Raw genomic sequence first — 72,089 nt, 5'->3', positions numbered from 1 at the left:
AACTCAACTGCAGCACTACAGTTTAAAAATAAAAAGCATCACTCATGTGTGACTACACTCCATTGGTGATGCTTTTGAAAATAAATTTCAAAATAACAATCAGAAAATGCTTGATGAAAGGACAGCACAGAGCAATTCATTCATAATTACCCAAAGGAACAGCATAAGATGGATAAATAAAATTCACAGATGAGTCCCAAAGTGCCTTTTAGCTGAAAGAAGCGGTGATGTACTTGTACATTCTTTCATCAGAACTATTAACAAACAGTGAGTTATGTAACGCTTTTCGTCTTAAAATCACTGAATATCAAGACTGTAAAGGACTGTGGTCACCTTCTGGTACATGGATTACAAACTCCAATGCTACCAAGGGCCAAACTGGAAGGAGACTAAAAGGCCAGTCCTCAGGTACAGATTATTTCCCCTGGTCTGACTTCTCCTGCCTCCTTTTTCTATTTTATGCTCTTGTTTGAAATGATTTTGATGTTGTAAAAATACAGGCAATTGGCAGATGCAAAGAGGCAGAATATCCAGCTAGGTGGTAAACAGAAAAACCCAGCAGTTGAAAAGGAGGTGATTTTTCTGGAAACAGTTCTATAAAAAAAATCCATCTGTTGGTAGTTAGACTTGTGATGAGCATGGCCTAATGGATACACTTGTGGAATCACTAATTTGTACAACTAAAACTAATGTTACATTATGTGTCAACTATATTTCAATAGAAACTAATAACCTGTTAAAAACATAAATAAAATATAAAAAATCCTATCTGCACCATCAAACCTTATGTACTTTGGACTCTGGAAATAAGTTCTCTAACACATAGCATGGTCCAGCTTCCACAAATATTTCAGCACACAACAGAAAATCATTTGGCAAATTGTCAGTTTTTAATTAAGACGGACTGGAAGTCTGGGTAAGCAAAATAAATTTATAGCCATGATCTTAGATATATTAAATCATACTTATGGCCTTGGATTCAGTTTAGCCATGCCACATAAAGAGTACAAAATGGAAAGAATAATTGGTAATTATTAAGAGATATGGTGGCTATGAGGTTGATTTGGATAATTTGCTCCAAGAAAGCACTCTTCCTTCAATTATTGGTGATTCTGAATCAGATATCTGATGAGGAAGAGGATTGGGGGTTTGCACCCCCCTCCCTTTCCAGTTGTGCAATTGTGGCTGTGTAGAGCTCCAATGGCAAATGTACCACTTCTGTGTTCTTTGATATAAGTCCTTTTTATAATTCCCATGCATGCAAGTACAGGAAAAAGACATAAACAAAAAGAAACAAATCTCCCTGCCCTTTTTGACATAAGAAATCATCATTGTTTCCTGGCTCAGTGTTGAGAACTGATTATATAGCTGGTGAGCATTTGGGGAGAGTTTTGTTCTTTGTTCAAATGTTGGTTTTAATTCCGTATGTACCAAATTTTCCATGGTGAATTTCTGGTAATGTGAGAAGACAACACTTGTGGTTTGCTACAAGCTTTAGGAAATGCAAGCTTCATTTATTAATTATGAGAAGAGAAAGAAATTCTCTTCATCTGTTTTTCTGATAACCTATCAGGTACATTTTCAGATTAAGATCTGTTTTTTAGTAGCATTAAAGTCTGTTATGTTTGTTTCTGAAATTAGCACTAATTCTATAAGATAAACAAAATATTTTGTATCTTTTGGCTATGTGAGGTGATAGATATCTTAATTAGCTTAAGGTAGTCATTTCACAATGTGTAAGTATATCAAATCATCACGTTGTACACTTTAAATAAATATATAAAATTTTTTCAATTATATGTCACTAAAGCTGGAAAAATAATTTAAAAAGTTAAAACATATAAAGTCTAATGCCCACCAATGGTTGAATGAGAAGATAAACTGTGAAAGATTCTTAAAATGGAATCTTATACACTAATGGCAGTTAGCCAAAATACTGTTATACACAACAACCTGTGTGGATCTCAGAGTTAATGTTGAATTTAAAAAGTCACCTGGTAGGGGCGCCTGGGTGGCGCAGTCGGTTAAGCGTCCGACTTCAGCCAGGTCACGATCTCGCGGTCCGGGAGTTCGAGCCCCGCGTCGGGCTCTGGGCTGATGGCTCAGAGCCTGGAGCCTGTTTCCGATTCTGTGTCTCCCTCTCTCTCTCTGCCCCTCCCCCGTTCATGCTGTCTCCCTCTGTCCCAAAAATAAATAAAAAACGTTGAAAAAAAAAAAAATTAAAAAAAAAAAAGTCACCTGGTAAAGAGTACATATTGTATGATTTTATGTATGCTATAATCATACATGTAACATGCATGATTATAGATAAATATGACACATACAAGTTATATATTACATATACTTTGCATATAAAATATCAACCTAATCTATGTGATTAGAAGTCGGATACTGGTTATCCTTTTGAGTCTCAGCTGTGATTGGAGGGATGTCAGCCATGGTATGCATCCTGATTTGAGTAGTGGTTACATTGGGTGGGTTAGTTTGTGAAAATTCATTGAACTGACACTTAAACTTAATCCCAATGACCAAACTGAACATGAGTAAATCTGAATTGCTAAAGGTGGGCTTCTGACACAGCATTTTGAAAGGTTCTCATGTGATTCTTTAAAATATACTAAGGTGTTTCTTAGAAAGGAAAGGAAAGGGAAGGAAAGGAAAGGAAAGGGAAAAGAAAAAAAGGAAAGGAAAGGAAAGAAAAGAAAAGAAAAGAGAAAAAAAGGAAGGGAAGGGAAGGGTAGGGAACAAATGGCAATATACAGCACAAAATCTACATAATTTGGAGGTATACTGAAAAAACCCAGCCCTTTACCATGACTTATGACACCCTGGGTAATTCTATCTCTCTCTCCATCTCTCCAACCTTCTAGTTTACTCTGATTTAAACTCAGTGAGCCACATGAGAGAGAAACAAAATGAAATCAGCATAGAAAATATCCAGACAACCCACAGAATTACAGAGTTAGCTACACAGCAATAGGTAACTGCATGTGTTTTCTTAAGGTTTGCATAATATTTTAATGAAACAGATGTTTTAAATCTCTTTTCCCCAATTTTATCTACTTCTACCTTAATGACACTTTTTCAAAAATGGCCTACTTTTCTACCTCAAATTCCCTGTTACTTGGGTGAGATGAGAATTGCTGTAAGTGCAGGTGGTTTTCTATTTCCCTGTGATTCTTCCAAATAAAACAAATACTTTTATTATTTTTACAATGCAGAGTCTCTAAAATGAGGCACTTTGCACCTACAGAGTATACAAGGTGAATTACTGATAATGAGAAAAGAAAATGTTACAAATTCTATAAATGTTTATTTTGTCTAGAATTTTAATTTATATTTTTTTTGTTTTTTAATGTATATAACATAAATATCCACCCGTTAGATTAAAAAAAGAATCACAAATAAAGAAGTTGGTCATAAAATTTTGGAGACTACCTCTTTAAATATGATTACACTATGAGCAAAAGCTGGCCCCAAAACACAAGTGACATCAACTTAAAAAAAATTGTTACATATATTTGAGTCTTGTCAAGAAGCAATGTCTTGAATAAATGATGAACAAAATTTTTCATCCGAGCATTGGATTCTCATAAACTCTGATATTTTCTAGCCTTATGGTCCTTGATGAGTCTTGTACCTCTGAATTTCAATTTCCCCAGCGAGAGAAGAAAGATAAGCATCTTTCTTCCAGTCACTCTCAAGCACAGATGAAGCACTTCACATAAAATATAAACTATGGGGCTCCTGGGTGGCTCAGTTGGTTAAGCATCCAACTTTGGCTCAGGTCATGGTCTCTTGGTTCGTGGGTTCAAGCCCCACATCAGGCTTTGTGCTGACAGCTCAGAGCCTGGAGTTGCTTCAGATTCTGTGTTTCCCTCTCTCTCTGCCCCTCCCCTGCTCACACTCTGTCTCTCTCTCTCTCTCAAAAATAAATAAACATTAATTTTTTTTAAAAGTGTAACTTATTAAAAAATGCTTTATAAACTATAAAGCACTAGGTATAAAGTATACCTAATCAAATATTAAAGGTTAGTTTTTGTTTTCCCTTTAGAACTGAGAATTCCATTATTATACATTTATTTTCAACAAGAGTAAATACAATATTTCTGAGAATGAGTACGTGAGAAAAAAATGACCTATTTTTAAACAAAGTGTATGGAAATAAAATTCCACTTCATGGAATAAGTATTAGGAAGAAAGGTGAATTATTTGTTGCTTGGAGGAGTATTCAGAATGGAGGTCACATTTGAACATGGGTAAGAAAAACTGGATTTGACTTCTGCAGAAGGAAGTAGATCTGAAGAAGGACAATGCAGGCAGAGACATTCACATGAGGGGAGACTTGGGAATGAAAAAAAGTGCAGAGATCTCATTGGTAGTATGGTCTGACTTAAAGGAAGGATACATGAAGGAGAAGAAGAAAAACCATGGCTCAGGACACAGGCTGAATTAAATTATTGGAGAACTTTCAATATTTGTTGAAGGAAATTGAATTTGAATGCTTGATTAGACAGTTTGAACTTCATAGGAAATGGGATCTGTGGAGGTCTTGACATAAAAAGTTGACAAAATCCTCTGTGCTTGATGAAGATTTGCCTTGATAGAATTTTGTGTCAATAAGCTATGTCTTGTGAAGGATACAGGGGATGCCTCAAAATAAGGAGAACATTTAGAAGGCTACTCCCAAAGTCTGGAGGAGAAATCATGGAGGATTGACTTGACTGATAATCCTGGAACTGGGAAGGAATGGATAAATATATCTTGAGATGAAATACAGCTCAAAGGTTTTAAATATTCAAGTGATTTGTGACATAGTATCAGTGAGTATCAACTGTACAATAATATTAAAATAGCACTGGCTGTGTGTTAAGTACGCTAGTCCTTGAACAAACAACACTGAAATTATTCCTGCCTAGGTTGAGTATGTCTGAGCAAACTTCTTGTGTTCAGTATACATCATGAATTTTTTAAAAAGTAAAAAAAAAAAAGTGCCTGAAACCAAATGATATATTGTGATTAAAATGCATATGTTAAAAGTGGATTCTAAATTATAAAATAAAATTTTAAGTGTTTGCAAATATTGTGTCACCCATAAGTAGCCATGGGGGCTTACTTTGAAAGGTCAATCACTTACTAATTTATTTAAAAATATTTATTGAGTGCTTACTATGTGTCCGACACTGTACTATGTGTAAGAGATGCAGCAATGTATATGACCTGAGATATTTTTACCTACATAGAGCTTGTATTCCACTAGATTTAGACAGGAAATTGACAAGCAATGAACAAATGTGTAAGTTAATTCCAGATAGTAACGGGGCATTAGAGACAGTAAAAAAGGTTGATGAGAGTGACTTGGGCCAGTGGTGGGACCAGGTGCTGGCTACCTCGGTAGGTTTCTGAGAGATCATTCCACAGAAGTGACTAATCTGAGATGGGTGTTAATGGAAAGAGCCAGCTATAGAAAGATTTGAAGAAGAGTGTTCCAGGCAACTCAACAGGAATAGAAGGGGCCCTGAGTAGAGAACAATCTTGATATTTCTGGGAGCAAAAGAAAGAATTATGGCTCTAGTGTAGTGAGCAAAGGGGAGTTTAGATATTTACAAGTTGAAATGAAAGAAGCTGAAAAAAGTCAGATTGTCTAGTGTCTTGCTACCCATAAGGAGTTTGATTGTAAATCTCAGGAAAGTTTTAAGTAGAAGAAAAACTCTATCAAAACTCCCATGTTATTTTCAATTTGTGGTTAAGCTATTTCTGGTACCCTTAAAATAAAAACATTACCTGATATTATCACCACTAGAGAGAACCTGACCATCTCCCTTAAAGACTCCAAATTGAAAGAAAGCACTCTTTCCCACATTCCCATCTACTAAGGGTCAACATTCCCTTTGGAATGTCTCATCTGCATGCCAATCATTTCCTTCTAGTGCTGACCAAAGAGAAAAATTTTTCTACATTGTTATCAGTTCTAAAAAACAATTTCATTTAGGGTTTAAGAGTCAATTACTTTGAAGGAAGATTTTATAATCGTATTAACACCTTTATCAGTAGGCATTGCATAAAAATGGTGTTTTCAGCATTTCTAAATTGGGCCATCTCTATTAGAAATTGCAAAGATGTCACTTGACTTAAAAATATAGCCTGGTGTTCCATTCCAGAAGGTGCTATTATGCTAACAATAAATCTGAACAAGACCGTAGGCAGAGTGTGGGTTGTGATGTACTCAATATTCATCACACTCTGACCCAAAGGAATATCCATTATGTGCTTCTGGGATCCTTGAGCAAAGCAGGTTTATTACACCTGCCAATTTTCATGGATTTGCTGTGTGATACATTGTCTTCTTTGAAAAAATCTTGGTCACAGTACATATTTCCATTCTTGTGGCTTTCTCTCTGAGGTAGTTCATTTACTCTGGTTTTCAATTCAGTAGAAGGTTATGCTTGAAACAGAGTAAAATTCAAGCAATCATAAATACTTTTCAGTGTCTCCTTATCATAGACTTCTGATTGTGAGTGTTTAGAAGGAGGGAGATCTTCCCCCAGATTCAATTTCAGGCTATTCCATTTGCAAAATGCCAAGCTATGTAAAAATACTGATACAAAGGGCTTTTATTTTTCTTTATTTGTATAAGCCCTAAAACCAACTTTATTTAAATGTTAAGAATAAATTACTTTGAGAGAAGTTTTAACAATAATATAACTACATTTGTCAGTAGACACTGCATGTAAATGGTGGCAGGGAAGACTTATAATTTCTAGTCTCAATTGCTTCCTCATGAGTAATTAATAGAGGGGTGCCTGGGTGGCTCAGTCAGTTAAATGTCTGACTCTTGATTTCAGCTCAGGTCGTGATCTCACGGTCCTGAGATGGAGCCCCATGTTGGGCTCCTTGCTAAGCATGGACCTTGCTTAAATTCTCTCTCTTCCTCTCCCTCTGGCCCTCCCCTGTTCATTCACACATGTGCTTACTCTCTCTCTCTCTCTCTCTCTCTCTCTCTCTCTCTCTCTCCCTCTCTCAAAAACAAAACAAAACAAAATAAAACAAAATAATTGCATAGAGTCACTGAATAAATATGAATAAATAATTTTTTTAAAGAGTAATTAATACAGAAAGAGAAACCAGCTCATTAGACCCTGGTGACATAATATTATATAGATGGAATGCGTAAAGGAAGCCTTTAATTCTACTCTGCCAATAAATGTTGCTAGTTCCATGTTCCCCTCCTTGAATTGTTCAGTTTCTCTCTGAAACAAAAATGAGGTTCCGAGTGAATAACTAGTACTTCTTTAAGACTTACCAAATAGGTATTCAGTCCATAATTTTGTGAGATAGATACAGAAGTGCTCAGCCATAACAAAATAAACACAAATGGCACATAGATAAGCTACTTACATTTATGAACTAAGTGAAAAGTTTGGAAAAACTACCACTTAACTTACACTTAAAATGATAATATTTTGTTAAAATAACAAAGTTTAAAATAGAATAGGACAAAATTCTTAAGAAGATATGAATACTGCATGTCATAGAACTAAAATTCTTTGTAACTAGTGAGAGTTGCTATTTATTATTATGTTCTATAATATAATACCAGACATTGACCTTCATTAGCACCATTATTAAGGACTTCCAAGCATCTGTTAGGCCCTGGGTTTAAAATTATGCTTTCTCTAAGCTCAGATAACGCAAAACAGACACAGCACATGATTCAGCTGATGTTTACTTTTACCATATTGCTTAGTGTTTAAAAATTTTTTTTAAATAATTGTCTCATTTTGAAAGTTGAAAACTTGAATTTACCAATTTGCTTATAATTTATCAATCTTTATATAAAAATCACAGGAAAGCAAAAGATTTACAGAAACTCGGGTTTTGGGCACCTGGGTGGCTCAGTTGGTTAAGTGTCTGACTTCAGCTCAGGTCATGATCTCACGGTTCTTGAGTCTGAGCCCCAGATCGGGCTCTGTGCTGACAGCTCAGAGCCTGGAGTCTCCTTTGGATTCTGTGTTTCCCTCTCTCCCTTCCTCTCCCCCACGTGCACGCTGTCTGTCTGTCTCTCTCTCTCAAAAATAAACATTAAAAAAATTAAAAAAAATAAAATGAAGAAACTTGGATTTCTCACACATGTAATGTTCTAACATCAACACAATCTGATCCTACATGGTTTCCAGCTTCTGCATTACATTCACTACAGATTTGCTCCAGCTACTTTGTTTAATATTTATGCAAGAACAAATTTCTTTTTGTGAAAACTTCTTGTGCGTTGTCTAAAAGGAAATGAAACAGAGTTTTCTTCCATTTATCAACATGGTCTCCAAATTATCCCATTAATGTTTTTGTCTTCTCTACCCTAAAGACATGCAATGCACATGCCGTAGCAATTTGGGGGCTAAAAATCAAACTTCTGAGTCTATATTAAATCTGTTGATGCTTTTTTTCCTCCTAGGAAAATGGTGTCTTTTTTTTTCATTCCTTTATTTCTTCTGTTGCTCATTTCCAGCAGTAAGTAGGCATTTATCCTAAGTGGAATTCTATATTTAACTTAGCATCTTCACTAATTTACACCAAAAACAAATCTTTCACCCTGTATTAGACAATATTATTTCCATCACAAGGGAAAGATTCTCAATATAAGTTAGCCTAAAATGACAAAGGGACATCTTCTTGGCTTATATTACAAAGGTAGAATAAAGAAAGTGTGCCTTTCTCCCCTGGATTGTCTTGCTTCTGTGTTAATTTCATTTTCACACAGACTCTCCCTTTAGAGTGGCCCCAAGTACATCCTTACACTAACAAAAAAACCACACAAATGGAATGCCTCTCTCATTTTATTTTAGCAAAAACCTAGAGATTTGCTAGATATATAAATAGACGGAAGGTTGAAAAAAGCAGCAGATGTTCTCTTAGAACATTTCCATGTTATATACTCTCTACTACGTTATTCAAATAGCAAGTTGTACTTTATTGAAATTACTGACTTACTTGCTGGTTTCCATTTTTAGACTGTAGGCTGAAGTGAGTGGGGACTATGGCCTTCCTATTGCTGAAGGTCAACATCTAGTTTAGTGCCTAGAACATTTGAGGTCCTAACACACATCTGTTGAATTGAATGGAACTCCTTTAATTTATTTGATAACTATTTCTAGACCATCTGCTAGGTGATAGAGAAACAGAAGAGAATATGGCAGATGGAAACTGTTAACCTCATGGAATTTCCATTCAAATGTTTTGAAACCTTTAAATGTTACTAGAATTTCATCTCAAAAACTCTATGACAATAACATCATAACGCATATCTACTGGGATTGATTAGATCAATTGTTTCTCAAAGGAAATTATATGACTAAATTTTTCCACTTGATGATAATCCAAATAGGACCAACAACACTGAATCTCATTCGTTCTGTTTACTGAATGAATGTTTACTGAATGGCACTACCAAGTGCCAGGAAGATATAGTTCCTACACTCCTGGAGCATAAGGTCTAGGGAGGAAGAAACATATTGCATTGGTTTCCTACAGCTCCTGTTAGCACAACTTGGTGGCTGAAACAGTACACAGTTATTTTCTCATAGTTATGGAGGTCAAAATTCCAAGATGGGTTTCACAGGGCAGAAACTATGGTATCCACAGGGCAACACTCCCTCCAAGGGTGTTGGGAGAATCTGTTTCCTTACCCTTTCTAGCTTCTAGAGCTTCATTCCCCTCATTCATTGGCTGACTGTCCCCTCCTCCATACTTAATGTCAATAGCACAGCATCTTCAAATCTTTTTCTGATGTTTTCATATTGCCTTTGGCTCTGTGTTCATTCCCACTCTGACTCTTTTCTTGTAAGTGCACTTGTGATTTCCCACACAGATTTTTCAGAATAATCTACCCATTGCAAGATCTTTTCCACTTAATCACACCCTCAAAATGTTTTTTTTATTTAATGTAAAATTCAGTTTTCAGATATCAGAACCTAGATATTCTTGGGGACCATTATTTAGTCTATTAAACAGATTAATAAAATAATATAAAAGTATAAGATTACCAGTTAGGTATCTTAGGAAATGGGCCTCAATTTACTCACAATATTAAAAACATACTATAATAGAACAATAGAACTTTTAAAGACTCAGAATTAAAGATTTTTTTTAATGTTTAATCATTTTTGAAAGAGAGAGAGAGACACAGAGTATGAGCAGGGGAGGGGAAGAGAGGAAGACGGAGACACAGAAACAAAAGCTGGCTCCAAGCTCCGAGCTATCAGCACAGAGCCCAATACAGGGCTCGAACTTACAAACCATGAGATCATGACCTGAACTGAAGTCGGGTGCTTAACTGACTAAGCCACCCAGGTGCCCCTAAACACTCATAGTTTTTTAAAAATGTTCTAAAATTATAAAATATGCCTAATGGACTATGATATAGTAAAGTCTTAAAGGCCTATTCCTATAATAAAGGTGCTAGAAGAAGTTGTAAAGTTAATTAAAACAAACAAAAGGAAAACAGGAGAAGAGTTTGGGGGCAAAATTTTGTTTTAATTTAGAGTCTGGGGAAACTCAAAATATTAAAAATTTCAAAAGATTATACCAGTGAAAATAGGAAGGAAAAAAAACAGATAAATGTAAAAAATTTGCCAGCTTTTGGAATTAATAAAAACTAAGTTTTGAGGGGTGCCTGGGTGGCTTGGTCGGTTAAGCATCTGACTTTGGCTCAGGTCATGATCTCACGGTCCATGAGTTCGAGCCCCGCGTCGGGCTCTGCGCTGACCGCTCAGAGCCTGGAGCCTGTTTCAGATTCTGTGTCTCCCTCTCTCTCTGCCCCTCCCCTGTTCATGCTCTGTCTCTCTGTGTCTCAAAAATAAATAAATGTTAAAAAAAATTTAAAAAAGTAAGTTTTGGGAAAGCAAAGAAGATATACCTATGTGTAGAAACAGCACTCTTGGCATCATCAGATAAACTAATTTTCCAAACTAGCATAGTATCTGCAAGTAGGGAGATAACCATGAGAACTCTTAAAAAAACAAAAAAAAAACCTCAAACATATTTAAAGTAATGCTCTTTTGTGTATATCATTATCAACATCCTTGCCTCTGGGGCAACGTTTAGCTCAGATTATTTTATTTAAATAGCTAATGGCCAAAAAACAAAAACAAAAACAAAAACAACAAAACTAACGTGTTCTTTCACAAGGAAGCTGTGCACCAAGGACATATGATTATTTTTCTCTTTAGACTTAAGCAAAAGGACATGATGAATCACATCCAATTTGGATAAATAAAAGTTAATAGAATAATTGGGATTTCTCAAATCTGATATGTATTCTGAGAATAATGATTTATTTTAATTTAACACAAAAGGTCTTTTAGAGATACTATGCTGATTCAATATACTTATTTAAAGGGCAAAATGTTAAATTTTGACAGAAAGCCGAAATGTGAAGCTAAGAAGAGAATTTCTTATTCATACATGTATAATTTGAGGACACCTTGATGGCTCAGCTCTGTCCTTTTTTAATCTATTATTTAAAAAGGGACATTTCATTTAACTTGGAATTTTTGTTATAGAGAGTTAGAAATGACACAAATCAAGATAAGGTAATCACTTTGAATAAATATGACTGTAGCACTTCTAAATACTGGATTTTCTAGTGGTAAAAATATCTTTATATGGTTTGCTGGTTCTAATGGTTGATTTCTACATATTTTAGCATTTTCAGAACTTCAAAGATTAGTGTATCTTTCCATTTCTTGGAATTGCTATTAATTATGTGTCTCTTATAATTATTGATTTTGTGAATTATAAATTACTATGTTGGCTTCTGTGTTCTCCCAATATATTACTGCTTTTTTTACAAATACATGAACTTCATAGTACATTACCACAGTTGGTGGGAAGTGGCATGATAGGGTAGACCGGTTGCTCTGACAGTGAGAAAATCTAGCCAACATCCAAGCTCTGTGACAACTCACTAAAGTAAACTTGACAATTAGATTAGAACCCTATGATCCTAATAGACTGTGGTTGATGATTTAGAAAAATGGCCACTATTATTCACTTTTCTATGTTTGTACCTCTTTAGATTACAGCTTTGCAGCTTTTCTACCAAGAGATGAAGTGTATTTCCTTACCCCTTGAATCTGGACTGGTCTTCTGACTAAGAATGGTTAAAAGAATGTAGCAGAAATGATACTGTATCAGTTGCAAGCCTTGGCATCAAGAAATTTTGCATGCCCCTGATTTCTCCTGAAACTCTGAGCAGTCACCATGTGAAAGAGCCCAGAGCCACAGAGGATGAGAGATCACTTGGCCAAGGCAGCCCAGTTGTTTCAGCTAAGAATGTTCTTGACCAGCCAGGTCCCAGATGACCCAGGAAGTGACCGTAGATATAATTCACCAAAGCCAAAGACAAAACAACAGCCCAATTGAGCCCATCCTAAATTGCCAACCTTCAGACCTGTCAACTAAACACATGGTTATTTCTTGCTTTTATCTACTTAGATTTGGGATAGTTTGTTACACAGCATAAACTAAATGACACACAAATATTAATGGATTTAGGTTGAATAAAAGAACATGTATCATTGAAATGGAAAGAAAAATTTCAAAAGTTGTTTCTAGTTTGGATACAACATTTTTTTGAATGTTTTTTTTATTTTAAGAAGGAGAGAGTAGGGGAGGTCAGTGAGAGAGGTAGAGAAAGAGAATCCCAAGTAGGCTCTGCACTGTCAGTACAAAGTCCATTGTGGGGCTTGAACTCACGGCCTGTGAGATCATGACATGAGCCAAAACCAAGAGTCAGACACTTAACCAACTCAGCCACCCAGGTGCCCTAATTTCTGATATAACACTTTTATAATATAACTCTATGATATAATTCTATATCACTTTTCTTCTATTTCAATATAGCTTTTTTTATACCAAAAGCTTAATTTGAGAGAAAATAAATATTTCAAGTTTAATTTTTAAAGATTTCACTATAAATTAAATAAAAAAGAACTACTCTCCATTGTTTACTGATGCAAAAGTCATTAACTGCAGTCTTTTAAAAGTTTCATGTTTAACAATTTGTAATTGAAATAATGTTAGTTATGCTTAAAAATGGAGCTTGATGCATTTTTAAGGATTATATATCAGCCATAGAAAGTACCTAAATTTTTTTATCACTTAGGAATTCAAATAACATAAATATTATGCATATGAAAATTGCTTCACATATAGAAAAAGTGCCAATAGATTATCAATCAAAACTCATAATAAAAGAACACTTTACCTGCACAAGTATTTATGAGTGGCAGCAGAATTACCAGTTTCCATAGCAACCTCATTTCCACTTTGTAAGGTCAAAATTTCTCCCATACAATCGGCAGCAAAAAAAAATGTCTATCTTCCAGTCAGTATCTCAAGAGTCTGAAAGAAAAAAATTGTCATGAAATGACAAATATACTAACATGAATATTTAAAAATGTATATGAATTTTTGCACATTATTCAATTAAATATTAAAATATTATTGTACAAAATAAAGCAACCTAAATGTCTACCTTTTACATATATGTAATTTTGCAGTTTCCATATTTTCAGGTCATATTTTCAAACTTTCAGTTCACACCTGAGATATACATATCATTTGTTATGAGATTTGACACAGTAGATAATGGGCTGAAAGGCAATTCAACTGAACGCATTATGTGGATAAAAACTTTTATTCATATAATTTTGAATAATTGCTTTTGACATGTTAATGAGGATTAAAAACATACTAAACCAACTCCTGTTATTCTGTTGTTGCTTTTATTTGTGATTCTAGGTCATTAGAAATAGGATAAAATACTACTCTTACAATCACAACAGTGATTTTATAAATTTCATGGCCTTCTCTAAGTTTTTTTATTACTTTTTTTTGAGAATATATTCATTCAGAAACATCATCTTTCCTAATGTTACCAGCACTAATATTAGTATCGTGCTACAAAATTTGTACCAGAAATGAATTTCTGGAAGTGTTATCTTTCAAATATGAGACATTATTTTCTTATGGTGTGACATTATAATTTTCTCGAATTTATTTTCACATTTAAGATATCTAATAATAAATGAAATTAAGATCAAGTGTTTTGTGTTCTTTACTCAAAAAAAAGAAATCTAATAATAGATTCTTAAAATTCATGATTTTTAAAAAACAAAAAACAAAAAACTCATCATCTCAAAAAAATATATATAGAATAAGCTCAGAATAAATTCACCTAGATCACATTTGATAAAATGATTATATATCAAATGAAACGATCCTTTGGGAACGTTTACCTTATTGAAAAAATATATTTCTTGCAACTTTAAATACCTTTTGGAAGTATGTGAACTTTATATGTCAATCTAACAAAAATGAAATTTTGATCACTTCCTGATATATTTTTAAATTTTAAAAATATTTCTTTTCTTTCTGTTGCTAATTTTTTCACCTTAAGTTAAAAACACTGACCATATTAATGCTTTTTATAAACTCTAAGTTAAAGGCTTTCAAATTTAATCAAGGAATAAAAACCACATTGAAAACAAATAATATTCAGGTTAATGAATATGCTATGTTGATGTGATAATTTTTTTTCACAAATTCTTCCTTTCCATTGCTTTTGGCACCACCTATTCTAAACCTTAAACTACTTATATTTAAATTAAATCATATTCCATATCAATTCTTCACTTATAATTTGTTCAACAAATTTTTATTTATCTATACCCTTATATCCATTCTCTGAAAGACATTAGATTCTTAGGTGTTAGTGATAAATCTAAGATCCTTTGTTCCCCTCAAGGTTCTGGCATCTTATGACAGATGACATTTAAGAAAACAACAAAATCAATCACAGATATATACATTGGTGAATAGTTATGTGTGGTAAATATGGTAATGCTTTGAACTAAAAAACGAGATTTATGAGATCTATGGGGTGGGGTTCAAGCAGCATTTTTGAGCTGAAGCCGGAAGGACAGGTAGCTGTTAGCCAGGCAAATAGTGGCTGTACATGGTGTGAGGGGAGTAGGTCTGCAGGGAGTAATATGGGTAAGGATGGAGAATGAGACTAGCAGCCTAAGCAAAAGGGAGAAAGTAGGGCATGGTCCTGAAGCAGGACTAAGTTTGCATTTTCAAAGACTTGAAAAGGATCCAGTTTCATTCTCAGAGGGACAATGGCAAGAGACAAGAGGTGGAAAAGGAGAAAGAGGCTCAAATATGCAAGGCCCATAGGCCATGTTAACAAGTATTGGTGTCATACTTTCAAATTATAATTGAGGATTTTAATCAGAAAAAGTCAACTTAATTTACCTCTTATAAACATCACTCTGGGTGATGCGGAGAATGATAGGGATGGAGTAAAATGTGGACTTACACAGATAAGTTAAGAAGTTACTTTAGTAGTCCAATAAAGGGATACTGATGGTTTGACGAGAGTAGTGGAATCTAAGATAAATAAAATGGGATCTCTGAATAGTCCTGCTTCCTGAAATCTCTTGTCCTTTCCATGCATGGAATATTACAAACAAAACTACCTACCTAAAACAAAGGTTTGGTTCAATTATGCCAGCATTCTAAAACCTGTGATCGCTCTCTATTGCATAATCATCCAAAGTATTTGGAATGCTATTGAAGGCAACATACAATAAATTTCTGACTATTCTTTTCCAGCAAGATTATTCAGTAAATACTTCCAGTATAGGCTCATGGATCTACTAATTATTTTGCATATGTATTATACATTGTCTCCGTATGCATGCTCTCTGACTTGCATAGAACTCCCCATTGAAGCCTAAATCTTCCTTAAAAACCATGTAATGTTAGCATGACCACACATCCTTATTTTTCCCTGACAGTTTCTGTTTACTGAAATGTCAAAGCACAACTAATAACAGTACCCCTTTTTCCCAAAAGAATCCTGGTTTACAAGATAAATTATATGGCCAACTTATTTGATGAACATTCATTATTTTTTCCAACCCAACAATTCTTCCCTCTTCTTTTGATAAAAGCTGTGACTTTCTTTTGAGAAACAACTTCCCTAAGCATTCTCACTCCATATATATTGGACTGGGAATGCCTCCACCTTGTAGTTCCAGGAATGAGGGTGTGACCAGGGCCTTGACAATCAGAAATCCATTCACCTCGGTACAGTGTTTTGTAAAAGGAGGGGCATGTAAGCCAAACCAATGACAATCAAAGTCAGGACCTTTGTCAATATTACTAGGATGATTAAGTTGCTAAAATATAAATCTGTTGATCCAATATATTTCACAAGGGATGTCTTGACCCAATTTTGTAAACATGGCTAAAAACTCTAAATTCCAAAAAAAACAAAAAACAAAAAACAAAAAAAAAACCCTCTCAATTCCCTTTGGCAGAGTTGGCTTAGCCTTCACCCCAACTATCCCTCTTATAGAACCTAATACTCCTGAGCTATAATGCATACCATCCCAATTTCCAGAAGCCTCCAGATACCTGAAACCTAGGAATAGTTGCTTTTTCCTTGGGCTGGTATAATTATCCAAAATACCCAATCTCTCAGAAGCCCACAAAATCTAGCTAATCCTACCTCACGTACCATCCATGAGCTGCTTCTTATACTCCCAGCTTGCTTTTATCCTGTCAAGAGTTCTGCTTCATCTATTCCAGTTTCATATATCTGAGTGTTACTGTGTTGTTTTCTGCCATTCAAAAAACCTATAATCATACCTGATATCATGAAATTATGAAACCATCTGTCATGCTTAAACCCCTGGAATTTCCAGATGCGAATCAATAAAAACAATTTTTTGCCTAATCCAATTTATGTTGTAGGTTTATCTCTTGCAACCATAATCATCAGAACATCGCATTCATTCTTTAACCTGTATTTATGTGAAGTGTTTCTTAAAGACCCCAGAACAAACTGACATGATATACCCCCCAAGACTTGTATTCATCAAAGTCTCCACTGTACTGCCAGAGTTTTTGTGCCTTACCTTTAAGATAAACACCATATGTAATACTTGCAACAAGAGTTGGTGTAGTACGTAACGTAGAGTTCATAGTTATGCCATAGTCTGTGCTTGGTTTGTACCTGATGGCCAGACAATCTAGCATTATCAAGAAAAAGACGAAACTGGGAACCTAAAGACGTTGCTTCTACTATTGTCTCTTTCTCCTAACCAGCTGGATAACTCATTTACAATCACACTGAGTGCCAGTTTCCTCTTATGAAAATGGAGGTTTGAGCTAGAGAATACCTTTATATTTCTTCCAGCTCTAATATTCTAACATTGTTCAATTCAACCCAGTGTACAATTACAAAGCAAATATTGCCCTTCACCACCTGACTGTTTATCAGCATTCTGTAATGAAGTCAGAGCCCAGGAGATATTTCCTTTGGCAATATTTTATAAAAATAGGTTAAATAGCTATTATTTATATATCAGTTGTCATTTGTAAAAGTTCCATCCATAGAGGTTTAGATTACCTGAGGAAGGAAAGTACTCTAGCTCAGTGAGAATAATCCAGATCAGAGGATGCTGGTTATTTACTCACAGCAAAATGGCCTAGAAATATTCAATAAGTAAAATTTATGCTGGTCACTGACACGCAAAATAGCCATAGGAATTATTTCTAGTTTCCTAGAATCCTAAAGATTGCTTGAGGCAAAATAAAGGAGGCCAATATATAAACTTAAAAGAATTTCCAGAAGCTCTAAAGAAATTTCAAAAATGCATCACCAGCACTTTGTTTTAGATGAAAATTTTAGGCCATGCAATCTTTTAAATATTACTTTGACCTAGAAAACCAGGTGTATTGGTTCATGACAGGACTGCTAAGTTACTGTTGCATTATTACTGAACATACTCTGTCCTCTTTAGACCATGTGTGTTTCCTTTTTCTCTGGTGGAGTTTCTCAATGTAAAAGTATCAAATTTGAACACTTCAACAAAAGAATATGCATAGGTTCCCCGTCCCTTTCTTGCAATTCCAGAATCTATCTTTTCTAAATCTCTGAAAATTAAAATATCCTTGTAAAGTAGATGGCAAAATTTGCTGGGTGGCAAAACTGGTCTTAAATTAATGTGAGGTTTTTTAGTCTGTTTTATCCAACTTACCATGTGTATTTACATGTTTTGCTGCTAAACCAGAAATGCTGGTTGACTGAGCCATTGTCCACCAGAGGTGTCGTCTAAATACATATGAAATTGTACCACAGTGTCTTTTAAACACTAAAATAGGGATCAGAAAACCAGATATTGCTGACAAAATTTGATCCCCTGTTTCTGTAAATAAAGTTTCACTGGAACCCAACATGACTGCTTATTTATGTACTGTGTATGGCTGTTTTTGGGCTACAAAGCCAGAGTTGAATACTTATAGCAGATGAGACCATATGACCCTCAAAACTTAAAATATTTATTATCTGGTCCTTTAGACATTTAGCTCCTGGAAATTCTTTCATTCATCCCTACTCTAATATATTCTAAACTCTAAAATAAATTTGGCTGTAAAGATTTCAGGTAAAAAAGATTGTGGAACTGTTTTTATGTAACCCTATGTATACACTCAGCAAAAATATCTTGTTAAGTTTAGCAGGACAAAAAGGGTACTGTATTTGTAAGTAGCTTCAGCCAGGGAGTGTCCTGCCTTAAATCAACCTCTTTAAGGGGCACCTGGGTGGCTCAGTAAGTTAAGCATGCAACTTTGGCTTAGGTCATGATCTCACAGTTCATGAATTTGAGCCCCGTGTCAGGTCCTGCGCTGTCAGTGAGAAGCCTGCTTTGGATCCTCAGCCTCCCTCTCTCTCTGCCCCTCCCCTGCTTGTACTCTCTCTATCATAAATAAATACACTTTAAAAATTTTAAAAAATACTGACCTCTTTGTACCATGTATTTTTGACCAGTATCTAACCCCAGAAGGCAGCTAAGAGAAGAATTCTGAAGCAAGTGCCGTGACTGTGAGGTCATACCTAATATTAATTATTCTTAACCCAGACAGCACAAAACAGTATCTTTGTATGGTTCAGAATAATTGTACTTTTAGAAATAGAAAGCTGCCATCAATCTATCCCTTGGCTATGAAACTATTCATTAGTCTAGGAATTGGATAAGATTGCCAATAAATCAGGAATTATCAAAAAATTCAAGCATTGGCTAAACCGCAAGCAGCCAGGAAATTTGGTAGGGGGGGGTGCTGTTGTCATGTGCAGCTGTGATACTCCAGCAGACATGGGAGACAATGGGATTTATCAAAAGAGAGAAATTCTTTTTCTTTTAGAAAAGAGTTTTCCAACTTCTGTTTGCACTGGGAACTAGGGACAGGAGCTTAAATAAAAAGGCAGGTGGATGTGCATGCGTAGCTCTGCAACAAGCCTTTGAAAGGGGCTCATACAGGATTCTAGTTGGTACTCACCAACCATACTTACAAACTTCACAAAATGCCTAAGATGACCCAATACATTACATTGAAGGACAAGAGGAAAACATAGGAAGTTATTCTTGTCTAACTACCAGTCTGATGCTCTTTAATAATAGATTTATCTAGGTGACACCAGTTTGGATGATAGAGAATTGTTCATTAATACATACTCTTTATAGAAATCCTCAGGTTAATTACAAATTATACCTATTTCTTACCTCTTTTGGACTATGTGAAATGATTTTCTCAGTTTGATAGGGAAAAAAATGTAACTACTGCTACCACTAAATGGCTTGGTGATTGCTCTAAATACAGGGAAACAGAATGGCCCATGCAGAAATATTACTTAAAATATTGGCCAACTTCTCTCTCTAATTGTGTCTTACTTATGTTGCTTTAGCAGGAATGGAAACCATTGTTGAAAGTGCATTAGTCCTAATGGGTTTTATTCTTCCTCTACTTACAACAACATTGCTTTGACATTTAAGAATTTTGTAGCAGAGATCAAGATCCATTTTCAGATTGCATGTTCATCATCAGAACAAATGTGCTCGGCACTAATTGCCTTTTTGTTTTTAATTGACCAGTTAATTAACTGCAACAGATAAATTAAAAATCCCAAATCCATTTTCTTCAGGTAGCTCCACTGTTGTATTTTAGCATGATAAAATTCTGTGGATGGACAGAAGAAAAGATGCTTAACAATTTTTACAATAGATTTCCAACCTCAGCATTCATGGAGTTATTTACTATCAAACTGAATCAATAATAAATTAAAAAATGAAATATTTATGATCTGAAAAAATCTGGCTTTGTCTAGGAAACCCCAACTGCCATTAAGTCAGGCAAAGTAGCAAGATAAATTGCACCATCACATTCTTTGTTTTCAGAATATAATGCTATCACTTATGATAATTGTTATGCCAGCTCTCAAAATAGGCAGTCATAATAGATGATAGATTAGTAGAAAGATATAACACAGCGTGTTTAATGCAATCATAGAAGAAGTATTACTTCTTTTCTTAGAGGAGGCATGATTACATGTTAAGTTGTTAACAGCACGAAATAAATGCAAATATGTTTGTTATGAAAATAGTTAGAATAATTTCTACATTGTTTTCTTTTTCTTAGAGCAACCAAGCTGTAGAGCTCAGTCTTCAATATAGTTTATCCCATATGCCTCTGCTTAGGTAGCGGAGTCTTGCTGAACGAGATCAGTATGGGTGTACCTGGGTGGCTCAGTCGGCTGAGTAGCCAACTCTTGATTTCAGCTCAGGTCATGATCTCATGGTTCATGGGGTCAAGCCCCACATGAGGCTCTGTGGTGGCAGCATAGAGCATGTTTGGGATTTTCTTCCCCCCGCCCTCTCTCTCAAAATAAATAAATAAACATTAAAAAAGAAAAGAAAAGAAAGAAATCGGTATGGAGAAACTTATTTTCCAACTGCGAAAAAAATCATTCATCCAATGAGTTGCAGAATTTAAAGCAAATATATAGATAATATGGGCACAGTTCTTTGCTTTCATAGGGAAGGGCACTGAGGCCTAGAACATGTAAATATTTATCCCAGTTCAGTTTATAATCTAGAGTAGACCTGGGACTTGTGGGCAGAAGCCTGACAGAGGGTTCACCTTACTATTTTTCCCTCTTGATCTGTGCCATGGGACTTGCCACCCAAGTATATCTTCTGCTTCTATGAGCCCATTTTCCCAAATACAAAATGCAGATAGCTATACCTCATAGGAATGTTCTCAGTATTTACATTAATCAGAATAAGATAATGCAGAATGGGTGATACTAGTTTAGAGGATTTGTAATGTCCACTCTCCACTCCTAAAAGGGCGACAAGAAATATTTGTTCAGCCAAATCTTAAGTTTATTAGACTTACTGCAGAAAAGAATATAACTTGACATAGTCTTAGCACTACCTCGGAAGGGGAAGTAATGGATGATATATATAAGATTTTATGGCCTGAGCTGAGTGATTTTAAGATTGTTCTTGCAAGACGAGAACCTGAGTAGGACTGGGCACAGTTTATGGAATAATAGCTTTAGATTGATGGGCACCATGAGGTGAGACTCTTGATGTGGGTCTTGAAATGTAAGTTTTATCCTGAGGAAGCAAATATCTCCTGAAGCAAATAACTAAATGATTTTTTTTCTTTCAGTATCATTTAACACAGGAATAGGAATATGCCCGTTTTAGTTCTCAGTATAATAGAACGGATGGACTGCTAACCAACCGCGAAAACAGAAGTCAGGAAACTTTTCCTTAAAGGATCAGATAGTAAATACTTTGAGTTTTTCACATCATTTGGCCTTTGTCACCACAATTTAAACTGGACTGCTGTGGCATAAAAGCAGCCAGAGACAAGACAGTAACAAATGGAGTGTCTGTGTTCTAATAAAACTTTATTTACCAAAAAACAATCAAGGATAGGGTTTAGTTCAAGGCTGCAGTTTACCAATCCCTGGCTTAAGAATGACATAGAGAGGAGCTGATGGGGATAGCAAGCATATCAGATAATACATTTCAGAAATATCTGGATTACAAAGAACAAAGTATATGCATTTATTCCATTACTGTTAATCCAGGTATTTTTTGAACTTTGTGACTGTAAGATGATATATATGATTTGACATATATTATATATGATATATATATATATATATATATATATATATATATATAGCTAAATAGCAAGGAGCTGATTATTTTTCTTTTCACATTTTTGCCTCTTCATATATTACAAATTAGCCACAAAAAAAAAAAACCCACAAACAAGAATATTTATAGCAAGATCCTATGGAAACAAATATATGTATGAAGTATTTTTGTGTTGTTTTGTCTTTGAGGATAATATCAATAGACTTATCTCGGGAGCAGTATTATAGCAGCAGAGAAAAAAGAAACCCTTTGATTTCTTTCTATGCTCAATGAAAACTAGTCAGAATATGCGAATTTTTTAAAATTGTTTTATGCTTTGCTACATTTTTCACATTAAAGAAAAACAAAAAAACAAACACATAAGTATAGGCCAAAAAATAATCTAAATCTAGCAAAATTGTATTAATAAAAATACATATTAAATCTTACACTTACGTTTAAAAAATTGATCTACTTATTTAGAACTGGAGTAGGGTATAGAAAGTGACTTTATATCAATCCATGGTTAAAAAAGAACACAACACACACACATGGGATGATTCTAGGCCAACATTCAAGACCTGCCTATTTTTTACATAGTGGCCAAAAATCAGATATAACCAAGACTGCATTAATAAAAGCATAGTGGTCAAAACAAGGGAGGTGTTATTTCTGTCTTAACCTATACTTATGTAACCACATAGAGGGACTGTATTCTCTTCTAAACATCATGGTTTAAGAGGAATTTTGACAGATTGAAACTCCCTCCTGGGGAGCAGGGCGAGGATGATGAAGTGCCTGGGAGCTTATGAGGGTCAGGAGAAAGAAATGAGTGTGTTTAGCCTGGAGAAGAGACGATTTAGCTGGCAGAGGAGAGCCATCTTCAAAAATGTGAAGGGCTGTCTTGTGGAAGAAGGATTAGACTTATTATTTGTGTCTCAGGAGAGCAGAACTGTGACCAAAGGGTAGACATTTCAGGGCAGCAAATTTCAGCTTAATATCAGCCCAGAGTATTTTAACAAGTAGAATTGTTTAGCCAGTGGTTAAGTATACTGGCTGTGAAACCTAGGCAGCCTGGGTTTCTATCACACAACCTACAGATGTTTAATAGCTTTGTGACTTTAGAGGAAGTAAAATGGCCTCTCTGAGCCTGAGTTTCACGATAATTGTAATGGAGAGAGGAGTATCTACTGCTTGGGGTTTATGTGAGTATTCCATGAAATTGTTCCTACATAGAGTAAAAGTGAAATGGTTTCTCCTTGAGATACCAAGTTCTTTATCATTACGAGTATATGAGATGATATACTTTTCTGGGTATTATAGAGGGCACTTCTGCATCAAGGAGAAGGTTAAACTAGATGGCCTCTTAAGCCCTTCTACACTTGTAGGTGTTTTATTCTATATAAAAGCAGGAAGCCAGAAATCCCCTGGACCAGGAGTCATTAAGCAGTGGTCCAAAAGTGGGATTTTTCATAGCAGAGTGTTTAAACATTGGGAAACCCATATAAAAATGAACATTTGGGCTTACCTTTAACTCTTTTTCTAATGTTTTTATTTATTTTTGAGAGAGAGAGAGAAAGAGAGAGAGAGAGAGAGAGAGAGAGAGAGAAATGGAGACACAGAATCCGAAGCAGGCTCCAGGCTCAGAGGTGTCAGCACACAGCCTGATAATGTGGGGCCTGAACTCATCAACTGCAAGATCATGACTTGAGCTGAAGTTGGATGCTCAACTGACTGAGCCACACAGGCGCCCCTGCACTTCTCTTGAAATATCTAAAGATTTTGCATCACTGGGCCCATATTTCCACACAATAACAACACAACAAAAAATAACAACACAACAAAAAAGCATGAGCAATGACAACCAGTCTCGGGGGTGCCTGGGTGGCTCAGTCGGTTAAACGTCCAACTTCAGCTCAGGTCATTATCTCTCAGTCTGTGAGTTCGAGCCCTGCGTCGGGCTCTGTGCTGACAGCTCAGAGCCTGGAGCCTGTTTTAGCTTCTGTGTCTCCCTCTCTCTCTGATGCTCCCCCACTCATGCTCTGTCTCTGTCTCAAAAATAAATAAATGCTAATTAAAAAACAACAACAACAACAACCAGTCTCAGGAATGTGTGGCTCTTTTCTACTGTGTGCCTTAGTCTGGAGGACCTCAACTGTCTAACACTGAGTCCATCTCACTCTTTCATACCACCTGCTTGGTTTCTGCCATCTCTGCCTGATACCAGCTGGACAAGATACCTGGAAGCAGAGTCTGTTTGGATTGTATGACAGCATGGAAAAATAGAAGGAGGAGGAGCAAGAATGAGATACCTGGGGGCTGACTGAAAGAAGAAGAGCACAAGAAGAACAGTAATATGACTATTCTGAATACGGACCAGGTCCCAGGCTCTATGCCAAGGACTGTACATGCACCATCTCACCTAATTTTCACAGCATCCTATGCAGTAGGTACCATGACTGCTCTCATCATACAGGTGAGGGAACTAGAGCTGGGAGGGGTAGGGAACTGGACAAAGCACACCCAGTGGCAGAAAAGTCCCTTAGCTGACTAGTATCTGTTCATATCCATAGCTTGTTGCTTTCTACCACAATGGTCAATTTGATAGACTTTACAATTTTGCCCAAAGCTGGCTCTGAGAGATTCAGTTCAAATTTCTTAGCATTAAAAAAAGAAAGATCTTTCCATATTAAAGTTGTAAATGGATGATTCCGCCTTCAGTGTGAATAATTTGACCTGTTATAAAGCTATATGGTGCTGGGCAAGGGTTTACAGTGTGTGCTTTTCAGGCTTAAAAAAAAAAAGCAGCATGCAGTCAGATATGCAAAACACTACGTTAAATGAGGTAAACAAATTGCTTTCCTGCAGGATTTTCCAATGTCTCTTCTACTTGGAAGTATAACGTAACATTGGAAGAGAAAGGTATAGAATGTAGCATTTCTCAGACTTCTATGATCTTGGGATCCTGTTTTCTGCAGTGCGTTTTCTAGGGTGAATGCTCCATAAAAACACTTGGGGAAAACCTGATCCAGACAAAAGAGCCCAGGACCAGAAATGCTAAGGTCTCTGAGTCCCACCTCTGCCAATAGCTAATGATATAATGTAAGTCTTGCAACCTCTATTCTTAGGTTGCTTACGGTAAATATTGGGACAGTAGTTATCTGTCCTACTGGCTGCTCCTACTTTTGTAGGGATCAACTAAATAAAAGATTTGAAAGAAATATCTAAGTTGGAGAAAGCCCAAGATATACATAAGGGATTAAATTACTAAAGTGTCTCTCTCCTGCATAACTGATCAGGAAAATTGGCTGAATTCTAACCCCTTTCATGCCAATCAGTGATTTTCTGACCACATTTAATAGTGTACCTTCTTTTTTTAATGCCTAGGTGTGTGAATTTTCTGACCTTCCTGGAAAAGAATTGTGAAAATAAAATCTATATATTCATATCATTATGAATACATTAAGACTATGCAGTTACAGGCTCTCTGCTGAGAAAGAACACACTTTCTTCCAAGGCTATACATTATGGGAGAAAGGGTAAAAAAAAAATAGTGAACACTCACAGCAGGATGTACACTGATTCCATTCTGTTCCTTTTGGCTAAGGTTCATGGTCCCCGGCCCCTGGACAATTGGACCTTTTGCCTTCTCTTCCATCAACCTGTCCCCTGATATGTGCTCCCATTGGCAGTCCTGACCTCATGGAAATGGGAGTCGCCTCAGGAGGAAAATGCAGTTGCCTGTCAACATTGTTATTACAAAAGTCTGGGAAATTCCTCTGCTACTGAGTGGCTAGAATTTTGAAAATAATAAAAATAAAAAGGAAAGAAGGAAAAAAATGATTCATTTGGGAACAGGGAATGCCATTATACCTGTCTCTTAAACGCCCCATTCCTTGGTGTTTTGGAGTTACAGAAATGCTGATCAGGATCTCTTGTTGAAGGTGTGTTATTCCTGTTAAATACATGGGCCCTGAGAGGAGAGTCTGTGGCAAGAGGCATGGGGACTGACTTCATTCCCAGGCCTAGGCACATTCTATCTCCTTTGGAGATAGCCCCTGAAAGCTAAATAAATGTATCTGTGGACCTGATGAGACACTTTCCCAACGGCAGGGTGTTAAGATATTATCACAGAATCCCCCCACTTCGCATCTGCTTCTTGCCCTCTTGCTAAGAAGACTTAACTGTCTTCTACTATTTAAAAAAAAATGTTTATTTATTTTTGAGAAAGGGAGAGACTGAGGGCAAGCAGGGGAGGGGCAGAGAGAGAGGGAGGCACAGAATCTGAAGCAGACTCCAGGCTCTGAGCTGTCAGCATGGAGTCCAACATGGGGCTCAAACTCATGAACTATGAGATCATGACTTGAGCTGAAATTGGATGCTTAACCGACTGAGCCACCCAGGCATCTCCCTTCTCATATTTAAAACACCTGTTTTTATAAATTGTACCTACTTTTGTTAACTGATTTATAGTGTGAAAGGTACTTTCTTAAATAAAATGTCTCCTTTTGATTTCTTAAATATACCAGGAAAAAGAAAGTGAGGCTTAGAAAGATTAATGAGCTTTCCTAGAACCGCACAGGAAGGAGTGTCCATACTCTTTTAAAAACATTGGTTTGTATTTTGCACCTTACAAATTTGGGTGATTTGAGACAACACTGTGATCCTAATTTGCATTCAGACCTAGGTGAGCCTTGTGAGGTGTTAACAGTGGGGAGGAAGTAAAAAGATGATGTGAAAACCATACTCAGAGGAAAGGAGAAGTGCCCTGTGCAGAACATTCCCAAGGGTAGGCTGGCCCAGAAAAAATGAAGGACCAGGAATCCAAAGGGCTCAAAGAGAGTCCACCACTTCCTGTAATCAGCAACATAATTTCAGTAAATTCGGTGACATTTTGGGTCTCAGAATTCTAAACCGAGATGGGAGAGCAGGCAATTCAACAGATAACTAGGAGGGAAACTTCCAAATAATGTAACACTACTTCAAGTGTTAGGTCAAAAGCATATAGATAGTATGTACCTGAGCTAGAGCTTGTACCCAGATCTTTTTTTTAATGTTTACTATTTTGAGAGAGAGAGAGAGAGAGAGAGAGAGAGAGAGAGAGAGAGAGAGAATGAGCAGAGCCGAGAGAGGAAAGAGAGAATCTCAAGCAGGCTCAGCGCAGAGCCTGATGAGGGGTTCAATCTCACAGACCATGAGATTATGACTGAGCCAAAATTAGGAGTCAGAGGCTTAACCGACTGAGCCACCCAGGTGCCCTTTTTGATTTAAAGACAAGGGCCCTTTTCATATTGTACACAGGAAGCACAGGATTGTGGTCAGCTATCTGGATATATGTGTTTGGAATTACTCTGAAAAGAATACAAATTGGCTTCTAGCATAGGAGGCAGGGTGAATGTGAAGGTAGTTTGGGGAAAAAGTTCTAAGGAAGGAAGGGCTAAGGAGACTAAGGGCAGAGTGTTGCTCTCCAAAATGACATTGGTTCTGTCAGATAATCCATGTCTCAAGGGAAATGAGAAGAAAAATAGTCATTGATTCAGTGGTTCTGTGGACTCTACAAGAGATAACAGTGGTAGGAAAGAGTCCATTCTTTGTAGCCAAGCTGCTAATTTGAGTCCAGCCTCTGTCTCTCACAAGGAGAAGACGTCATACAGGTTATTTAACGCTTTTGTGCTTTAGTTTCCTTATCAGTAAAATGAGGATAATAATAATCATAGCATCTTTCTAGGTTTAAGGTGAGGATATGTTAATTGATATAAACTGCTTAGAACACTATCTCATATGAAGTCAGGACTCAATAAATAATAGCTGCTATTATTATTGTCATCATTATTATCATTACTAGGTACAAAAATAAAAAAAAATTAAAAGATCATATCATTTTCAAGGATTCTCCTGTCTTTGATTATGTTGGTCCATCTTCCAAGAATTCTCTTATTTTAGCATTCTGCCAAGATTCAATGACCTTTATTCCATGAAGATTTGTATTATACCTTCATTAAGAAATGCTTTTGCTTTCCTTGCAACTCCTAATGGATTTATCTTTAATGAAGGAATGGATAAAATATTTAAATATGGCTGCTTTTTTCACGATATATTTTGTATCATCTATTTTTCAGGGTTGTGTTTGTGTGCGTGTGTGTGTGTGTGTGTGTGTGTGTGTGCCCTTGTACACAGGAGGGGTTAAGTTACAATAATTCACTGAGTAAATGGGTGATTTGTTGGTACTTTTGAGTGACTTAAATGTATTTCAGGGTGTTATGGGAAAAGCCATCCACAAGCAATAATTTTGAGTGCCACTGTTCTCTTTGTTATCTTGATGGAATTTAGTACAATCTCCTTGAAGGGTGATGCACTAGACCTTTTAAATAAAGGGGATGAAGAGAAGTAAGTACGCTTAACCTGGACTACCTGCCTTCAAGAGATTGAACTGTGGAGAATGAGAAAATAAGAGAAGGAAGAACTCTTTTTGCACTACAGTGACTCAAGGCAAGAATTATATCACCCATGCACCTCTTCACATCTTTTGTACCCATGTGTCTGGTGTGGCATCAATGGGACAAGTCACTCTCTACATCTCCAGAAGAAGTGCATAACTTCTAGGAAAAGGCAACACCTTCAGATTCTGCATCTGGATCTCCAGTAGCTTAAACCTGCCCTCCCAAATACCAAATGGTACCCAGGCACAAGACATTTTTGGCCTACTGGTTGCCAGCAGATTTTAAAAGTTTGAAAATGTATTGATCATGATGCAAGACGTTATTCAGAGGTTTCAGCCTCAAAGACATACAAGCACAGTTGCATATTTCACAAGTTTCAGGCCCAATCTGATTGTCAATTCCCAGAATACACTAGTTTTTCAGTGGATGTACATATATAAATAAACTAAGTGTATACAGAAAAGCACGTATATCTTTTCTTTCCAAATTGCCTTCCTTCACTCTACCTGATATAAACTCCCTGATGTCCTGGCCAGAGTAGTATTTTTGGCACAATATTGTTCCTGATTTCTCTATTGCCTCCTGGGGACCTGCCTTTCAAACATCTAATGTGAATATTCTCATGAATGCCAATGATATACAGCTACATTTTTCCTTCAAACTTTTCATCCCCCAGGCACTCTGAGTACTCTGTGACTACTTCCAAGATATCCATAAGTAGATGAATAGCAATTACTTGTAATAGAGGGTAGAAAAGGCAAGGGCATTTTTATTGGTTCTGGGAAGATTTAACTACATTGATACAGCATTTACTGAAAATCCCCATCACCCTCAGAGGATGATGAATGGCCACCTCCATCTCAGCTCTGCCCCGGGAGATTCCTGGGTACAAAGTGCCCTGAGGTCTTCCTTCCCACACAGAAATTTGTCTCCATTCATTCTCACATGTTAACTTCACTTGAGTTTAGTGAGCAGTGAACACTTTATTCACTCCCAATTCAAATCAAAATAAAGGTTTAATTTGCTTCCCTGTCTTCTGGGCCTAATTTCCCTTCAATGAACACTCATACTCCCATTAGCTCAAGGAGAAAAACCCCCTAAGTAGCCTTTGATTAGACTCTGAAGGACTAACTGTTCATGTGGAAGCTTGCACACAGCTCCCACCAGCATTAACAAGAAACTCCTTTTGTGGATGTACCACATATCCCAGGGCAGAACAGACTATGAGACATGACCAGCAGGCTTTATGTGACCAGTGGCCCATAATTCACAGTTCACCTACTTCTGAGTTCAAGTGTTGAATTTCTAGGATACATATCAGTCCTCCATCTCCCCAGTAGACCTACCATTTGCAGGTAGAATTCCAAGACATCAACTCTTGCTAAGTGTCAATAACTTTTATCACACAAGAGATATCAGAGCAGGCTTGAGCAGAACTTGGTTTTATGGAACATCTCCAGGGTCTGCTTCTTATGTTAATGGGTCAGTCTCCCAGATGAGAAAAACAAAAACAAAAACAAAAAGAAAACAAAACAAAACAACAGTTCTCAGTTCTTGCTGTTCTTTATATTCTATGACTTCCACTTATTATTTATATTCAAAGAATCTCTAGAGACAAAGCAAAAAAAGAAGTTCCACCTTAACAAAGAAAGGACTTACTCTCCCCAAATCTAAATTGAATTCCACTTGTCACGGTTGTTATAAACCAACTTAGAGTAAGATGACGAGTTGTATGTTGGCACAGAGGTAGAGCCTTACCTGTATATGTGTGTATCTTTTCATGCAGGTGGATTAATTTATTTATCAGACATTATTTTCTTCTTTTGAGTTCCCCCCCAAAGTAGACTGTGAATTAAGGAGATGAATTCAAGAAGTTGAGTTGGGAGGCAATCCCGAGAAACACCAGATGGGAAGTGATTATTCAGACAGAGTATGAAGATAAACGTTTGTTATCAGGCCTGTTATCAGTGTGCTCAACTGAACCTCAGTCTTTCCGGGAAACACTGGGTACAAAACAAAGTGCGGTTATCCCAACTGAGGGGCATAGAAGATGGGTATTTATTTATAGTTTCCCCATCCATTATTGATTGAGTGTTGCTTCTGGAAGCATTAACTCTCAGGCAATTCTACTTTGTCTTGCATGGAGGAAAGCATGTTTCCCACGTGAGAAAATAGTCAGAGATAGTTAGGTTTCCACAGTAGTAGCTTCTCTTCAGGGTTGTACTGGTGCATTGTGGGGGTGGATACTGGGGTGGGAGATTCATTCAGCAAATGGACAGCATCTGCTACAATTATTAAATCTTTGCCATCTATTAGACATAGGATTAGACATTAACCTTAAAACACAGTCAGTGCCTTTTATAAAGACTAGACTTCAAAAAGGATTTTTATTACGAGAATATCAAGGTTATTGCTATTAATCAATCTTCTTCTTTTGCAATTGGCTTTTTCATTAAGTAAAGAGAAGATAGAGAAGACAGGACTTTTAAAAGATAAATCACACTAAATATTAAGATTTGGCCTTTCAAACCAATTTTCAAACTCAAATATTAAGGAAACATATCTATGTCTATCTAGACATATATGTATGCATATATTCAAAAGGATTTAGTAGTTAACAAGGGTAATGATGAAAAGTTAAAAAAGAAGACAAGATATTTTATACAAATAAACAGTGCCTCATATTAAGAATTTCCAAAAGCATGACCTGGGATTTTCAATCAATAACTACTGATAAATACACAGAAACTCATATCTAAAACCAATTCATGTACCCTTAACATTCAAGTTATAGCATAGATGCCTCCAGCAGTTCTCATGTAGAAAGTGTTATATGTACCAACACTGATTCTGCAAACTTGATGGAGTTAAGACAAATTTATTTGTATAGCATTTTGAATATTAGAATGCATTTCACATTCATGTTTACTTAAAATTCACAAATACATGTGAGAAAGGTATTATTTATATTTTAGGGAAAAAAAACCCTAAGAGATGAGAGTGAAAAATAACGTGACTTGCTTTATGTCACAAAACTAGGGAATGGTGAAGTCAAAAATCAGCCCCAATCTTCTAACTTGTGTCTACATGCACAAAGACAGTGCATCCATAGGCACTATTTCACTTGGAACTTTTGGTCAGACCAACAGGACCAAATTTCTTGAGTTGCGTGTGAATGGAGTGTTTCCTGGGATGCAATATGTTGAGTTCTATAATCAGGATCATCCCAGGAAAATGGGGAGAAGTGAGACCTCTAAGTGGCCCTTAATATGCAAATAATTTTAAAAGCACATGCTGAAGTGTTTGGCACTTGTACTGTTCAGAACATGTTCTCCAGAGTCACAGTTCTATAATAGCACCCTTCGGGTCCTTTAAGACTGATAATATTTTATAACTCTCCTTTTCAAATGAATCAATTTTTCCGTAAATGATTTCCAAGAATGGCATTAGCTATGTTAGCATTCTAATATCCTTCCTAGAATGTATTTTTACTCCTTTTTCACTTATATCCATTTACATAAATATGAGAGAAACCATACAAATAAAAGAAGGCATATACCTAGTTGTTCCAATATTGAAACGAAGATTAGATAAGAAATGAAAAAAAAAACCTACCTATCCAAAATGGCTTCATAGAACTTAATAGTACGCAGAAAGCTTGAATTATTAGAAGTCCAATATCTTTCAATTTATAATTTGAATACATTTGGGTTGCTAAAGGGACAATCAGAAGTTCTAAAGATATCATTTGATCAAAAACTTCAGAAACAAACAGCTCCCACAATATTGCTGTGTAATAGTGTATATATCTATAGAAAGCTGTTAACATTCAACAGGAAAAAAAATAGGTCAGTAGCTAGTGACTTTATCTTCTCCAAACCAGCATAGCTGAATTCCTTACTTTTAAACTCAGTGATTCCATCCTTGAGGCTTCTATAGGACAATCACTTATATATATATATATATATATATATATATATATATATATATATATATATATACCTACGTTTTGCTATAGGTACTATCTCTAATTTTCTGTGTGTCTTTGAGAACATACTTTGCTTGTTTGCATGCCAGTTGTTTACCTGATAAATCATGGAGCAGGGAGGAAATTGAATAGATTGAATTAGAGAAGTTGACCTGATGACAAGGATCATGATAGTTGGCCCTAGGTTAATGGAGGATCACAAGGTGGGTGGGCCCACTCAGTATCTTAGACACACAGGTCCTCCTGTTCACTTCAAGGTATTATCATGTGGGCATGAGTGTAACAAAGTAAGCATTATGTAACAGAATATCAAAAACACAAAGTTATGGTGCCTAAATAATGTTGGCACCTGTGGTATGAAAAAATACTCTGATGTGAGAGAAAGAAAGATAGCAATTTCAAAATGATGAGGTAATTGATGCAGATATTGACTGTATCTCTATAATTCAACCAATAATAAATTCATTAAACCATTTCAAGGTAAAATCTAACACTAGCTAGAGGGAAGGCAATTACATAAGTCTTGCTGGCACATACTTAATTTAGAATGTTTCTTGTAGACAGTGCTTCCCTGCTATAAAACTTTTGAACCGCTAGGCCCAGGAGTGGTTACTCACTCAATTTAAAAAATAAATAGCCTTTGCTACCACTCTCAATTTTTTTTCTTGAACAATATATGTTATATGTATATTCACATAAATTGAATGGCTATATCAAATATGGAAGTTTCATATACTGAAAATATCAGTTCAACAATTGCTTTAGCTTAATGGAAGGCCTTAAAAAATTCTGGGAAAACAGAAAAGATCTTCTCTTTATAAGTTAAGTTGTCTTACCCAGTGGGCAGGAATTTAACAAAAAAAAATACATTTAATGCTGAGAATACTTTATATCAAATAAACAGATTAAAAAGTAAAAAAAAAATTAATCATTGTATTCCTTTCATATACAAGACATGAAACTAATCTATTGGCTTCACAAATTTTCTCTGGTTGTGTCAGCCTAATCTAATAATTGGCTCTAGTTGAATCTTACGATTATAAGAAAATAATCAGACAGGTCTATATGCTTACATATATTTCTGACAGTAGATATCAATACAGATACATTTGACTTGAAATGTTTAAAACTCAAAGATTTTCTATAACTGAAAATAGATTTGGCTTATGACATACAAAGTATCAATCTTATGGAGTTTTCTTCCTTGTATCCTTATATAATATTATTATTGGAGTTTTCCTCCTTGTATCCTTATATAATAATATTATTGGTACATAATAAGAAACATTTCTATGAAGTTCCAATTTAATTAATAAATTATTTATTATAATTGACAGATAAATTGTGTTTTTGTGCTTGTATAATTATTATCAAACTGTGCTAGGGCACGTCCTTTATTTTTTTTAAGTTTATTTATTTATTTTGAGAGACAGTGCTTGAGCAGGAGAGGGGAAGAGAGAGGGAGAGAGAAGATCCCAAGTAGGCTCCTCACCATCAGTGCAGACCCAGACGTGGTGCTCAAACTCACCAACCATGAGACCATGACCTGAGCCGAAACCAAGAGTGGGACACTTAAGTAACTGAGCCACCCAGGCGCCCCTAGGGTATGTCTTTTAGGCAACCATGTTTCCACATCTCTTAGTCGAGGAAAACAGGCATTTTTAACTTTTCTATTATATGTGCAAATAAATAAATAAGTACTTTTACAAAAGTATGTATAAAATATATACGGTACATATAAAACTTAGGAAATGTATCTACTCATATAATTCATATAGCATATATAGAATATTATTATAACAGCTATATATTGATTATATATTACATATTTCTATATTGTATATAGCCTATATTATTGTATGTATGCATAGATATATAGATACAAATATATACAGCATTTAGAATGGTTAAGCCATCAGGGTTGTGTTGACAACCTATCAGACTATTAGGAAATAAGAGGATTCAGGACTAATGAGAAAAGTACTTTCTCCAAATGGCTTTCCTTCTATCCTTCCTTTGGTCGTGTGGGAAGTTCCGAGCTGGTGTTAGCAGGAGAAGGCATGTGGAAGACACACAAGAAGAACCACTAAATGTAAAGGTTATGCAATCTTTGTGAAAGCTTTTTTCATTTTTTTTGGGGGGGGGCTTTACCCAGGGTATTATTTTAAGTCCCTAAAATGTGATATCTGCAAGCAAAAAAACTAATTTAACAAATATTGATTGATGACCTGCTAAGTGCTCTTCATGTTAGTGATTAAAAAAAAATAAATAAACAAGGCAAACATGGCCCCTGCCCTCTTGGAGCTGTTATTCTAAAGACGGTGTTAGCAGAGACAAAAAGAAAATAGCCAGAATCACAATAAATAAAGATTGCATTAAGTACTAAGAAGGCAGTAAATGGGGGCATCTGGGTGGCTCAGCTGGTTAAGCATCTGACTCTTGAGTTCAGTTTAGATCATGATTTCACAGTTTGTGAGACTGATGCTCACGTTAGGGTCTGTGCTGATGTACAGAGCCTGTGTGGGATTTTATCTCTCCTTCTTTCTCTGCCCCTCCCCTGTTTGTCCTCTCTCTCTTTTTCAAAATAAATAAATAAACATTAAAAAATGGAAGTAAGTGGAATAATAAGACAGTGACCTGGGGTATAACGAGGTGGGGAGTCATTGCTCTCTTTTAAATAAGCTGATTAGGGAAGATCAAATCTCTGAAAATCCTTCCACCTAAATATACTGCTAAAATATTGCCTTACTGTTTGCTAAGACGAAGGTGAGGAATGAGCCTGAAGACCAGATTTACCTTAACCAGAATTATGAGAATTATTTTAATAAGCATCTATAGTCAGTACATACTCATATCCATGTATACTTTTTTTAATACATCAAGTACTGATTAACTTTCTTTTCAGTTCTTTACATTGCAGAACAGGAAATGGAGGCTCAGAATGTCTGTAAGCAAAATAAGTTAATAAAATCTGAACCTTCTCCAAACAGTTCTCAATTTAAATATTTGGACAAATGTACAGGAAGACAAAAATACTCTGAGGAACATAATATGCATTTAGAAGATTGTTAGATCTTGGCAAACTCCTATAATTCTAGAGTTTTTGGTATATAGCTAATGGTATAAGGAAACTTACAATTTTGAAAAATGCTAAGAAACACAGAAGCAAACTAAATGAAAACTACAGTCCCCAAAAGGCAGAACACACGTAGCACGCCATAATAACATGGTGTTGGCTTCTGTCTTAAATCTTTCTCCTAAGATGACACTATGTGAGGGTGTTGGGACTGGTCAAGTAACCATTAGGATATATTTTCACCACTTTGATTAGATTAAGTGAAAAAGTAGCCTTTGATTTACAGAAATTCACATCACATTCAACTCCTACTTGAAACACTTCTGGTCCTTAGAGCAACACTGGAACTTGATGCATCGTGCTGACACTATGACTTATTTTTTAATATTTGTAAAGGGCAATAAGTGAGAATGAGTTCTTATATCATTTTACAAGCTGGATGGCTGGTTAGTAGTCATTTTTATTCTGACCTGGCTTGAACTTGCACAATACTCACATCGCCCCTGGCATTTGACTGTGTGCAGATTACATTTTGTTTCTCTCTCCAGAAATTGGACACTGCCTGGGAAATCAGAAATTTCCTAGAAAGCCATATTGCACACCTATTGATTTAAGAGGCTGACATGAGCTACTTCCTTGTATCCCAAATTCCATTTTCAAACCTTGCTTGTATATGTGATAATTTATTCAAGAGCCAGTTCTAAATATTAGTGCTCTGAAACTCTGGGTCTGTGTCTCAATCTTTGAATAGACACTGGATCAACCATTTGATAATTAAAAAAAATAAGATATATTAATAACTAATTATGGGTGAGGCAGAGTAGCAAAAATTTACATAACTAAAATTAAAATATTTTAATTGGTTATTTATATTTCAGAGACACATCTGAGGTGTTACACACTTAAAACACTAACTTACATTTCTTAATTCCCATCTTCCCTAATGTTGCAGGTAAAGGAAAATGAATTTGGGATTATTTGTTTGTTTGTTTGTTTGTTTGCTTATTGAGAGACAGAGAGAGTGAGGGGCAGAGAGACAGAGACAGGAAGAGAGACAGAAGCAGGGCTCACCCAAAGTGGGGCTCATGTTGACCCAAAGCAAGGCTCATGCTCACCAGATGTGGGGCTCAAACTCACAAATCATGAGATCATGACCTGAGCTGAAGTCAGATGCTTACCTAACTGAGCCATCCATGGCCCCTCATTCATTTATTCTTGTAACACACACACACACACACACACACACACACACACACACACACACACACCACAACAAAAGAAAACAAAAAAACCCCACAGCAAACAGTATTGGGTATGATTCTCCAAGACTTTAAAGAAACTTACATGTCATTTTAATAAACTCTGACAAATGCAGTGACATAAATAGGGCTGGCATTTGGTAAAAATCCTGTGAAAGTACCTTTCTTCATCTAAGGGGAATCAGAAAAACATCCTGGAGGAAGTAACTGAGATGTGAAGAATGAGCAGAAGGGAAACCTAGTGATGGTGTTGGGGAGTGAGAAGGAGAATAATGTTCTGATCAGAGGGAAATATATGTGTAGAAGATGAAAGTAAAAGATAACTTGGCTGATAGAACAAACTAAGTGAGGTTCACTATGGCTAGAGCATGAAAGAAGAGGGTAGGAGAAGGGTGAGGTGTTTTGAGGCGACAGAAGAGATGAAGATCATGTAACAACCTAGAAAGAGAATGGCCGTACTCACTGGAGGAAGGCTAGCAGCATTGTCATAATTAAGAGTTTATCAACCTGAAAAATAATGATAACTTGTTATGGCTAATCCAGAGTTGTGTGGAGGAAAAAGAACTGTCCTGCCCATTTGAGACTGTGTAGCAACACTCTGGCATCCACACACCAGAGGCCAGAAGCACATTTCTCCAGTTATCATAATCAATATCTTGACATTGTCAAATCTAAGGAACAAAATCACCACTGGTCCAAAAGCACATTAAGAGGATTATACAACATGATCAACTGAGATTTATCCCAGGAATGCAAAGATGGTTCAACATAAGAAAATCAGTGAAATACACCACAGAGACTTAAAGAATAAAAACCATGATTATTTTAATGGTGCATGAAAAAGGATTTGACAAGGGGTGTCTGGGTGGCTCAGCTGATAAAGCACATGGCTCTTGATTTCAGTTCAGGTCATGATCTCACGGTTCCTGGGATCAAGCCCCATGCCTGGCTACGCACTGACAGTGCTGAGCCTGCTTGGGATTCCCTCTTTATTTCTCTCTCTCTCTCTCCCTCTCTCTCTCTTTCTCTCTCTCTCAAAATAAATAAACATTTTTTAAAAGGATATGACAAAATCTAACACCCATTCATGATAAAAACATTCAGAAAACTAGGAATTTTTCTTTTTAACTTTCTCAAGATGATAAAAAGAATTTAAGAAAAACCTACAGCTAATATTATACTTAATAGTGAAAGACTGAAAATGTTCCAACAGGATCAGAAATAAGACATGCATGTCTTCCTTCACAATTGCTATTCAATATTGTACTGGAAAGTTCTTTAGGTAAGAAAACAAAAGAAACAAATCCAGGAGAAAAACAAAACCATCCCTTTTGCAGATGGCATGATCTTATATTAAGAAACAAAACAGATGAACACAGGTGAAAGGGAGAAAAGGAGAGAGGGAAGCAAACCATAAAAGACTCTTAACTAGAGAGAACAAAATGAGGGTTGTTGGAGGGCAGGTAAGCAGGGGATGGGCTAAAAGGGATAGGCATTAAGGAAAGCACTTGTGACGAGCACTGAGTGTTAAATGTAAGTGATGAATCACTCAATTCTATTTCTGAAATCAATATTACTTTATATGTTAACTAACTGAAATTTAAATTAAAACTTGAAACAATAAATAAATATTTTAAAAGTTAAACCAAGAAAATCCCAAAAAATCTTCAAAAAAGCTAATAAACAAATTCAGCCAAGTTTCAGGGTACAAGATCAATACATAAAAAATATGTAGTGTCCTATGCACCAATGAACAATCTAAGATGTAAATTAAGAAAACTATTCCATTTACAACATCATTCAAAAGAAGAAAATACCCGTGAATAAATGTAACCAAATAGGCACAAGACTTGTACACAGAGAACTAAAAAAACCTGCCAAAATAAATTAAAGAAAACCAACCTAAATAAAAAAAATTCCCACGTTCATGGATGGGAAAACTTAATATTGTTAATTTGTCAATGTCAACTACTTAATGTGATCTACGGATTCAAAGCAATACTTATCAAAATTCTAATGGCGTCTTTTGTAGCAGTGGGGATTTTCATACATTGCTGATAGAAATGGAAAATGGAAAAACTACTTTGGAAAATGTTTCTTAAGTTAAAAATGCATATAATCCTTTAATTACAGTCTTAGGTATTATCAAAGGCAAATGAAAATATTTATCTACTGAAATAATTTCTCAAAAAAGTTAATAGCAACTTTATTCATAGTAGCTCTAAACTGGAAGCAACCCAGATATCTATCAGTAGGTGAAAGGGTAAACAACTAATAGTATATTCACATAATGGAATACTGCTGAGCAATAAAAAGGAACAAAGATAGTAATACAGGCAATTACTTAAAGGAATCTCAAAAATATTATGCTAAGCTTTTTCCACACTACGCAGAAAGGGGTCCATATGGTGTTGCTCTGAGTTCCTATTGTAGTTTAAAGGGAAACTTTCATAGTGTCTGGTGCCCTTGATGTCCTGCAAGTGAATGAAGACAATGTCCTCAAATTCCTTGCAGCAGGAATCCACTTAGGTGGCACCAACCTTGACTTCCAAATGGAACAGTACATCTACGAAAGTAAATGTGACGGTATGTACATCATAAATCTCAAGAGAACCCGGGAGAAGCTTCTGATGGCAGCTCAGGCCACTGTTGCCATTGAAAACCTGGCTGATGTCAGCATCACATCATCCAGGAATAGTGGCCAGCTAGCTGTGCTGGAGTGAGCTGCTGCCACTGGAGCTTACCTGTTGCTGGCTCCTTCACTCCTGGAGCCTTTACTAACCAGTTCTAGGCAGCCTTCTGGGAGCCGAGACTTCTGGTGGTTACTGATCCTAGGGCTGACCACCAGCCTCTCTTATGTTAATCTGCCTAAAATTTCTCTGCATAACACAGATTTTTCCTTTGGGCTATGTGGACACTGCCATCCCTTGCAACAACAAGGGAGCTCACTCAGTGGGTCTGATGTGGTGGATGGTGGTCCGTGAAGTTCTGCACAAGTGTGGTACCATTTCCCGTGAACACCCATGGGAGGTCCTGTCTGATCTCGACTTCTATAGAAATCCAGAAGAGATGGAAAAGGAAAAGCAGGCTGTGCTGATAAGGCTGTGATCAAGGAGGGATTTCAGGGAAAAGGGACTGCTCCAGTTCCCAAGTTAATTGCTGCTCAACCTAAAGCCCCAGACTGGTCTGAAGGCATGCATATGCCCTCTGTGCCTATTCAGCAGTTCCACACTGAAGAATGACCCACAGCTCCCACTGCTCAGGCCACCGAATAGGTAGGAACAACCACTGACTGGTCTTGCACTGCTTTTCCACAAAGAGCAAAGGCAAACCAAATGGAAATAGTTTCCGAAAATTGAAAAAAAAATATGCTGAGCTAAATGTCAAGCATAAAAGAGTACCATACTATACAAAGCTCTGGAGTCCGAAAACAAAACAAAACAAAACAAAACAAAACAAAACAAACAAAACTAATCTACAGTAATCAAAGTCTGATAAGTGGTTTTGGGTATGAGATGTGGTAGAATTAATTCTGGAAAAAAAAATCAAGAAAGAACTTTGGTCCATGATAGAAATAATCTATATCCTGATGGAGGCAGATAGTTACAGGGGCATATACATTTTTCAAACTCAAATTTAAAATATGTATGTACATTGTATGTGAATTATACCTCAATAAAGTTGATCAAAAGCATATTCTGGAGAGAAGATGGAGTGAAAGAAATGTACAAATGAAGGGTAAGAAGATAAAGAGAAAAATATATTTATCTAATGCTTGACTTTTGTGTGTTTATGTACATTAGCAATTCTCTTTTAGGCATATTGTTGGCTTTTTTTCTTTTTCTTTTTCTTTTTTTTTTGTTTGCTATTAGTCTAATTTACTCTGTTCTATTCACACTCCCTTTCAATGTTCCTCAGCACCTGGTAATGACACCTCACTTTAGCCATTTGTCAGAACTTTTAAGAAATAATAAAAATACCTAAATATGTATAATTGCAATCATGGAGTTTTTAACTTGAAAGTGTTCTAAGAGTTGAGCTGCACCAAGTAGGCATTCTCCTTGGATTTTACAATTTCCTATCTCTCTTGCACACACATGCGCGTGCGCGCGCACACACACACACACACACACACACACACACACACTTTTCTAATGTTAATATTTCTCTTTCTCTATGTGACTAGACATTAATGTTCTAAGGGCTAAAATCAGACCATCAACGGATAAATAAAATGACAGTCATGTTATGATCTATATCTACACACTTAGAACTGAAATCATCACTTTACTAACAGCTTAGCTTAAAAATGTGTATTACAATGATGTGGAAGAGGGAATCTGAAAGAGCCTGTTACACACTCTCCAACAGCCCCCTCTTTCACTTCTGCCACACTGACTTCTTTTCAAAATCATTCCCTAAGTGGGTGGAAACATTTGAAATGGATCAGTGAAATTTACCCTTTATGTATGATCCTATAAAACAGTAGCCACTCACCATTCTCACCTTATAAATTTATGGATCAGAGATTACATTTGTAAATAAAAGAAAACAGGGAAAGAGAAATGACATTTTCTACAGAGGAATTGGAAAGCAGCCATCTTATTAACACGAAGGTCGTTGGTCTGGCAGAAAACCTTAATAACACAAATGCTAAACGTAACTCTCAGATGTCACTTGGAGTTGCCAAAATCATTTCCATTAAATTATGAATTAGAGAGACCTGACTGTATGAAAGACAAAGTGGCCAGTACTTGAACTGAGGAAAACAACATGAATTGGATTGGTTTGGGAAATAAATAAATATTCAGCCTTTCAGCAATTATGCTACCTATATTGACCACCTGTCCACCAACCATAACCTCAAAAAGAGAACAGAATAATAAATGAGAAAGAGTTGGAAAAATTAAGGACAAGAAGTCATTTATCTACAAGGGCTTATTTTCTGCATTTGTGAAAGCAAGACTTTACGGTCCCTGATCTCCTGGTTTTGGTCTTGGTTGACTTGACACCCAATTTTTGACCACACCTGATTTTTCTTCACTGAAACCTCTATCAAATAAATATTGAATTATCTCAAGAATAGCCTGCTCAATACATTTTTTAAAACGTTTACTTATTTTTAGGAGGGAATTTTATTTCAAATGAAATTACATGTTCTCCATTCTTCTTCTTTTTTATTGACATGACTATTCCATTAATCATACAAGTCAAGTATTTAGGAGTAACTCAAAGCCCCAAGCTTTCCCTCCCACACCCACAAATTTAGTTAGCTATTAAGTCTTCTAGATTTAACTTCTATTCTACCAAAGTCTTATTTTGACCCTTAGAATCACGTCTAAGTTGATAACTGAGGTGCAAAAGACTTCCTTCATATTCTGGCATTTAACAATAAAGATAATATTAATGGATTAACAATTAGTATTTAGCAAACATTACTGTGTGCCTGGAGCAGTGTCAATAATTAGCTGTGCCACATATGGATTATATCACTTAATCCTCCTGAAAACATGGGATATACATTTGCTTATATTGGCTTTTCTCAACCACAGACTCTGACACTAGGACTTGCTTATCTGGGATGTGATTATAGGAAGCACAGGTGAGATTCTGGGAAATGCAAGACAGAGACTGAAGAAAACCTCATAACATGTCACACTGTTCCTCTGCAGACACTGTAAGGAACCACACAGTGTGCACTTCAGTATTGTTCTATGAAGGGATGGAAAAGGTGGCGTATTATTGACCTATTCCTTTACTTCATCTGAGAATATTAAATCCCTGGCACTTCTGGTCATCACTTCCAGTTTGCCTTCTGTGTTGAAGAGCAAACTCCTGGAGGCTCTCAGACAAGGAAGCAGGGGTAACACAGGAACTTGAAGAAGGGAAGCTTTGGTTTCTCCAATGGGATCTGTGGGTGACCTTAGAGGCATACTGACAGGACATGGATTAGTCTCCTACAGTACTAATTAATGTCCCAAAGTTCCTAATGTGGAAATCGATACAGCACCTTAGACAGGCAAACTAACTTGACCAAGGACACAATGCAAGTTGTGTAGCCATAGTACACCAACAGGAAGTAGAGTCCAGGGCCTGAAACTTTGACCATTGGGCCACATTGCACCTCCGCCTCTTAACTGTCAGCCATATTGCAGTTCCACGGACAGACTTGTTATTTCTGATCTTTGCTTTTAATCGTCCTTATCTCTCTGGCTACTATGTTCTTCTGTCCTTGCTAATCTTGTAAACACCAAATAGTATTCCAAACCTTGATCAGAAATCCTTTCTTTTTATTTTTAAAATTTATTTATATCCTTATCCAAGTAACACACACAGATATAAGAAGCCAAAAGTGCTATGGGGCGCCTGGGTGGCGCAGTCGGTTGAGCGTCCGACTTCAGCCAGGTCACGATCTCGCGGTCCGTGAGTTCGAGCCCCGCGTCAGGCTCTGGGCTGATGGCTCGGAGCCTGGAGCCTGTTTCCGATTCTGTGTCTCCCTCTCTCTCTGCCCCTCCCCGGTTCATGCTCTGTCTCTCTCTGTCCCAAAAATAAATAAATGTTGAAAAAAAAAATTTAAAAAAAAAAAAAAGAAGCCAAAAGTGCTAGAAGTCTGAGCATAATAACAACAAGGAACACAGATCTCCCTCGTCTGTACAAGTATCTACTTTCACTCTTAAAACTCTTTCCACAGGAATTTACCTATCTTTAAATAATATGCATGTTATGACAACAACTTGATTCCTAAGACAGCATCCTCCATTGACCTACAGTTATGACAGGTGACAATACGACTCTCCTACATCCCTATTGCCCACCCCCTCATCCCACCACCAAGGTTCCCAAGCATAATCCTATCTCAGTTTTTCTTTAACTCCATATTCAGTGTTCAAGCGGTTATGACTACGCAAATACTGTCTACAGCAGATCCAAATAACATGATCATGTTTTCTTCTCTTTTTTGTTTTTTTTTAACAATTCTGTTTCTTTAAGAGTTAATAATTTCTTAACAGCTTTATTTCCTTTGATGTTTTCACATGTATGAATGAATCTTCCTTGCTTTTCAAGAGGTCTGTAAAACCCTTTCGTTACAATGTCTTCCTGGTGCATCCTGTCAAATCCAGTCCACTCTGTTCACTTCCCTAGAGCTATTCCTTTGAAGTCCTTCATATGTTGCTCCAAGATGCATTTGCTCTTCTCCAGGCTTGTGGAAGTGCTGTTATTCATCTCTCTTATTGGTTCTCCTGTTTCTTAGGCTCCATGACTTTGACTTCCTTTGTTTATTCCTGAGTATTTGGAGCATTGCATCCAAGGTCTGATTACAGGGAGTAAATTTGAAATTAGAGTATGGAAAAGTTTTCATTTTACCTTCTTATTTATTTTATTAAAAAAATTTTTTAATGTTTACTCATTTCTGAGAGACATAGAGAGACAGAGCGTGAATGGGGGAAGGGCAGAGAAGGAGGGAGACACAGAATCCGAAGCAGGATCCAGGCTCAGAGCTGTCAGCACAGAGCCCGACATGGGGCTCAAACTCACGAACTGTGAAATCATGACCTGAGCTGAAATCAGACCCCCAACCAAGCAAGCCACCCAGGCGCCCCAATGCATTTTACCTTCTTATTTGCTTAGGATATTCGTTCTATTCCTATTGTGCCAAGAATTGGCTCTGCATTCATTGTGTTGGATATGGGAGTCCTTTGAATCCTAAGACCTATACTTTTTTTACAATTGGGCTATTTTTGTCATGATATGTTTTATATTCTTTCCCCCTCTACTTTTTTTTCTTTTATCTTGTCTATTTTTTAGAAATTCCCGAGGATGTTGAACTTCATACATTAATTATTTAACTTTCTTATTTATTGCACTTACCAACTTATTTTTATTTCTAGTTTCCTTTCTGGATAATTCCCTCAACTTTAATATTACAACTCTGTGCTGAATGTAGTTTTGTGTTGTTGTCATTTTTGTTATTTAGCTATCATCATTTAAACTTCTAAAACTTATTTGTAATTCTTGTAGTGTTGGTGTCTTTTTATTTAACTTCCTTTCCTTGGATGAAAAAGCTTTTATCATCTTTGATTTTTTAAAAATTTAAAAATGTATTTGTTTTTGAGAGACAGAGAGAGCATGAGTAGGGGAGGGGCACAGATAGAGGGAGACACAGAATCTGAAGCAGGCTACAAGCTCTGAGCTGTCAGCTTAGAGCCTGATGTGGGGCTCAACCCATGAACCATGAGATCACAACCTGAGATGAACTCAGACTGCTAATGAGGACACCCAGGCGTCCTGCTTTTATCATCTTTATTAAGAAATTGGTGATATTTTTGAAGTTTGGTTATTTTTTTTTCTTTATAATGCCATTTTAATAGTTATTATTTAGTTGTAGGCCTTACCCTCTTACACTGAGAGGGCTTCCTCAAATGTCTAGTAATCCTAACTGTTCAATCATATATCTATATTTGTGGATGTGGTTTATTGGCTTGTGGTCTTAATTCTTAGGTTTTTCAACTTTATCCATTCTTTACTGAAAAATTCCTAAACATGAGTATTTCTGACTCTATCATTGGAGTCTTTCAATTTCTCTGCAGAAGGATCAACTAAACGCTCAGTTTTCTCTCTGTAATCTCATGCTATTTCATTTTCTAAGACTGGAAGTTTACAACCTCTCTAGCTCAGTTCCTCTGCAAATATTCCTCCAATTTCCCATGGGCTGTGTGTGTGTGTGTGTGTGTGTGTGTGTGTGTGAGAGAGAGAGAGAGAGAGAGAGAGAGAGAGAGAGAGAGACAGAGAGAGAGAGAGAGAGACAGAGACAGAGACAGAGACAGAGAGGAGACAGAGAGAGCGCGACAGACAGACAGTCCACTGACAGGAAAAGGTGACTACCTGGGAGCCCACGTTGAAGACTTTCAAATAAGCCTTGATTTTCAGTCTCAACATCCCTGCTACTACCAACTTTCATGCTCCAAGGTGGCTTCCGTTCCTGATCCTTTTAGGAGAATCTGCAATATCATTCACTCACCTCTTGCAGCTTTCTTTCTGTCAAAGCACTTCGCTGTGACTTTTTTCATCTTTGTATTTCTTTTCACTATGTAGCCTCCTGCTTTGTGTTCCTGTATTTTTGAGTTACACCAGACTCTGTTTCATTAACAATGGAATTTTTGTTTCTGCCGCTTGTCTTCCCAGTTTTTGTGAGTCTTTTTAAGGAGCACAGAGGGTGAGAAATCTTTTTCCTGAACACCTTGAGATTAAAAAACTTTTTCACCAAGTCTTCTTTCTTGGCCATCAATAGCAATTATTCTTTACCTCTTCTGAGCTAACATTTTACTATGTCTACATTTATGTTCTTTTATTGATTACATTTATCATGACTCTTTACAGATCTCTGTATTTCTGTTGACCTATGAAACAGGAAAGTTTTCTTTTCTTAAATTTATAGCCACATAATTTCACATAGGAGCTAGCACATAGAAGGTGCTTAATAACCACTGGCCACATTAAATTAATAATGGAGAAAGTAAGAGGATATCATTACTTCTTTTCATCTCTCCCTTCCTGCAACACACAGAAACTCAGCTTTCAACATCCCCAAGGTTTGATTCATCGGGTGAATAAAGTCACAGCTAATAACAAACTGCATTCAAGTTATGTGATGGCTAGGTAGGAAAGAGGCTCACACTGGTGAATACAAATACACAACTCTTCAATTAATGCTATCACTCACCCTGCCATTGCAATCATCCCTCTTTGCAGTTTACTTATACCCTCCTGTCCTGCCAGAGTCTGTGACTAGAATGGTGAATATGCATATGCCCACACAGAACTGAAGAGTCTATTCTTTAGTACATGGATCGCAGGCCACCACCTTCTTGAACTCTTACCAAGTTTTCCACCTGGAAACCATCTCTTTCTCGGTTGAATTCTGTAATATTTCTGATATCATAATGGCTGGCTGTGAGCATTCAAATATCGAATGAATGGGCAAATAAATAAACGGTGACTCTACATCGGGAGAAGCTTGTTCGAGCTGTGTGCCCATACCACCTAGAGATATCCTAGAAAGATGATTCTCCTAGTGCATTGTGGAAGTGGGGATTTTTGACTAGTTTGTTTTAGTAACATACCAGTAGGTGTAATTACTCATGAATTGCTGTGTGCAACCTAAGACAATAGGTAACTTAATAGACGTCTCCAGCTAAAACTACAGTACTATCTAGGATTAACCAGCTGACAAAGGAGAGTTGTCACTGCATCCTAACCACCTGGGCCAAACCTCTAGGACAATCAGGGCATCACAGACTCAGTAGTCTCATTGTGCCAGAGTTAGTGAATTTATTTACTGAATTTGATTACTGCACCCTGCAAATATTTTTAATTATCTCTTAATTTAATCCCTTAAGATTTTTTAATGTTATTATCTTTCTCCAGAAATCAAGCCCTTTTCCTAGAATTTACAATGAAGTTGTACACATATTGAGCAATCTATTTTATTGCATTAATTACTCCCAGGCTCACATTTTTCATATGATAATTTGTTATTTACTTATCTTCTCAACCAATAATTAGACCATAAACTGAATAAGTCATGATTCTGGAAAAATATACATATGCCTCTCATTTGTTCAGCAGGAGGGTACAAAAATATGGCATTTTTTCCCCATTAAGAAGAACCTAATTTGAATAATATCAATATTTGTGCATTTGGCTACTAGTTAATCCAAAGTAATCTAACCCTCTATTTATTATTCTAAACAGCCCTTGCCTCTTTAGAAGTTAAAAGTGATATAGTACTTGCAGCCCTATGCTTCCCTTCCAACCTCATCTCCTACCATTCACTTGAACTCGGTTTTCTTGTCAGGAACCCCAAGAGATATCAGAGCCTGAGGAAAGGCACTCTGACTTTCATCTTTACAACCCAGTACCAAAAGTACTGCCAGAGAACTAATAAGTATTTAATAAGTGATAGTGTAATTACTGAATGCTCCATTATAACTGCACTGATTATTTTATAAATGCTACACATTTTGACCTTCATCATTCATTTATCTCTTCTTCTAAAAAATAATTTAATGTTTATTTATTTTTGAGAGAGAGAGAGAGCACAAGCAGGGGAGGGGCAGAGACAGAGGGAGACACAGAATCTGAAGCAGGCTCCAGGCTCTGAGCGGTCAGCACCAAGCCTGACCCGGGGCTCAGACTCACAAACTGTGAGATCATGACCCGTGTCGAAGTCGGATACATAACCAACTGAGCCACCCAGGCACCCCTCATTACCTCTTTTTATGGTTGCTCTTCTATCCAGTGAAATTCCCTCCTGTTTTTATCAATGCCACGGCCATCCTAAATCTGTATGTGACCTGCTTGGAAGGAGCTGGTCCTTCTGACACTTAACACCACACTCTTCCATAAACCTTTGTGTCTGTTTTCCCTATTTTACTGTGGGCTCCTTGAGAAAGGTATTTCTAAAAGTACCTGAGAAATTATAGGTGCTTTAAGTTTTGAATGAATTGATCCCTAAATTTCGAACATGGGCTTCCCTGAGGCACTGGGACAATGCAGTGTACAGGTTCTACCACTCTTTTCTGATCATGCTGCTCTTAGTGTCTCAGTAATTTTCTTCTGGCATCCTTAGGCCAACATAAATATCTAACACCTCCATTTATAAAGTAGTTTAGTTCAAACAATTTATGTTCTAACAACTTAGGGGGCTGTTCAAAAATCATAATGTGTGTATTTTGGAAGAAAAATAATACTTTTATTCCACTGACAAATAACCACTTTTACCTATGGTAAGTGTGCTCCTGTTAGGCAGAACACAACTTCGCATACCTTGGGATAAGAGTGCCCTGCCTTATTTCCTGTTCCATATTGACTGTCATGCAGTATATGCTTCTTACCAAAGCAACCGCTGGAGACCCTGCTTCAACAAACATATGATATTGAAAGGAAAGTAGACAATATAGTGCTGAAACAAACCTCAGAGTAGTAGTTCATGCAGTAACTGACAGAAATTGAGTAACTACTGTCTTTCTTTGAAACATTTAATTATATGCTGTGATGCCTCTGTGAGATCACTGGGATGCTCTGGGGTGTCTTGGTTTCCAGTTCAGGAATGGAGAGTATACTGGCAAAACCCACTGATTTTGGCAAAAGACCCTGGTTTTAAATTCTGGCTCCATGTTTATTTATTTATTTATTTATTTAGAGCACAAGAGAGAGTGGGGGAGTGGTAGAGAGAGAGACTCCCAAGCAGGCTCCATGCTGTCAGTGCAGAGCCTGACACAGGGCTTGATCTCATGAACTGTGGGATCCTGACATGAGCCAAAATCAAGAGTCAGATACTCAAAGGACTGAGCCACCCAGGTGCCCCTTGGCTCCACTGTTTAATGGCTCTTTGAGGGTAAATAATTTTCTTTGGCCCTCTGGGCCTTATTTTACTTACCTGTAAAACGTGGAATGGTATCACTTATCATTTAGGGTTTTTATGAGAGTAAATGTGTTAGTCCATGTAAAAAACTTGGGAATCATTACTAATGTGAACAGAATATCAGGCATTTGCAATAGAGATGAGTCAAATGCTGCATGGGTGTCTTATATATCCTCAGTGGGCTACCACTTTCCCTACACTATCTACAACATTTTTTTTATCCATAATGAATCTAATGAAACTATACCACTTGAAACTCACTAATTACTATATGTCAGGCACTGTGCTAAACCTTTAGATTCATTAATGCCAATCAATCCTCTGAACAACCATAAGAGAAAGAGCTACTATTATTTGCCAGTTTTATAGGTAAGAAAACTGGTGTAGCTAGAGAAGTCAAAAAGTATGTCCCAGTTCCACTAGCTTCAACTTCAGTGGAGCAGTGTTCAAATCTACATGTGCCTGACGGCCAGTGTGAATTCTTCACTACTCCTTCTTCTCTTCAACCAAAAGGGAAAGGTAGATTCTATCTCTACAATGAGAATCTCAGATCTTCTCATGACTGAAAGATGAAGAAGGGGTCGTGAAAACAGGTGCAGGCTGGGGGCAGGATCCAGGAGGCCTTATATTCACATCACTCACCATGTGGGCTTCATCTCAATGACAATCCTGACAACACTGGCAAACTGCTCATCATTTTTTTCCTCAAGTACTGATTTAGAGTAGGAGATAGAGAAATCCTCAGGGCTGCTGAATATTAAATGAAAATCTTAGCGGCGTCATTATAAGATATGTCACCTTACTGCAGGATTCATCTATAAAAGGAATTTATTTTCCCCAAATTTGCCATCTTCAAGAGAAACTATTTTAGAAATGTTCAGAAGCTGGATGTGAGCATAGTCCACCCTCCAAGAAACAATGGATGGTATTGATTTCTTCCAGCCACTCACACCACCATATGAGTTTATGGGATCCTAAATCAAGAAGCAATTTTTGTTTTTTGACAATGATATAGAAAGTACCTACTTTCTCCATGATAGTATACCTGCTTTATGTGGTTTTTCAATTAAAAAAAAAAGGTTCTTCTATTGTTGAGCAGAGTTGTGTATGTTTTAAATTCAAACTTATAAAAATGAATATTTACATATCTTAAATCAAAAAGCAATTCTGCTCTTCTGACATTAATATTTAAAAAGATGATTTCTCCATCTCTTTGTAAGACTTTGTTGAATGCCTCTGATGTAAACATCAGATGTAGACAACATAAAGCACTTTTCCTGAAGAAGGACACTGGTCTAGTACATTTTTGGCCATGTAAAATATACAAGAGTAATACAGCAGCTGAATAGAAGTCCTCAGATATAATACAACAATTTTTAAATGCCACCCATAAGTAGTTTAAAATTCACCTGCACATGAAAGCAACTAACCTATTGGGAGAAGAAATATATGAAATATGCAAAAAGTTATAATAAAAGAAAAGAGGAAGAGGAAGCATTAAAAAAATTTGGAACTGCCAGTATTTCCTTTGTCAAAAAGCCGACACGGCTGTATACAAATACAAAGCATGTGTGTGCATATAAACAGATACATGAATTTATTGCTTTCCCTCTTAATTGATATCACAGGATCATCATCAAAACAGGTAAAAGGAAGAGAATAAAAAAAGATGCCATTTTTGTAGCTATTACTCAGATCCTCTTTTCAAATCTGCTCAAGAGGCAATAAATAATATAAAATTAATTATTGTGCATTCTAAATAAGAATATAGTGTATATACAGACTCAAAATGCCTATATACTGTTTTAAAAGGTCAACAGAAGCAGAACTACTGGTTCTGTTTAGAGTTAAAAATCATACCAAAGAAGATAAGTTTTTTTTTTCAACCAGGAAGAGAAAAAACATTAGCAGATAATATCTTATTTGCAGTAGTATGACTTCTTTTAATATACTGTAGGTTTTATTTTCTTCTGGCTTTAGTAGGTTTTAAACAAGAAAATTAACAGTAAAAGGTTACAGACTGTTTCAGAACATTACATTATTTTACTGTAAAATTTTTCACACATCTACAAAAAGCTAACTTTTTTTTTTTTTTTTTTTGAGAATGAATAGGGAAACCACAGCCACTGGATTTGCATTTTAAAATCTGAGACTCAGTGTCTACTCTGTAGTCTTGGGCAAGTCTCTATCTCCATACAACTCAGGCACTATGAATTAATATCCACATTATTAGAGTTTCATGAAATGCTATTTTCCTTTTAAAATGTTAAGCTTAATTTACACGGGTATATTTTTTATAATGTTAGTAAAATTTTAAAAACCTACATTTTCGCCATGGTTAATATTAAATTATTTGAAGTTGAATAGACTGAATATAGTAAACAATCAGGCTCGCTGATAACTTAGACTATTATAATTTCCTTAATATTTTAAATATTTACAAAAACAGAAATATTTTGTTTTCTTGACTGTTTTAGGTGTCTTGCCAATCAACCCTAGGACCCTAATAAAGAAAATCCTTCTAAGTATTTAACTTTTTTAATATGAAATTTGTTGTCAAATTGGTTTCCATACAACAGCCAGTGTTCATCCCAACAGGTGCCCTCCTCAATGCCCATCATCCACCCTCCCCTCCCTCCCACCCTCCATCAACCCTCAGTTTGTTCTCAGTTTTTAAGAGTCTCTTATGCTTTGGCTCTCCCCCTCTTTTTTTAACATTTATTCATTTTTGAGAGTGAGAGAGACAGAGCATGAGCAGGAGAGGAGCAGAGAGGGGGGAGACACAGAATCTGAAGCGGGCTCCAGGCTCGGAGCTGTCAGCATAGGGCCGGATGTGGGGCTCGAACTCAGAGACTGCAAGATCATGACCTGAGCCGAAGTCGGACGCTCAATTGACTTAGCCACCCAGGAGCCCCTAAGTATTTAATTCTTGTATATTACTCTCATAAAATAGTAAATCTTAACTTCTCTCAAACATTTCAAAACTTTTTAAAATAAAAATTAGTACATTTTTAATACTTTTTGATTTAAACTGCCACCTTTAAAGTCTGATATTTAATTACAAAGATACAAGTCTAACTGGGCAGAGACTCCTCAGAGTTTTAAGTATGACAAGCATTCTACACACACACACACACACACACACACACACACACACCCCACACACAGAAACCAGTTCTAATTAGCACAGACTCAATCCTAAACTTAACTCAAAGGTATTAGTATCATGGGTTTCATTTGTCATCCATATTTCATTCAAAAACATACCATGTTAAAAGACTTTTATCCTCTAAGGAGTTTTACTACCTCCAATGAATTTTAACTTTGTGGGGGGCAGAAATCTGAGGACAAAATGTAGGTGCGGGGAGCTAATTTATGTCTTGGGTGATTTTCTGCCATATTACTCACATAGACACACGGAACCTTAATTATAATTATATTTATGATAACAACTGGAGATTTCAAATTTAAACTCTTCATATGGAGGTGGATTTTGTAGGTCCTAGTTACTCTTAAACAGTTTCTTGTGAGTCAGTTTTGCAACCGTTGACCCCGGTTACAGCTACCTTTGTTCAGCAAACTCCTCACAGCTCAATTAAGTCCATATATATTTCTTATTATTCTCACATGGCTGGACCACAACTCTTATAAATATTTCTCTGCCGTAGGGGTCACAACTCTGAAATCATGATAATTATACACATTAGCAGCTAATATAAAAACTGAAAGTCTATAGAAGAGAAAAGTGTACCATCTGCAGAAATTCACCTGGAGCATGGTCAAACATTACTAAACTATTCAGTGTTTATTACTCCAGAAAAGTTTAAATTCTGGGCCATTTCATTTTGATCTTTTAAAGTCTAAAATATGATTAATGACATATTTAAAAAGCAATCTAATTTTAAGCAGAGGAAAGGTTATTTATTTTTCCCTCTCACAATATACACAATAAAAAGTGGCATTTTTGACATCTACATGAATGGCAACTGCAAATGAATGTTCTTGAATTTTCTATGAATAAATATGCAGTCACATCATAATTATATAGAGAAGTGAATCAATTTAACAGTTAGTTTTCAAATGAACAATGGAAATTTTAAGGAAATAGGTATGCCATAAATATTATTTTAAAGCAAATAAGATATATGATAGTCATTTTTCTAGCTTTCATGTGAAAAAGTACCTACTTATTAACCAGGTCAACCGAGTTTCTCTTACCTACTAATATCATAACGCTTGAGGAAATCAGTGTGGTTTTAATATTATCACCATTAGTGACCACAATGATGTATGCTAGCAAAACAAAATAATCATGCTACAAAACGGAAATCCACATGGTGACACACATTGTAACAATGAAATTATGCTTAAAAAACAGAATTTTTTTGGTTATTTTTTGTACTTCTAAATTGTTCTAAAGGCCAGAGAAATATGTGACAGTCTTTTGGTAGACTCCTAACCAACAATATTTACAACCTGATATAAAATAACATTCAAGACCAAAGTATATTTAAGAAAATCACTTACGATAATTATAAAGGTTTTTGAGAATGAAAAGAAAAAGTCCTCCATATTCTTGACTTGAGTAAATGGGTATCTGTCAAACTGCTCTACTCTTCTCCCTCCAGCTCACCTCAAAGTCCAAAAACAGCACACATGTCTTATATTTTGTACTAGGTTCCAGTTCTAACCAACTCTGCACATATAACACACATCAAGATGAATATGAATCCAACAGAGATTTCCTGTCAATTTCCTAGGAAAGAAGGAGGTAGGAAAAAAGGCTTGCATTTATAGCACTTAAAATTTTTAAGGATTTGAAAATCCAAAATTAACCACATATAGCTTTCAGAGACAAGCGTATGCCATGAAACTCTTGGTACATATATTTTTTAAAGTTTGTTTGTTTATTTTAAGAGAGTGAGAGCAGGGGAGGGGCAGAGAGAGAGGGAGTGAAAGAATCCCAAGCAGGCTCTGCACTGTCAGTTGCCGGGCTTGAACCCACCAACCCTGAGATCATGACCTGAGGTGAAATCAAGAGTCAGACGCTTAAGTGACTGAGCCACCCAGGCACCCTGAAACTCTTGGCATATTTTTAATAAGGGTGCATTGATTAGGGGTATGCAATGTGAAAAATAGGAAGCTTGAAGATACTTCATAGCATTATGTTTTCCTTGTAAAAATTTTGATTGTAAGTGATTGTAACTGTTTTACTTATTTAATGCTCCATGACAAACAACCTCAAAAATTGGTGGTTAAGGGGAACCTGAGGGGTTCAGTCAGTTAAGCATCTGACTTCAGCTCAGGTCATGATCCCGTGGTTTGTGAGTTCAAGCCCCGATAAGGCTCTGTGCTGACAGCTCAGAGCCTGAAGCCTGTTTCAGATTCTGTGTCTCCCTCTCTGTCTGTTCCTTCCCCCACTCACACTCTCTCTCTCTCTCTCTCTCTCTCTCTCTCTCTCAAAAATAAATAAAGATTTAAAAAATTTAAAAAAATGGTGGTTAAAACAATTCATTATTTCTCACCCACAAAGTCTGGCTTCAGTCAGTTAAATGTGAATTCAAGTAACATATATCATCTCTGGGGTGTTGCAGTGGCAGTTAAATGCCAAAACCCGGGAATGAACCAGTGGGTGAGGTTGAAGGTGGGGAAAATGGGGGAAGGGGTTAAATTCCAGTTATAAGATAAATAAGTTCTGAGGATATAATGCCCTGCAAGGTGACTATAGTTCAGAATACTGTATTGTATATTTCAAAGTTGCCAAGAGAGTAGATCTTAGAAGTTGTCACTATAAAAAAAGAAAAAAAATGTGACTATGTGAGGTGATGGATGTATTAACTAACCTTATTATGATAATCATTTTGCAAAATATACATATATCAAAATATGTTGCACAGATTAAAATAACATGTTATATACCAGTTATAACTAAAGAAAGCTGGAAAACAAAATGCAATATGTAGAAAGTGTACTCAGTAACATGCATACTTGATATTTGATTTTGCATTTGTTGTCTGTGCTGTGTCTGCTTAAAGTAGATTATACTGACATTTTCTGAAAATAAGTCATTGGATAAAATGAGCAAGAGCTCCTGTTTTAAAAAAAAAAGAAAGAAAAGAAAGATTTAGAGATTATTTTTTCCTGCAGCATAACCCGATTTATAAATGTCATGATTCTAAACCAGAAATAAAACAAGTTTGTTTGATGGCTTTTATCTTATTATTAAATATGCCAAACAAAGTGTGAATATATTCCAGTCTAAATCAAACAAAAGAATGTATTTCTAAAATACTGTTAGGCAAATCCAAATATCCCACCTCATTATTTTCTTCCAAAATAAAATGGGATCATGTATGAACACAATAAGTTATATGAAGTTAAATGCAGTTTAACAAAAAAATGAGAAGCTCTTCTTCTGAGCATCTGGAAAACCAAGTTATGTATCTCACATTCTTTCAGCTATCTGAATAAGAAATTATCATACACGTCACATGGACAGTCTATTTCTCTGTAATTTATAAATTGTTGCCAAATCCAGAGATGTTTACAATTACAGCTTTACCCTCAAAACTATTTCCTATACCTATGTGCACTTCTGAATTGTCCTGATCTGCCAAATCTCTGAAAGATCATAATAAACATCAACTTCAAAGATAGGTCAAATACAATTTGTAGTTCTATAATAAATAACTACCTAAATTTTCTGATTGCTTCATCATGGACTAGATTACTGTGGTTGCCAAGGGCAGAGACATAAATTTAAGCTCAGCATTAATTATCATTTTAATATGACTTATTTTGTACACCATTAGATTTAGATGACACTGTAATAGTATACTTGGAATAAGCACAAATGTATTTAACTTTATGTTTCTCTAGTAGAATCTACATTCATTAATCAAGCATGTGTTGAGTACCCACCGCATGCTAGACCGTGACCTAGGTGCATGACCTATATAAATTTGAAAACATAGTCCCTCTCCTTAGTACACTTCAAATGTATTCATTTAGACTTTATGATCTAATGCACAATCTATGTTAAATATGGATTTAATTATATTAAGACTAAGAACAGTAATTGTACACCCCCTTATAGTTACAAAAACATACTTGGAAACATTAACTCATTCAGTTTTCATGTAGTCCTTTGAATTTTTGGAAGCCAAATGTATGTATGTACATACAAACAGAGGTTCAGGGAGTATTTCACACATTTTACGAGGTTTCATGCTTAAAATGCTGTCATATTATAAACTTGGAAAAAAGTTTGAGACATGTATGAAAATTAAGGGTGATCTCCTTGATGTGCGATGAACTTCTTGAGCATGATAAAAAATGTACAATCTCAATGGAAAAATGGGCAAAGGATATGGGCTGACCTTAATAAAAGGAATAGATACCAACATGCATGAAATATTCAGACCATATTTATGGAAAAAGAGTTATTTACAGCAATATTAGAACATAGTTTATTTGTGTGTTTATTTTGCCAATCCAATAGGAGAGTACTCAAAATTAATAATATGTAATGTTGGGGCACCTATATGGCTCAGTCAGATGCTTAACTGACTTTGGCTCAGGTCATGATCTCATTTTGTGAGTTTAAGCTCCAAGTCAGGCTCTGTGCTGACAGCTCAGAGCCTGGAGCCTGCTTCAGATTCTGTGTCTCCCTCCCTCTCTGCTCCTCACCACTCATGCTCTGCCTCTCTCTCCTTCAAAAAAAAAATAAACATTAAAAAATTTTTTTAATAATATGTACTGTTTACAAGTGTGTGGCAAGGGGAACTCAGGTGCCTGGAAGCACAGATGGAACTGTCTTTCCAAAGGACAATTTAGTAATATGCATGCTAACATATTTAAAATAATACATGCTATTGGAGCACATGAATGGCTCAGTTGGTTCAGCATCTGACCTCTGATTTTGGCTCAGGTCATGATCTCATGGTTTATGAATTTGAACCCTGCATCAGGCTCTGTGCAGACAGCTTGGAGCCTCCTTGGGATTATTTCTGTCCCTCTCTCTCTGCCCTGCCTCCCATCAAAAATAAATAAATAAACATTTAAATATAAAATAAAATAACACATACTATTTAACACTGAAGTTTTAATACTAGGGATTTATTTTTAAAAAATAATCAGAGGCATATGTAAAATACTCAGGAAAAATATATTCAGGTATAGGCATATAGTCATCATAACATTTTTCGTAAGTAGAAAATAGTTCTAAAAAGCTAAATACTTGATGATACATTATTTGAGAAAATTTATGGACACCCATCCAGTGAAATATCCCTCGGATTCAGGAGAATATTGATGATTACTCAAAATGCTCACAGCATGTTAATTTACAAGAAGAAGTATAAAATAGAACATATAGATTCATCTCAATGTTGTATTTTATACATGCATGCACATGCACAAAAAATGACTGAAAGGATTCTATATCTTGAGTGACATGACAATATTAATGTGTATATTTTGCTGCGGTCTCCAAATTTTGTATAATAAAGGTATATAACTTTTATAATCTGAAAAAAAGATTAAAATAAATGATATTCTTGATCCATTTGATACAGTTGTATATTTATTCAAAGAAAACAAAAACATAAATTTGAAAAGATAAGAAAACCCCTATTTTTATCGCAGCATTATTTACAATAGCCAAGATAAAGAAGGAACCCAACTGTCCATTGATATATGAATGGAAAAGACTTGATACACACACACACACACACACACACACACATACACACACTGTGAAACATTACTCAGTCATAAAAAAAGAATGAGACCAAGACAAAACAAAACAAAAAACAAACAAACACAAAAAGAATGAGATCTTGCCATTTGTGACAACACGGACGGACCTACAGGGAATTATGCTAAGTGAAATAAGTTGGACAGAGAAAGACAACTACAATTTCAATTTCTATGGAATATAAAACACAAATGGACAAAGAAGCAAACCACAAAACAGACTCTTAAATACAGAGACAATCTGGTGATACCTAGAGGGGAGATGGGTAGGGGGTTGGGTGAAAAAGGTAAAGGGGATTAAGAGTACAAACTTCCAGTTATAAAATAAGTAAGTCATAGAGATGAAAAGTACAGATTAGAGAATATAGTCAGTAATATTGTAAAGACATTGTAGAGCGACAGATGGTGTCTATGCTTGTTGTGATGAACACTAAGTAATGTATGTAATTACTGAATCAGTATGTTATATACCTGAAACCAATGTAACATTGCATGTTAATTCTACTTCGATAAAAAATAATTAAAAATAAGTAAATAAATGATATCCTGTTTGTTTTTTATTTTCCTCACTTGCTATATAGAGTAATTTTCCAAAGTTAGTTAAAATTTGATGTAGTTTGCAAATTATGAACAGATCTCACCATTTCAGTAAGTCCGTAAGTACCATTTAGTTGATGAAAATGAGTAACATTCAGGTAAAGGAGTTGGGACATGTGATTAGAAAATTATGTGAAGGTTTATATACTATGAGATGCTACTTTTTGCTAATACATCCTTTTTTTAGGCAGATTATGACTTTTTTGCATAACCTAGAATACATCACTATCTATCACTATCAAGGGATAATTATTATTCCGAGCAAATACTTAGCTCTTTTAAGTAGTCTTTTGGTGTTTATTGCTGTGTCATGTTATTTTATTCTAAAAAGTTATCATGGAATTAGATAATATATTAATTTCTAATGCTCATTTATTCAGTAAGTTATAAAATTAACAATGTTGCCATCTAATTTGTAGATATGAATGTTTAATTGAGTTCAAGAGCACATGTTAAAATTTGAAATTCACAATAGCAGGACTCTATACTGCCTTCTTCAGAATTAAATGTCCCAATGCCTGGAATAGCATCAATCACACCATAATTATTCAGTCAATATTTCTGAAATTAATTAATATAATAAAATCACTGTCTACTGTGACTTGGGCACTGGATATACAAAGAAGAAGTCAGAATCCAAGTCTGCTAGATCTGAGATGTTAGGAGACAGCACAACCAATGGGAATAAAACAAGTTAAAATATGACTCAAACTTCTATGACTACCATGTGTTAAAAGAAAAAAAAACACTGAGAAAAAAAAGCCTTTAAAACTATGTTTATAAGACAAGAGCAATAATTAACTTACAGATCATAATTTTCAATCATCTATAAAGGTGAGATTAACAAATTTTGGTGCCCTGAAATGCTATTTAATTAAGCTTTAAAATTACCTTTATTATTGTTTATTAACAGTACGTTTTATTTAATTGTAATATTAATACTGGTAATTAAATATGTTAAATTATTGATCAAAGTTAACTAGAATTTTTGGATAAACTGGGGTGATTTCATGCACAAATGAAAGCACGAAATAAATAATATCCAGTGGCTAAAACTGTGAGAATGGAAAAAAATATTTTAGAACATCCAAAGATATATTTATGAATCTTGATATTTCAGTAGCATAAAATGATTTGTTGTTGTTGTTCCATGCTTCTCTGTGAAAAACATTACCTTTATCTCATAAGTAAAGAAGTCACTAACAGTGAAAGGAAGTGTCTCAAGTATTGCACAGATAAGGGATGTATGTGTTGTGTAAATATATGAAAACTTCTATTTGGCTTTCTTTGTTGAACTACACATGGAAAAAAGGTGATTTTGCCTTTTAAATTCCAGCCTCTTTCTATAATAAAGTTGTTTCTGTCATTACATAATCTCTCTGAACATCTTATGACAAAGATGGAAGGAGAGGGAAGTCAGCAAACAAAAAGCTTTCCTTTCCCACCAAAGTTCCCTGTATCTTGACAGAAAGATGCAGATAAAAGCCTCATTCTTCTGTCTACAAACCAAAGAGGCACAGTTTGCACAAAATATCAACTTAAATTACATGTAGTATACCCACGATGTCAATTTTAGGAGAATTTGTGAATACACACTTTTGTGTTAACTTAGAGAGAGGAAGGTCTGAATTAGTTTATCTGTCAGCAGTACAGATTCACAATTAAGCATGTTTAAGAATTCGCTGGCTAAAATTAATTCCTAGAGAAAACATCTTCATCTTATACTTCAAAACAAAATTAACTTAAAAAAAAAAACGACCTTGTATGAATACTTGAGGAACTGTAACCTTTTCATCCCTAGAAAACTTTAAGGACTTTCTTTAATTTACTCTTATATCAGCCAATAGAAAATTAGCATCATGTCTGATTTCTGACCTTCTCTTTCATTTATTGCTTTTTACTGATTGGAGGACTTTGACACATGCTAGAGACGAAAATTATGTTCTTTTGCCAAGAGCTCTATTCCAGCAAGTATATTATACTCCTGATATTTACAAAGATCTACAAAAAAGATCTACAAAAAAACAAAACAAAACAAAAGACTACAAAAGTCTCCTGACACTTCCCCTTTATCATACAAATGTAAGAAGCCAAATCAATTAAACTTTGAAATTATGGACAAATAAAAGCATTGAAAACAAAATGTCCATATTGGCCTCTTACATACAAGGGTGATAAATTACTAGGAACTTTGTAAAATGTCTTCTTTGAGTTTCTCCTTCCACCTTTAAAAGAACACTAAAAAAAGTTGTGTTTTTTTTTAAATCCATCCAATATTCTCACTTTTAATCAACAGAAGTCATCTAAAGAAAGAATGGTCCACTTAGCAATCAGCTTGACTCTGTTATGAGGAATTACTGTGCCGACAAACATTTTGAATAATTTCCTCTACATTTTAAGAATTTGTACACCATTAAACCTAAGGAATTAATATAGTTACCACTCCTAGAGGTTATGTAAACAACACCTACTGGCCAGCCCTTCTAACTAAATTCTGGAGTGTTTCCTAGCATATTTTCTCATTGAATGAACTGTCCTTTTGGACTAAACTAAGTATATTGATACATTAAATTAATATTTGAGGAATTAATGGAAAGAAATATACAACTGACCTTACCTATATCTTATAAGCTAATGTGATGATCTAGCAAACAACTGAAAAATTAAAGAAAACCATCTTTAATTTCTGTGAAGAATCTTATTTTAAACCTAGCATTAACTTGTGGTTCAAGGTTATGGAATGACTGTATGCCTTGATCCCTGCAGCACAACTAAACTGATAGAAAACAGACCAAAAGAAATATATGAAGACATAATACTACCAGAAGAAAATAAAGTACCAGCAAGCCAGAAAGCCTGATGACCTCCTAATAGATGGAAAGCATATGAGGAAAACTGCAGTCAACATGGCAGTATATGATACTATGCAATATGATACAGAAAGGTATCATTTTTGTATAGAATGTAATATATCAAATCCTGTACGTCTGTGTGTGTGTGTGTGTGTGTGTGTATAAAATCAAGGCTATAAATGAGAAAGATAAATTGTAAGAGAACCAAAATAAAGAAGAAAATCAAAGTTAAACTGGTGAGGCTCCAAAATGAGGAAAAAATCTCAGAGTTAGCTGTAATGACCCAAGGAAAAGAGGGCCCTCCATTAAAAAGGAAACTGTCAAGGATTCTGCTTATCTGCTGGAAAGAAAGGGTCTTGCAGAGGGAGGCTGAACATCAAGTTTTTGCCAAGCTTAGTTCTAGGGCCAAATTTATTCTATATGTATGTTAAGGTAATTTTAGGCTAAAAATGAACACAGAAACTAGTACCAAATGGGGAAATGACAACAACTCTAGAGGCAAAAGTGAAGCAATGCCACAGAGAAGCATCTTCAATTCTGATAATGCTGGTCTCTCATTGAAATTGACATCTGCTGAAGATGAATCTGTCATAAAAGGAGATGACAAACACCAAAAAGAATAAACCACCATGAGGGAAATTCAGCAGACATACGTAATGAAGTAATTTGTCTGTAAAAAAATCAACTTTAAAATAAGAGAATTATTAAAATAAAAAATTATTAAAATAAAAAAAAACTTTAAAATAAGAGAATTTTTAAAATAAGCAATAGAAATTACAGAAATCCAAAATATTTGCTGAAAAGAAAAATAAATTTATGGAGTACAAGGGAGAGGAAAACACAGAGAGAAACACAAAAAAGAAAGATATGAAAATAAATAAAACAAGTCAAAGACAGAAGAAAAGAAGAAGGTTCAAATACTTAATGAGCATCTTGGATAAAAGAGAGATGGAAAAGAGATAGGAGTAAATATATAGTAGCTGAGAATTTTTCAAAATTGAAGTTAGACATATTTAGGAGCTTGTCGACGCCAGAATGGTATATATTTAAAACAAATCCACACCTACGCACATTGTAATAAACCCAAAGATGTCATTGCAAAGAGGAATTTTTAAAATCTACCAGAATGAAAGAAAGACAAATATATCTTCAAAGATGTCATAGTTAGACTATGAGCAGTCTTCTCAGGAGCTAAATTATATTCCAGAAGAGCAGTGAACAGAATATGCACAAAATGTTGAGAAGAAAGTTAACAAGGTTAACTTGGAATTCTAGAATCAACTGCATTATTATTTAAAATGTGAGTAAAGTAATTTTTAGAAATATAAATTGTAGGAGCATTTAAGACCGTTTCTATAATGACCTTCAAATGGTCTTCAGTACACACGAAATGAACCTAGGCGATGTATGTATATGCACTAAGAAGAAATGGTTAATAAGCAACTCAGAAAAACATGTCATAAATCTAAATAAACGTTGACAAAAAATGTTAGGAGAAGTTTAAAAATAAAGTGAAAATAAAAGAGTAGCAACATGGACATTGACAGAAATATCTTGGAGGAAATTTAAACAAGCCATTGTCCTGTTTGTAAAAAGGATAGCTACATTATCTTTTGCTTTATTAGAAAAAACAAAGTTTCATTTTTTTGTTAAAATATGTATGTTCACTAAAATGTAATAGAGTATCTGATTTCTAAGCTAGTAAAAATCGCAAAAAAAATGAGTATAGAATGCTTCATACACCCAATAAAAGTCAGTCAATAAGTACAATAAAATAAACTGTTGAAAAATATCTTTGGCGGGGCGCCTGGGTTGCTCAGTCGGTTAAGCATCTGACTTCAGCTCAAGTCACGATCTCCCAGTCCTTGAGTTCGAGCCCCGCGTTAGGCTCTGGGCTGATGGCTCAGAGCCTGGAGACTGCTTCCAATTCTGTGTCTCCCTCTCTCTCTGCCCCTCCCCTGTTCATGCTCTGTCTCTCTCTGTCTCAAAAATAAATAAACGTTAAAAAAAAAAGAAAAAGAAAGAAAAATATCTTTGGCAAGTGGGACTAGAAATATGTGGGAAGATATCAATTTTTTAAATTTTATTATCTTTCCTATCAGATCAAATTTTATTATTGTTTCCAGCTTCACAGATTACTTTTTTAGGATTTTAAAATTTTAATAAGAAAAAAACCCAGAAAAAACAAAACCATTACCAACAGGAAAGAAATCACAAATATTTTTTGATGGTTTTCTTTGGTGAAAGGGATTATGGCTTATTCTTTTCTTCTGTTTTTCTGTATATTGTTTTTATAATGAAAAAATTAAATAAACCATTTTTATTGATTACCTCTGATTGCTTGGTGCATGCAGAAATACCATTTCTATTTTTAGGCTATGTGAATTTGAAGGCCAGCATGTCTGAATCTTGTCACAAGATTCCCTGAGCTCCCTTTTCATATCTAACTATAATTTACACCTCCAAATTTAATTCTCTATTAATTACCCAGTATAATTGATGAGATGATGCTTATAATATTCACTTTTTTATTGTTTTATATCATATTTTCTCAGTCAATCCCAAGGCTCATAGACAAATGTTGTAATAGTAACACTAATATAAAAATGATCAAACAACTAATACAAAGTGCTTATTAATTTCAAAGCCTTCTCCCAAGGTATTTTTCACACATTAACCTATTTATTCCTCTTGCTTTGATTGTGAAGTCAGGTCTACTATTATCTCCATTATGGACAGGAAACAGGGGTGTCGAGAGGCTAAGTTACTTTCTTGAGACCACAAACCTATCCTGTGCCAAATGTAGAGACGAGCAAGTATATAGCTGATGTATGATCCTTCTGCCTCCAGAAGCTGGTGTCACTTTATACATACTAGAGAGGATGGAATATCTTTTACCAGTAAGATCATGTGTTTTCTAATTCATAGGACACGTCATTCTCTTATGGCTTCTTTAAAAAAATCTCAATATCTAAGCGATTTTATTCATATATTCATTTAATTGGAAGCTTGTTACGTATAAATTTTATGCCCACCAAATTTATGTCATAAAATATTTGAGACTCCTAATTTTGATTCATGCTACTAGGACCCTAATTCACTCTAAATTACCTTAGGATTCTTTGTAAGATAGTTAACTAGGCCATAGACTTCATCACTAAAGACTGACAGGAAAATTAAAGAATAAGAGAATAAAAAAGGAAAATATAATCATAATAATAAAGAATAAAAGAATAATAAAAGAGAGCCCAATGACTGCTTTTTGTCCTTCTCTAGTATACCCTATTATGCCTTCATCATAACAAGTATTTAATGCTAGAATATATAGTGTAGACAAACATGATTTTGACTAGAATAGTTCTTGTCAATATGAATAATGGGAATAATTTAATTTTCTAATGAAATTTCCATTTGAAAGAATTCTTCTAAGCTGAAAGATTTTTATTTAAAGTTCATTTAAGAGATTTTTATTCCTCTATTGTTCTACAGAAACAAAAAACAGAAAGAAAAACATAGTGATGTTGATGGGATGCAAAATCAAAGTAAAAAACCTTCTGTGTTTAATAAAAATGTAAGTGAGTACAACCCCAAAACATAGATTCTGAAGCACAATTCCACTGCTGCCAAATACTAAAAACAAACAAACAAAAAAACAAGCAAACAAAAACATGGACCTCCATGAAGTAGGTGGATGGAGTCATACAGGAAAGCTGGCAAGTATTTTCTCCCTTATTTACTTTTAGGAGGATACAGATTATCCCCAAACATGCCAGGTTATACTCCCTTGCCCTCACACATGGACAGATTCCCTCATTATCACATCTCCCACCACAATGGTACGTGGCTCTACAATGTGTTACAATCACTGAACCTACAATGATACATCACTATCACCCAAAATCCATAGTTCACACCAGGGTTCACTCTTGGTATGGGATATTCTATGGGTTTAGACAAATACACAGTGACATGCATCTACCATGATAGTATCACACAAAATTGTTTCAATGCCTTAAAATCCTCTGTGCTTTCTCTATTCATCCCTTATGCATACATTTTTAAGTAAAAAGAAGATAAAGGGGAAAAAATCTAAGAAAAATGCAATTGAAAAGTATAAATCTCAAGAAGAATCAGCCATAGTTTGAGCAAAGTGCTTAGGCAATTACTCTTATAGGAATTAAATATCTCTAAAATATAATCTTTCTGTATATATTTTTAAAAATAAAAATCAAAGTGAACTAAAAAAGTAGAACATTAAAAATAAAATGGGATAATATGATAGATGTGGAAGACAGAAAAATGAGATCCAACATGCTCATAACTGGTGACCCTGAAGAAAAGGAACAAACGATTTAACAGTAAAAACAGAATGTAACAACAACAAAATTGAAATATAAAAATGAAAATCAATGGGGGACACCATGTTCAAGCAAATTGATAAAGACTGACTAACTCTAGGACATACTCTGGCAAAACGCACACACACACACACACACACACACACACACACAGCATCATGTAGACACTCATTAGAAAGAAGCAACTTATATTCAAGATGGAAATCTCGTACACATCTAATAATCAGTGGACAGCAACATTCAGTATGGCAAGAATCTCCAGCATTGTTTCCAATAATTACAAGTTTCTAAAGGAGAAAATATGTCTGATTCAAGAAAGATTAATGTGTCTTCCATGTATAAGGCAAAAGAAGAAAATGTTCTATGTAGGCACACAGACAATATACCATCTATGACTATTTCTTTGGTGGCGGGGTACTACTTAACACTGAAATCCAATAACCCAAGAAATAATTCAAAATTAAGAATAGAGGAATGATGAATTATGCAGTAATTGGTAAGGACTGAGGTTTTTCAAATTCCAAGTAAGTCTAACCAATACTGTGTGAATTAAAACAGAATTAAAATACCATAAATCTCAATAACATAAAACTGATAATACAATTGAAGTTCAGGTGGTGTATGTAAGGGAAATAACCATAAAATACATGTGCTAATTTCTTTAAATATCATATCGAAGACTTTACAAGAGATTGTTTAATATTTAAAAATGCATCCTATGAATAGTGACTTCAAACTATTAATACTTTCATAATTCTTGTTCTTACCTCGAGTGCTTTTATTATGGACCTAATATCTCCTTTGGGAAAAAAACAAATACCCAAAATTTAGCAATTTCTTCAGTTTCATATCGGCTCATTTTTTTCCTATTTAATCCAAATCTAAAATAAACTCAATACTTTTTTTAAAGGGTAGGGTAAGATCATATTCTTTTAAAAGAACATCTATTATCTATCTATCTATCTATCTATCTATCTATCTATCTATCTATCACTGATCACATTATCAAAATGTTTATTTTCCCAAAACAAATGAAAAAGTATTCTTCTAAAGTTTCTCTCTCTGTGCGTCTCTCTCTGTCTCTGTTTCTCTCTCTCTTTCATTTTGTTATTAGAATTTAGGCACAGGATGTCTCCAATATCTTGACTGTTATTTACAGGTGACAGGATTTTGTTTTTGAACACTTGTGTTTAGCTTGTTTAGCTTGAGTTATTTTTAAGGAGTATAGCTTCTGCTGCTGAATTCTAATTAATATGGTGTTAAAATATATACATAAGTAAAAAAAAATATTTCATAACCCTCTTCCTTCCAATAAAATAATTAAAAAGGTACAAATTTACTTTTATATTACTATTTTCAGTTATCAAAAACACAAAAGCATACAAACAACTTAATACACTTCATATTCTTTTCCCAAGATAATTGATTCTTTTTTTTCTAAACTTAAACCAAATATGTACTAATTCTCCAAATGACAATGTGAATTTGTTTTCATTAGAGAAAGTTACATGGAGAATACTAAACAAACTATTCTGGCACTTAACTAGAAATGTTCAAAGGAAGTAATGCAATGGCAGTTTATAAATGAGTAGTTTTTTAGCTAAGATGTGATAAGTTATGCATTTATACAACCTCATACAAAGCCTTATAAAAAGTGTAGATTTATATACTTGACATCTTTGGATTGCATAGCCATGATATTGCTTTAAAAAAATCATGGAAGTATCAAAGATGAAAAGACTCTGTGTTTCTGTTTGTGATACAAATCATGACAGTATTTTGTGTGTGTGTATTTTGTGTAGGTTTACACATGTGTGTGTGGAGGGGTGAGGTATGGGAGAGTGTGCTTAAATATATTCTTATCTTATAAAATACAAGGCACATATATTGATAAAAGCTTTAACAACAATAATGAAAGATAAACCCATCAGATACATGAAGATTGTTCAAAACTAGAAATTCAATATTCAACATATGGCTCTTTCTCTTAGAAAGATTTTTAAAAACATTGCCACTGTAGATCAGCTTATGAATACCTCATTTTCCAAATTGATTCTATGTAATTCTACTGTTCTCCCTATTTTTTCTCTCCATATAACTTCTGTTTACTCATTCTGTGAATATTTCTCAGAGGACATAGTCAGGATGCTGATTATTTAAACATAAGTAGTTTTCAATTGGAGAAGCAAGTACTATGAATTCCAATTTCTCCCCAAACCCCCAAAGTTGATAGTATTCCGTTAACATAATGGGCTATACGTGGCTAATCTCAGAGCTCTTATAAGTTTTGTTCCCAAGTCATCAACTTCTGAAACTTTTCATAAACTATTACAGGTACCTTAATACTGACAAGCTTACCTATTGTAAATGAAAAGAAGCGATTATCAGGAAGCTGGGTGCGAAGCAAAACGCCAGAAAAAATTTGGTGGCGTCATGTGACCTCCAGTCTTGCTTTACTCCCCTCCAGGGAGCGAAATCCCTCCCCCAGGAAACTTTTTACAACCATTCCTTTAAATCATCTGTTGGCCAATGTAAACCCCACCCCTCTACCCTACGATGAAAAAAAATTAGCAATCACATTTTCTCATTTGCCGTTACAGAAAGGGCGTGAAGCCATCTGAAAGTACCAGAATTAGCACTGTCATCTCGTCTTGCCCATTAGTTTTACTGCAGCAAAGACTAGTGAAACACTGAAAAATGTACCTGTAGTCTCTCTGTCCCTGGTTTGATCCTAAGCTCCCCAGAATACAGATTCAATACATTTTCTCTCACGAGGAATAAATGCATTTTAAGCATCAACATCATAGAAACATAGCATAAATAAAGCAGTGACTTCTCCCCCAACCCCAGCTTTTACCTGTTATGCTAATACAAAGACATTGAGAGGAAGAAAAGCCGCAGCTTGCCCAGCAAAATTCTCAATGCAGCAGACAGCACAATTTTGTACTTACAGATCTTACCAGGGAAATGTCTCGGGATCTTTACAATTTTTCTGCAGAACTCTGTTTCAAGCTCTCAGCCAGGCATGCTGTGCATCCAGGCAGAACCAAGCCGTATGGAATGTCTATGCAGCTGGGAGATAATGGGACTCTTTTTCCCAGCTGGGACCGCAAGCCTTTTATCCACTGAGTATTGCGTGGCTCTTCTCTGGTCTTAAGCATGAAATACGCTCCTCTCCTGCTGCATTCCTGACGGAACCTAGACAATTAGTTCTTGAGGCACATGTGCAAATCCCCCGTTTGGAATATTCAAAAGGAAAATTCTCCCTAGACTGAAAAAGCAGCTCTATCTTCACCATCCTTCACAGAATCAGACAGAGCTGAGAACAGCTGCCATTCCAGTGGCATGAAAGATTAAACTCACCCTCCCCTTTCTTTGACTACAGATAGTCACTCCTGTTGGGTCATCAGAAAATCTCCTTTATTGAAAACTGGGTCAGGCTAACTACTTATTAGGTTTCCAATAGGAAAGGAAGTAATTTTTTTTTCTTCCTCTGGTCTCACTGCATTGTCATTTGCAAGCAAAGATTAAGCCAGTCAAGGGTCTGCACTGATTTAGACTGTATTCAAACATAAGTAAGCTTTCTGAAGCACACCAGTGACTCCTGCTACTAGTTAAGGTGAAGAGAAAGGGGAAATAGAATCAAAGGGTCTCATGCACTGTCACTAAATCCTTTCTAAAACACATTTTAAAAATATGTGCAGGAGGCTTCTAAAAGATAGAGAAGTGTGTAAAGAAAGTGGAGTCAAGTCCAAAAGAGTATTGCTGTTCTCCTAGGTAACATACTTATAATCTCCAGAGCCCAAGAACAAGTGTGCATGTGTTTGCAAAACAACCCTGTAAAGAAGAGAATGCTGTGCTTCACACCCAGCCTTACAAGTAAACTTTAAGTATGTCTGGGTCTTGTTATTGGTTTGGAAGGGGCTAACTTTTTACTGGAAAAAAAGCTAACAATAACAACAAAAGCTAATGATAAGAAAAACAGTTGCAAACACACAGAGACACTAACCCATATGAACATGGCTACAACATGAGAGCAGAATAATGTCTTGGACTTATTTTCATGTCATAATGAAAAGAACTTCCATTCTCAGCCTCCAAGAGAAAATGGATACGGGGAAAGTAAGTCCACAAATCAAATGTGAATAAATCAAAAGATATCCTTCAGACTCAGTTTGTTTTTATCTGATGAGCCATAAGGTTTCTACGGCTACATTTCATGATTACCTCCTATGAATCTCCATGATTACATTCTTCTGTAAATATATCAGTCATGGACCTCATTTCTACACAGGGTCCAACCACCATCATCAGAGGCTTGAGAAACAATTAATGCTTCTTAACACTAGGTGAACTCAAAATGAGTTCTAATTCATGAGAAAGCAAACTGGATGAATTATTTTATAGTTATAAAATGTGTCCTAACTGAATGTCTATTTTTTTTAAATTAAAAGTATCTCTGCCTCTTTTAAAATCACAGTACTATTTATTTATAAAAATGCCAAAATACCTAATTTTTCTACTAGGTATGAGAAAAATAGTCCCAACATAGAGGGTTTTTCCTTGAATAGGAACTCATTCACTTTAAAGGACACTCCTTTAGTTAAATCTCCAACACTCTGGGGCCTCTGGGTGTCTCAGTCAGTTAAGCATCTGACTTCAGTTCAGGTCATGATCTCACAGTTTGTGAGTTTAAGCCCCGCTTCCAGCTCTGTGCGGATACTGTGGATTCTGTCTGGGATTCTCTCTCCCTCTCCCCCTTCCCAAAACAAATAAAAGAAAAAAAATAAATCTCCAACACTTCTACCCCATATTCAAAGACTGTTGATGGCTTTGATAACTTATTTCACTGATAAGAAAATAAGAATCAAAAGAGAACTTCAGTAGCTCCTACCATTACATCTAGTCACAGGTGCGCACCCGTACCCATAAACTCTGCCTTCACTCGTTCTGCTCTGGGTAAACCACACTCCTTCCTCAGGCCAAGCTCTTCATTGTGCTCTAGTTGCAGTGCTGTCTTACATACTCAAGGGACTGTTGCAGGTATGCGTCCTTCTCTCTTCAGAATCAACAGGTCTCCCTTTTGTATCATTATAGCAAACAGATTTGCTGCTATTTCGCCCATCTTAAAATCAACAACCTTTTTGACCTCACATGTTCCTCCAGTTAACACTCCATTTCCTTGCTTCTTTTTACATTAAAACTTCTTTTTTTTTAATTTTTTTTTCAACGTTTATTTATTTTTGAGACAGAGAGAGACAGAGCATGAACGGGGGAGGGGCACAGAGGGAGGGAGACACAGAATCGGAAACAGGCTCCAGGCTCTGAGCCATCAGCCCAGAGCCTGACGCGGGGCTCAAACTCACGGACCGCGAGATCGTGACCTGGCTGAAGTCGGACGCTTAACCGACTGCGCCACCCAGGCGCCCCTACATTAAAACTTCTTAAAAGAGTTGGCAATACTAATTATCTCCAAATCATCCATCCTCATTCTATCTTAAATTCAAGTTGCTTGATCTTTTGTCTCCCTTCCAATATGTCACTTGCAGCTCCTTCTAAGAAACTTCTGCTGGCATCTTCTCATTCTCTTTAATCTTTAATCACTGCAGTGCAGTGGGATGTGCATCAAAGTTCTAAATTAAAATATGCACACTAAAAACTAGAAACAACTATTGAGATAAATGAAATAAAACCTAAGTAAATGAAGAAATATAGCAAGTTCGCAGACTAGAAAACTCATTATTTTTTTTAAATATTTATTTATTTTCAGAGAGAGAGAGAGAGAGAGAGAGAGAGAGAGAGAGAGAGAGAATGTCCCAAGCAGGCTCCACGCTACCAGCACAGAGCCTGATGAGGGGCTCAGACTCATGAAACATGAGATCATGACCTGAGCTGAAATCAAGAGCCAGACACTCAACCAACTGAGCCACTCAGGCACCCCCAGAAAACTCAATATTTTTAAGAGGTAACTTATCTCTAAATAGGTTTTTAGATTTGAAATAATTCCAATCAAAGTCTTAGCATGTTAACTTGGCTCAATTGCCAAATGATGCTAAAATTTATGTGGAAATGAAGCGAAGAGGGTCAAAATTTATATGGAAATGAATCAAGAAAAGTAAAATAAAAAAGATAAAAAACAAAATTGGAGGAGTTGATTTTATCATTCACGACTAACCTGAAGTGATCAAGGCGTTATGGTGTTGTAGTATAGGTCAACAGAATATAATACAATGTCCAAAAATAAAACTGCACTTACAGGGTCAGTTGATTTTAGACA

General features: G+C 35.7%; 1 pseudogene; it reads left to right on the top strand.

Annotated features, from left to right (window-relative positions):
* The first annotated feature begins 22,847 nt into the window (after positions 1-22,847).
* Positions 22,848-52,916, top strand: LOC125153217 (40S ribosomal protein SA-like; annotated as a pseudogene).
* The last annotated feature ends 19,173 nt before the right edge of the window (positions 52,917-72,089 follow it).

The sequence above is a fragment of the Prionailurus viverrinus genome, chromosome A2 (genome assembly GCF_022837055.1).
Source record: "Prionailurus viverrinus isolate Anna chromosome A2, UM_Priviv_1.0, whole genome shotgun sequence".
NCBI lineage: Eukaryota > Metazoa > Chordata > Mammalia > Carnivora > Felidae > Prionailurus > Prionailurus viverrinus.
Note: the sequence above shows the minus strand (reverse complement) of the source record. Positions and strands in the feature narration are given on the sequence as shown.